Source organism: Cryptomeria japonica, chromosome 1, assembly GCF_030272615.1.
Source record: "Cryptomeria japonica chromosome 1, Sugi_1.0, whole genome shotgun sequence".
Classification (NCBI taxonomy): domain Eukaryota; kingdom Viridiplantae; phylum Streptophyta; class Pinopsida; order Cupressales; family Cupressaceae; genus Cryptomeria; species Cryptomeria japonica.
This window is the reverse complement of record NC_081405.1, coordinates 297,589,644-297,661,732: the sequence shown is the minus strand read 5'-3', so window position 1 is coordinate 297,661,732 and position 72,089 is coordinate 297,589,644.

Below are 72,089 nucleotides of genomic sequence, written 5' to 3'. Positions count from 1 at the left end.
GTTTTCCCTTGCAGATTGGAAGAAATAGTAACCAATGACTCTGATTGCAAATTTCAGTTCAGCATCAGTGACATTATTCAACTTCAGTCCTCAGTAATCAGATTCTACTCCGGTTAGACTGATTAGCTCCTTTTGTGATATCATTTTCTATGCACGAGCATGATTGTAGATGGGATATCCAGTGATTAGGTGAATGACTTCCTTCGTGATCTTGAACGGTTGCTCTTGTAGCCACATGAAATCATCATGTACTTTGCTCAGTACAAACTTAACCCATTGGGGTTTGAACACACGAGGATAGACTAGGGCTTCAGTTAATACCTTGATTTTGATATGTTCAAATTTACTATCTAGTTTGCCGTCAGTGCGCAGTTCATCATATGTGTTACTAATCTCTACATGACTGAGTTCCTCAACATGACACTTGGTAAAGAATCTGACATCTTCTACCAATAAGACTCGATCCAGGATGAGTGAAAATGTTGTTTTATCATCCGGTTCTAAGGCAACTTTAGGAGTTAGGGAATACTTCAGAGATGGCTTCTCCACATTTTGGACAACTACAGGGTCTTGGATCTTGGGTGCCATGGTAGATCTCGAGTAAAAATTTGACAGGTTATCCTTAGGGTTTACAAGTAACTTACTCTTCACACTCGGTAGACACTAGCAATTTGACTAGATTAGAAACCAGCTAAATAGTGTGAATAGATTGATGTAAATACCTTGAAAATTCGCTCTGAATGAAATTTGGTCGCTTTGATTCGCTCTGCTCTGCTTCTCAAAAACTTGGATGAATGAAAATAACTGCAAAAATACTTTTAAGTACTCAAAAATACCTTATCGGGCTCCGTGCAGGTTAGGTCATGGTATTAAATGCACTCGGTTCACCTTTTACTGATTTACTTCATTTTCTGTTTTCACCGAGTATTCAACTTTGCTTTGATAGGCGACTTGCCAGGTTTCCTGTATACACCGACTTGCCAGGTTTCCTGTATACACTGACTTGACAGGTTTCCTATATAGTATACTAACTGACTAATTGTATCTTAACTATGCAGATTTTGAATTCTTGTTCATAATAAAATAGGAGCTGTTATGATTTATCTTTTAAAGAATGCAGTCCCTTCATACCTTTTCTTGACTAATTTGAAATAGGTACACCTAACTCGGTAGGTAAGGTGCTTTCTTCATCAGACATAATTTCTTTCTTTTTCCAAATCATCTTGAATTTTTCTTTTATCTCCTTAGTGTCTCTTCTTGGTTGATCTTTGCAATCTTTAGCTAAATGTCCAGTTTTGTGACAATGAAAACATGCCATACCGGGATTTCTCCATGATCTCCGGATGTTCATTCCAAACCTTATAAAACAGTTGGCACTTATATGTCCATATCTTCCACAACATTCGCACCATATCCTCATATTGTAATCCCATGGTACTGCTGCATATTGTCAATGAGAATCTATGTAAATTCGGTAACCTCTAGTGTTTGCTCGGTGTGGATACTTCATGTTGTTCTTTTGCTTAAACCAGCATCTCTCGGTACTATGTCCATATCTATTGCAATTTTTACAAAACCCTTTGAATTTTGCCTTCTAATGGTTGTTAACAGACTTTGTTCTACATTGATTAGGTATGTGACCATATTTATTGCAATTATAACAATATCCATTGGACTTAGAGATATTCGGTTGCTTACCTATTCTGATCTGGCATATGTTGGTAGTATGACCTTGATTTCCACAGTAGTAGCAAATAGGCTTCTTCCTTTTGATGTTATTTCTTTTTTTATCTTGTTTTGATGATTCTCCTTTCTCGGTAGTATTATTTCCTTTATAACCAAGTCCTCCATCTTTGTAGAGTCTACTTTTATTCAGTTGCTCATCCAACATCTTTGATGCTTCATAACTCTTCTCCAATGATTCTTTGGATTTCTTTTCTGTTTCAAGTTCACTAGTCAACCTTGATACTTCAAGTTTCAATGATTGATTTTCATCATTCTTCAGAATTTCTTCATGATGTGCATAACCTAGTTGATCTGTCATATTTTTTTGAATACCAGTTAACCTTATGATTTCATCATCCTTATCAGATACTAGTGCTTCAAGTTGTTGTTTCTCTCTTTGTAGATCTCTTGCTTTATCCTCAGCTCTCCTTAATGCATCTAGATTTTCAGTCATTTGTGTACTGAAATGTTCATGTTCTCTTTTCATTGCTTTTAGTTGATCAGCCAATGCTTTGTTCTTTTCTTTCAACATTCGAATCATTTCTTCAGTTTCTTTAGATATACTGTTCTCAGATGATGTCTCGATTTGTTCCACTAGCTCTTGAGAATCCTGCAAGTCATCAGATAATCTTCTCCTTACTTTCAGAGATTTTTGCATTTGCCTTTGCATGTCTACAATCACTTGATTTGCATTATCCAGCTCTTCTTGAAGATGCACAATCCTCTGAGATTGTTTGTAGCCTTCCATTGCTAAGATCTTTCTCTTCTGGTGGTTAAACCCTTTTCCAAGATTCAAGCTCTGATACCAATTGCTAGGCCCAATATAGAAAGCTAATATACTGAGAGGGGAGGGGTGAATCAGTACTCCAAAATTTTTCTTTTGTAATAACCTTACTGTTATGCATAAACAGAATAGTGCAGTAACATAAAACAAAACTATAATCAACAGATAACATTCATACATGATTCACTCCATAACACATATATTTTGGTCATGCAGAAACTTTGGTTAGAGAGAAAAACTGCGGTGGGGATGGCACCCACAACTTCACTACTGCAATAATAAAGAATGCTCGGTTAGAGCTACATTTAGCTATTTCTGATAGCTTACCCTGTTAGGAGTATTAAGATTAGTTAGATCTGTATGCGGGAAAAGTGGGTTGATAAAATTCAATATGTGAAAATATTTCAAAATACTAGTCCACACACACACACAGGACTTCTTGATGCAAGCTATGGAGTAACAAAGTATTACTCAGATTCCCAAGGTGGGTCCCATGGTTCTCTATCTCACAATGTCCCTCAAACCAATGTTTTTGCTCTCAGATCACTGAGCAAAATGGTTTAGGGATGGCAAATGCAAGAACGAGGGATGCTTTGATAGATTTTAGTATGAGATGCATCCTAAGCTATGGATGATCTTAAAATGCAATAAACTAGATTATAAGATGACAAGGTTAGTATAAATACTATCCTAACATGATATACTAGTCTATGATTGAGCTAAAATGATAAAGAAATTATTCTAAACATGCATATTTAGACTAATTCCTGATTTAAAAGAGAGGCTAAAATGATGAGCATATATGATATATGAAAGCTTGAATGCATTTGAGCATAAGTATGATACTACAAATTTGGAGGATGATTGTTATGGAGGAATGAGAGCTCTATTTATAGCAAGAATAGGGCAATGGATGGTCAAGATTGAATGGTTTAATCAAGGGTTGAATTTGAAAGTTGGGGATCCATGTGCATAATTTGCACCAATGAAATGGTGACAAGTGTCAACATAGGGTTGGGTTGAGAGAAGGGGTTGGAGGCATTAAATGCCTGAGAAGACCTCATGGTTATCTAGAGGCTAAGGGTCAAGTCTAAATTAAGATTACCCACTGAATTAAGAGTTAATCCAAGGATAAACCTTTGTGCAAATGATTAAGAGATAATCATGGTCAAAGCATTAATGGCCCGATGAGACCCTTGGGTTGGATGAAGGTTGAGTCAAAACAAATGTTTTAACCATGTAGGAGGGTTTGAGTTAACCATTAATGGTTATTGGAGACTTTGGGGATTAAGTGGTTGAAGGTTGAAAGCCTTTAATGGTTATCAAAGACTTTGAGCCATTTAGTGGTTGAAGGTTGAAAGCCTTTAATGGTTATCAAAGACTTTGAGGTTTTGAGAAGTGACTTCCCTTTGCTTAGGGATGTGACAAAGTTTAGAGGAGGGGTTAGGTTAATTAGAAGCAATTAGAAGATTCTAGAAGGGATTAGAAAGGGGTTTGGGAAGGCAAGTGGGAGATATAGGATTTTGCAAGTGGATGGAGGGATAATAGGATTTAATTGAATTAAATGTTTTAATTCAATTTGGTTACAATTAAATAAATTAGATTTATTCAATTTAGGATAACTATTTAATTAAATTTGAATTTAATTAAAAGTGGATAGGGGGGATTTAATTGAATAAAATGATTTATTCATTAAATGGGTATAGTGAATTTAATTTAAATAAATTGAGTAATTTACTTAATTAAATAGAAGAATGCAGGTAATTTAATTAAATTGGATTTAATTAAATAGAGAAATGAACATAAAATATTCATTTAGGAATATGGTCCTTTTTATACGTCTACAAGATCTACCTTACTAAAGGATTTATACAACACTATATAAGTGTAGCACCTGGTTAAAGGATTTGCAATTTATAGACTTGGTTAGAGTCTTTTACCCTGTTAAAGGTTTCTCTTACAACTTCAAAATATTACAATATAATCATTACAAATATCTACAACTTTACATCTGAAATGCTAAAGCAGATTCTATGTGCTTTGAATAAGATTACCTAGCTTGTAGCATACCTCGGTAACCCATAATGAAACTCGGTAAACCCTTCTGTTTACTCTGTTCTTCAACTGTTCATTGATAACCTTCTCGGTGACCTCTTTGTGTCTTTGTAATAGTCTTCCTTCATGCATACACACTACTATCTCATTGCATCTCTTATCACATCATATCGTGTCATATATCTAACCCTTAATCATGCGGTATATATAGATCTCTTACAGCGGTGATCTGATTTATTGCTTCGATCTTACAAAAAGATTCTTTGATTAAACAAAATATCTCATAGGTTAGATTTATCTTGTAATCATACACAATCTCCTAGTGCAATTTCCAACACAAAAACGGTTAGATGTGCCTCGATCTTGTAACACGTTTTCATGTGCATGTCCAGGTTCAATGTATCTAGTAAGATGTTTTACTCGGTGAATATCAACTCAGAGAGTTAATTATACCACTTGGTAGCCATGAACCTTTATTCGATAAATAACTCGATGAATACTATGTTATGTGACTGCTTTCTTCAGTAATCGACTAGACTGTCCATACCGACTTCTCTGTGTGTACCGACTGCATGATTCAGTAATACTAACCGACTAGAATATAGTATGACTTTGGATATGAAACTAATGGCAATTTGATAAGTAGTAACACCTACAAAATCCAGCAACCACAAAATGACAATACCACATATATATATATATATATATATATATATATATATATATATATATATATATATATATATATATATATATATATATATATATATATATATATATATATATATATATATATATATATATATATATATAGAACAAGCAAGTGATAGAGAATCACAATGACACATCCCGCTCACAATGAGTGATGTGGAATCGTCTCTATCATGAAGATAATCAAACAATAGTCAAACACATCTCATAAACATCTCATCATATGTAAACATAAAGTAGGGTTAGCATAATCATAATCATCATCAAAACCATGATAAATATAATTTATCAATAATCCATCACATAGTGAGCATATAAAATCCATCGAGTACATATATCATCAAATCACATGATCAATCATGATAGTACCAACATCTATATAGATAAATGAAAATAACATATGTCCAATAGTGTCTATCATCAATCATAAGTCATTGAAGCACATGAGTGATCAACATCCAAATCATCAAAATATAGTCTAGATAACTCTATCAAGCATAATATAATAGTCAACTCTCGTCAAAATAAGTCAAATCAAGGGTGGACACTACATATAACAAGAAGCAAAACTGTTGAAGAATAGGTTCTTTTATATTTACTTTTTGAATATTTACTTTTTGAAACTGAATCTGAGACAATTGAAGAAGATTGTAGAGATTAGAATTGGACGAAGGCCATGAAGGAAGAGCTAGATCTGATTGAGAAAACTCAAATTTGGGAACTAGTCCCCAGACTAGCATATAAGAGTGTTATTGGAACAAAATGGGTGTTCCAGAATAAGCTGAATGAAGATGGTCATGTAGTGAGAAATAAAGCAAGATTGGTATGAAAAGGGTTTGCTAATAGCAATCTTTACCTCAAAGTTGAATCTTGTAAGATCCTAATCGTTGTTGTATATGTGGATGACATAATTTTTGGAGGAGATGATGACATGTGCAGGAATTTTCGTGGTGAAATGCAAAAAGAATTTGAAATGTCTATGATTCGTGAGTTAAATTTCTTTCTTGGATTTCTAGTAAATCAAAACAGTAAAGGTATTTTCATTTCTCAGTCAACATATGTTAGAGAATTGTTGAAGAAGTTTGGATTGGAGAATTCTGAACCAGTATGTACTCATTTGACTACTAGATGCAAGTTGACTAGTGATGATAAATCTCCTAAGGGTGATGCAAGAAAGTAAAAATTACTGATTGGAGGATTGTTATACCTAAATGCTACCAGACCATATATCATGTATGTTGTCTTGTGGCTAGATTTCAACAAGAATCAAAAGAGTTATATTTTGTTGCAGTGAAGAGGATATTCAAATATTTGAGAGGAACAAAAGATTTTGGATTGTTGCATCCCAAAGGATCAAACTTTACTCTAAAAGCTTATACTAATGTTGATTGAGCAGGAAGTGTTGATCACATGAAGAGTACTAGTCGAGGAGAATTTTTCCTTGGCTCCCATTTAGTTGCATGGTTAAGAAAGAAGCAAGATTGTGTATCTTTATCAATTGCAGAAGTTGAGTACATTGTAGCTGCATCATCTGCACTCAGGTACTTTGGATGAAACATACATTCAAGGATATTGGTGTGATGTTTGATGAACTGATTTCAATCATGTGTGATAATACAAGTGCAATAAACATCTATAAGAACCCAGTACTACATTCCAAAACAAAACATATTTCAATTTGGTATCATTTCTTAAGGGAGAAAGTGTTGGACAGTGAAGTGGAATTAAATATGTATCTACAAAAGAGAAAGTTACAGATATCTTTACGAGGCTTTCTGCAAAGATACTTTAGAGTATCTCTGACAGATTTTAGGGGTCATACCCCTTCCTAGTTTTAACTAAGTTCATTTGGCAGTGCATTAGTCAAAGGAACTTTATGCATATTTTAATTTGGGCTAATGTTTTGAGGCTTCCTCTTAGGGGGAGATATGTGGATTCTAAGTTGAGTTGTTACTGTATGCTAGAATTATGGTATCATTTGATTTAGAACAAAGTAACTAACATACCAATGAAACATTATATAGTAAAGGAGATAATTAATGAGCAGTTAAGAAAACAATCCTTCCAAGACGTTTCATTGCTCTCTATCTATAAGGATTCCTAAAGTCATGGTTTTTATCTCAGATCATTGAGCACTTGACTTTCAGAATGAAAATGTAAAGAATGAGTGCTATGATAAGATGATCTATATGCTATGAAATTAACATGAATAATTGTTTATTTGATAATAAGATTATGATCTAAAAATGCTTCTAAAATGCTTTTGTGTGTGACTTGATTAATTGAAAAAGACATGAGAGGGACCAATGTAGCTAAAATGAAAGAGACTTGTGTAGCACCTTGATAATGAAAGAATGAGTCCTATTTATAGAGGAAATGGGCAAATGAAAGGATGAAATTCAATTGATGGAGGAAAGGTTAAGATTGCTTGAGGAAGGGGTGATCCTCAATCCATGCACTCCTCTTCAACCCAATCACATGTTGATAAGTGTTAACATGAAAATTATTGAGAGGAGAGGGACAAAGCATTAAATGCTTGAAGAGACATGATGGTGGGTTAAGGTTAGGTTAATAGATAAAGCTTTTATCCAAGGGATAAAGGAATGTGCAAGGGTTAAATGATTACCTTAGTCAAAACATTAAATTCTTGAAGAGACATGAGGGTTAACATGGATGGTTAGGTTAAGGGATAAGTCTCTAACCAAGGGTCAAAGGTGGGTTAGCTGGATCAAAGCCTTTAAGGCTTGAGGAGACTTTGAGGGTTAACTTGTGGAAGGGAGAAGAAGGCTTTTAATGCTTTGTAAGAGCCTTAATTTTTTTTGAGAAGTGACTCTTCTCTAATCATTTAGTTTAGGAATGCGCACATACTCAAAAGGGGATTAGGCTAATGATTGGGATTTAGTTATGATTTAGAAGAAGGATTAGTATGCAACTTGCATTTTCTAGAAAGTACAAGTCGATAATGGATTTTTTAATCAATATTTATTTATTTAAATGTGAAAGATGAGATTTAGTTAAACAAATATGATTTATTTAATTAATTAATGGTCTAAATTTGGCTAAGTGAATTAAATAAAATAAATTGAATAATTTATTTAATTAATAGAAGAAGAGGGTTGGGGTGAATTAATTAAATATTAATTTAACTAATAGTTGAAAAGGAGAAAATATTAATTAAATGTGAATTTAATTAATAGATGGATGAATGATAATTAAACAAATATAAAATTCATTTAATCAAGAGGACAAAAATAGGTGTCTACATTTTGCCCCTCTTTGAAGTAATGTGTGGCGACACGTTGATTCAAAAAAAATTCGCTTGATGACATTGAATTTTTTTATTTTCCTCAAATGTTGATTGTCAGATAATGATGCGACTATGCCCCTTCGGGAGATGAATTAGATAGATTTTTGAATTTTTAGGATTTTGGATGATTTTTCAAATTTTTTGATTTTTTTTATAGAATTTTTAACCCGATACATCTCCTGCTAAAAAAATGATTGACGTTGTCGATTAAGTTGATTATGGAAGTGCAAAAAAAAATGCACCCCACTTAAGTACCCCCTTTTACCCCATAATAAGGTAAAAAGTTAAAAAGATTAACCATTTGATTCATTTTCCCCATGCGATTTGGAGAAGAGGGCTCATGGAGAAAATGGTGATTCTATACCTCACTCATTGATTCGAGCAAGTTAGGTGTTATAAACAAACCATCGTGTATGGACCTCCGGTAAGTGCCTCGAAAAATGCACTTTTGTGTAATTTTTTGAATATTTTTCACATGTTTTGCATGTTTTTACTCGCGGTTTTGTTGATTTAGTGCATAGGAAATTTTTTTGTACCACATAGGAAGTCTGTTTTAGCACATGTAGGGTTAGGGCATTGATTTAGCACATAGGATTAAGATGTTAGTGCTTAGGTTGATTTTTCTAATGTAATGGAACTTTTAGCTCATAGATAGGATAGTTGGGTGCATTGATTAGGTTTTTTAGCGCATACAAAATTTTAGCACATAGGATTTGTTTGATAGTGCAAGGATAGGATTTTGTAGCACACACACCAATTTAGTGATAGGGTGAACTCCTTAGTGCATTGATAGAATATTTAGTGCATAGGTTGAATTAACGCATTAGTTAATTTTTGTAGCACATAGGCCAATTTTGCTAGCGCATTGGGTCTTTTGACTCATAGAAATACTGTTCTAGCACATCCACACTAGTATGATCAAAAATTAGAATCTTCTCCTTGATTTAGATATGTTTGGTAATGATAGTTTTTTTCATGTTGATTCTTGGTAGAATAGATGATGTTTGACCTCATGATGACTGAGAATCAATGATAGGCGCTCACCGAGATTGATTGAAATCTCACTTGAGTTGATTAGATTGATTGATAATTTGATTAATCAAAAGTTGATTTTGTGATTTGTTATGATTTATAGGAGAAATCAAGAGTTCTATAGTCTCGAGAATGATTCTCAAAGACTTGGATATTGATCCCCCACTTGGTTCATGCTGATTTAGATATTATTGATCGATGTGGATTATCTTCATTGATTGAGATGCCCCAGTATAGGATTGTAAAGTGGAAAATCGGGAACCTTAGCCAAATTCACCACTTGAGAGAAAGGTGGGAACTTAACTAAGGTTTATTTTTCACTTGGGGAGATTTTACATTCAAAAGAGGGATATGAATCTACTAGATCCAATCCAAAGGATGCAAGGATTGAATACTAAGTAGAATGGAATGGAATTAACCCTCTTTTGTAGGTAGATTAATTGAATTAGGACAAAGTGCTAAAAATGAAGACAAAGTATGCGAAAATAGTGAGCTACAGGTTTGGGATTCAGCTGTGCACCTGGATTTGAGAAGTTTGAGATGATTCAGGGTTGCTTTGCAAAATCTGGCAAAAGTTGCAGGGACTGTGTGTCCGAACAGGGTCACCCTCCTATTGGTCCTTTGAACTTTTTGCGCATTGAAAAGGGTTTTTCCGTCTCTACGAATAAAGCTTAATTCCAGAAGTACAACTACACACTTGTTTCCTACACACAGAAAGAAAGGGAAATGTGTTGGGAATAGGGTTTTGTCTTCAGATCAAACCCTGATTTAGAATTAACCAAGTGGTTAAATAATGTAAATGAAATGACTGAAAGTAGAAATCCTCCTCTTTGAGGGGATGTTGAATTGAATGAAATTGAAATGCTTATACCTCATGAAGTTTTGTTTGCCTCCAGATGGATTTAGGGTTTCATGAAGTAGAATGTTGATCTCCTCTTCAATGCTTGAAATCTTGTCTCTATTGCTACTCCAAAGCTTGAAGGAAGACTAAAAATGCTCAATTTCTCTTGAATGCTTGATAATGATTGTTGTTAGATCTTCAAATGAGAGGGGAAATCCCTATTATATACTTGCTAGTGGGTTTAGTTGACTTATTTTCCAACTTGGGCCAACCTAGGTGGATTTTCCCGTTCTAATTTGAGATGAGAACGAGGGACCCAAAAATAGGTCCCAAATAGCAAATCCCAGGGTGCCACGCCCTGGTCCTGCCCTATTTTTGGGTAGGACCAAGGTGGCTTTGAGGTGCAGGGTTGAATAAAATGCAGGTTTTGACTTGTATGAGCATATTCAAGTCTCTAAATCAGTCTGAGGGGTGCAAACTCTAAGGCGAAGACCCAAATGCAATAAAAAATTGCAAGGGGTGCAATTTTAGGATGTTACATTTAGCTCCCACTTTAGTGGGAGTATGAACTTACACAAATACTGTCGGTAAAGTGCAATGAATTCAGATTGAAATACTTTCACCACATCAAGGAGGCAAGATTCACTAAGCCTCCAGTGGATCTTAGGATCTTACGACTTCAATGATAAGGTAAAAGAGAATATCATGAGAGATAGAGAGAGAGAGAACCATGACTACAAATAGTAAGGTTATCTTACTATGAGTCATGAAAAGAAGCACCAAAAATTACAAACAAAAGACAAAGTTTGCTAAGTAACTTTAAGTATCAAAAGAAAGAATCATGAGTGGAGTGTATGCCCCCATGTTAAAGTGATTACGTATGCCTTATCGAGAGCAATTGCTTTAAGGTAAGATACACCCAAATAAGACAAGCATGTTATCACAATAATTTAGTCCCCAAGAGAGGATAAATCAAAGGATAATGGACACAAAACACAAAGAATGAGGTGGTTTCACCTAGCTTTGGAGTCGGTATGATTTTTATGATAATTCATGTATATCATGGATATATATATGCATAGAATCATCCTCATCCCCCAAATAGAGGAAACCACCATGGAAGAAGGGAACACATGTGTCTTTTGAGTCAACATGGGAGAGACCAAAAGAGATCTCAATGCTTTGCATCATCCTCAAGTAGACAACACTAGGGACAACAAATAGAATAATAGGGAAACAAATAGAAGAATGTCACAAACAAGCAAGAGAGGAGAGAGAGAGAGTCTACAATGCTAATCAAGCTAATCAAGCACATCATCCTCCCCCCAATCTTGCTCATCATTATCTTGGGAAGGTGGACAACACACAAGAGGATCCACATCAAGCATAGTAGATGAAGCTATCATAAGTTCCAAACAAGGACCATTCTCTAATGATAAGTCACTTTGTTTGTTACTAGGAGCTAGGATTAATGCTTTTGAAAATTTTACAGATAAGTCATTGTCAACATCAACAAATTCATAGTAATCATTAGAAATATTAGGATTAACATTTTCATACTAAGAACATTTTCACATATTTCTTCATCAAGATTAATAAGAATATGAGCTCTAATAGGAATAGAATTGAACCATCATTTGTCTTAAGCATTTTGCATCTTGGAGAACTAGGTTGAACATCATGTTTAGGAGAAAATGGAATTATGTCAACAGTAAGTGTTTTGGAAGAAGAAATGGTTTGGGAAGAAACCTCACGAGCTCTAGCATGACGTCTTCATCGACATTCTCTCATAAAATGGTTTCATCTAGTCTTGGTTGAAGGTTGAGGAGGTTTAGGCTCATCATATGTATGCTTTGTCTCTTCTTTTAAGGAAGGATGAATGGGTTGAGGTCTTTTAGGTTGGACAATGGGAGAGGTTAGTTGTTTATCTCTATAAGATGAAGGAGGAGGAACCACACCATATAAAGGAGGGGTAGGAGGTGTAGGAAGGAGACTAGGTCCATCATGAGGAGGAGGGATAGGTCTAGCCTTAGGAGCAATAGTTTATTGTTTAGGAGGAAGAGTTTCTCTACCTTTGGGAGGAAGAGGAGACTCATCCATAGGAGAAGGAATGGATTCAAAATTAAGAAGGAGAATATCTCTTTTCTTGGGTGAAAGGATACTCTTCTCTTTAGGAGAAGGAATAGATGCCTCCTTGGTAAAAAGATTATTTCTTTCCTTAGAAGGAAGAATAATCTTATCCTCAAGAAGGGGTATATGATCATCAAGAGGAATGCTAAGTGTTGGATTTCTAGGTTTACTCAAGGATAAAATTATTTCATTTTTCCAGTTTTGATATGATCTAAAGAGAGCATCACTTCTAGGTTCAAGAGGCTTCAAATTCAGACCAAAAATAATCAAGACAAACATCTCCATGCTTCGGTGTAGGTTGAAATATGCTATGATTAATAGTTATGATTTCACCATTATGAGGAAATTTCAAACACTTGTGAATAGTAGAAGCAATCGATTTCATGGAAGAGAGCCAAGGATGTCCCAACTTCACACAAAATTGATCAGATGTAGGAATGATAAAAAATTGAATGTCTAAGCATTTAATGCCAACATCAATAGGAAGTGTTATAGAACCAATAGCAGGACAAGAGAAGCCATCAAAAACTTTAAATATAACATCAGTGTCATCATATATCACTTGATGCAATTTAAAGTATAAAGAAATTCTTTAGTTATCACATTAACCATGCAAGTAGGATAAATAAGGACTCCTCTAGCGGGCATACCTTTGATTTGTGCACTTATGTATAATGGGCCATCGGGCTCCTTAATGGTCTCACTAGGATCAAATGTTATGCACAAATTCTTAGGAGGTTCTTGTTGATCTACAAGGTTCACCATGTTATTAGATTCAAGGCCAACATCATTGGGAGAGAAAGAAAGATGATTAGTTTCAATCACATTAGTGGAATGGGATGGTAAACGATCAGTGAAAATTTGAAGGTTCTGATTAGGAGGAGCTACAGATTTGTTTCCTTTATCATTCACACCTGCCATAGATATAGTATTGTTATCAACCAATTCTTGAATCTTACTTCTCAATGAAAAACATTTTTTAGTATCATGACCAAGCTGACGATGATATTGACAAAAAGATTTAGCATCAAAGTAAGGGGAAGTTGTCTTAGATGGATCATTTGGTTTGATTTGGGAAAGTTTCAACACAATTTTTCGTATTAACTGAGACATAATGCTATGCAAAGATTCATTAAAAGGAGTAAACTCTTTTTCTCTTGTAAAGAATTTAGACAAAGGAGGCACATCTGTAGCACCTACGAATTGACTTTTGTTGTTGTCATTGAATTTGATGAATCCTTTGTTTGGTTTGAACTTCACAAATGGTTGTTGAGCACTATCACCCTTATCACTCAGAGCCATGTAAGGAGATGATTGTTCCAATTGACTCACAGTTACTTGATAATTGTGAAGTACTGCACACAACTGCGGAAAGGAAGTAAACTCAGTTAAGAGAAGTTTATCCCTAATGTATTTTTGTAAATTAGCAAAAAAAAATTTTGAATGTCTTGATCAGGAATAGGAAAAGAAATCTGAGAATACAAATGCTTATATCTACCAATAAAATCAATCACTTTTTCTTTAACACCTTATCTACAATGCATTAAATCAGTCAAAGTAACTTTAGGACCAATGTTATTGTGAAATTGTTGAATAAAAGCATTAGCCATTTTTTGAAAAGAAGCAATAGAATAAGGAGGAAAAGAATGGTACCATTGCAAATCTCTATCCCTTAATGTTATGGTAAACAATTTTGGTAACAACCTTCGATCATGAGCAAAGTCCCTACACAAAGTTTGGAATATTTTAACATGGGCTAAGGGATCACCTTTTCCATTATAAAGTTCCAATTGAGGGACTTCTACATGTTTAGGAGGGATGACTCTAACAATGTCATGAGATAATGGGATCACTACATCAAATGTGGACACATTATACTTGGATTGATTCATAAAAGCTATTTGTTGTTGTAAGGAAGATATTGATTGGGCAGGGCTATTAATTATAGCTTTAGTAGAAGGATTGAAATTAGCATGTTTGATTGAGAGGGAGGAATAACATTGTTGAATGAAGGAAGAGATTGAGAATAAGGAGGTGGAACACTATGATAAGTGGGTAATGGAGAATATTGGGTAGCACGTGGAAGACTCATGGGAGCAATGAAGGAATTGTGATTAAAGGAGTTTCCCCCTTGACTAACATTTATAGATGGTGAATATGATTGGGTAAAAAGGGGAACACTCATGGTAGGAGGAATGAAAGAAGAGGTATTGCCCTCATGACTAACATTTGTAGGTATGACATTTTATGTAGAAGTAGCCATGATGTTTGATGTGAAGGTAGGAACACTAGTCATAGAAGTTGTCAAAGGAATAGAATGATTAACTTGACTAGGAGGTTGTGTATAACCTAGGTTTTTGACACAACTCTTCATAGGTATGATATTAGAATCAACAATATGAGCAATGCCACACAAGATATCAACACTATGTTTATCACTTTGAATCATTCTTTTTAATCCTTCAATCAATGGGAGAGCTTCACTTTTTGGGTATTCTTGACTCATCCCTTGTTGAAGATTGTCAAACTGATTGTCCATCTTTGCCAATTGATCAATGGATACCCTAGTTAGTGGTTCCTCCTCATTATGAGAATTATCAAGAGGATAAATGGGAATATCTGAAGGATGGGAAGAAGAAGAAATATCCTTATTGAAAAAGCTAGCCAAATTAGGCTCCATTTCCTCAGTAATTAAACCTTGGGAAGCCTTGATTCTACAATGTCTTCTAATGGGGATACTATAGGTAGGACTAATAGTAGTAAAACTCATGCACTAGAGAAAAGAAAATGGAAAGAATAATGAAATCTTCTAGGAATTTGAAATTTAAAATTGTCCCCTTGAATTTAAAATTAGGGTTGAAAATGACCTCTTAATTGTAAAAGTTTGAAAGGAGGGAAAATCAAAATTAAAATAGGGTTGTCTGAATTTAACCTCTTAATTAAAATTTTGGGATTTTGGAAGTGAACCACTTAATTTTAGTATTTAAATTGAAAATGGAAATGTTGAAATTCAGATTTGTTTTCGACCTTAGGGTGATATAAAATTAATTAAATTTCACAAATCTTTGGAATTGTGCAGTAAAATACAGTCAAAACAAGCTCCCAAAATTTGAGCAGAAAAAGTCAGGACCAAGTAGGTAGCGGATTGGTCCGAACACACGGTCCAACCAACTTTTTTCCAAATTTTTGAGGAAGCAAGATATTGTGATTTTTATGCGAGTTCCAGAAGGATATGGAAATTGGAGATGTATAGATATGCAAAACTAAGCCTTAAAGGTTCAAATAGGACACACTTAGAATGTTTGATAAAGGGATTAATTGAAAGGACAACAAAAAAGGGCACACTTAAGGGCCAACTTTTTATGATGTTTAAAAGGACAAGAGAAGCTTTAGATTTAATTGAGCTAATTAAATACTTAAAGGAAAATTTGAATTTGCACAAGATTAATTTAATTTAAAATTAGGGTTTGTTGCATAAACTACTTAATTTTAAAAATTTAAGTTTAAAATTTAAATGTTGCAAGGAGGGAAATTGATTTTTTGAAATTGAAGCAAAAACCAAATTCAAGATCTACACAATCCACAAGGTCAATTTTAAAATAAAAAATTAGGGTTTTGTGATTCAACCATTTAATTTTAAATTTTTTGAAAATTGAAAGTGTAAATGAAAACTTGAATTGCAAAATTGAAGAGTTCTCATATTTGAAACAATCAATCCAATTTAGACAAATGACAAGCTCAATTTTGAATCTAAAAATTAGGGTTTTTGTGAATTCAACCTCTAAATTTTCAAAAATTGCAAGGAAATTAAACTTGTAATTGAAAATTTGAATTTCAAATTGCATGCACTCAAATTTGAAAATGAAAAATCAGAAGCAAGCATAAGACATGTTGGGCTCACCAAAATGTAAAGTAGAAAATTGGGAACCTTAGCAAAATTTGCCACTTGAGAGAAAGGTGGGAACTTAACTAAGGTTCAATTTTCACTTAGGAAGACTTTACATTCAAAAGAGGGGGATGAATCTAGTAGATCCAATCCCAAAGGATGCAAGGAATAAATACTAAGTAGATTGGAATGGAATTAACCCTCTTTTGTAAGTAGATTATTGAATTAGGACAAAGTGCTGAAAATGAAGACAAAGTATGTGAAAATAGTGAGCTACAAATTCAGGATTCAACCATGCACCTGGATTTGAGAATTTTGAGATGATTCAGAGCTGCTTTGTGAAATCCGACAAAAGTTGTAGGGACTATGTGTCTAGACAGGGGTGCCCTCCTATCGGTCCTCCAAACTTTCCGTGCGTCAAAAAGGGTTTTTCCATCTATGCGAATAAAGCTTAGTTCCAGAAGTACAGCTGTGAACCTATTTCCTACACATAGAAATAAAGGGAAATGTGTTGGGAATAGGGGTTTCTCTTCAGATCAAACCCCAGTTTTGAAATTAACCAAGTGGTTGAAATAATGTAAATGAAATGGCTGAAAGTAGAAATCCTCCTCTTTGAGGGGATGTTTAATTGAATGAAATTGAAATGCTTATACCTCCTTGTGAAGTTTTGTTTGCCTCCACATGGAATTAGGGTTTCATGAAGTAGAATGTTGATCTCCTCTTCAATGCTTGAAATCTTGTCTCTATTGTTGCTCCAAAGCTTGAAGGAAGACTAAAAATGCTCAATTGCTCTTGAGTACTTAAATGCTTGAATGCTTGATCTCTTGAATGCTTGATGGATGCTTGATAATAATTGTTGTTAGATATTCAAATGAGAGGGGAAATCCCTTTATATACTTGCCAGTGGGTTTAATTGACTAATTTTCTAACTTGGGCTGACATAGGGGTGGATTTTCCTGCTCTAATTTGAGATGAGCACAAGGGAGGGACCCCAAAATAGGTCCTAAATAGGGGATCCCAGGGTGCCACGCCTTGGTCCTAGTGGATCCCAGGGCACCACGCCCTAGTCCTACCCTATTTTGGGGTAGGATCAAGGTGGCTTTGAGGTACATGGTTGAATAAAATGTAGGTTTTGACTTGTATGAGAATATTCAGGTCTTCAATTGGGCTGAGGGGCACAAACGCTAAGGCGAAGATCCAAATGCAGTAAAAAATTGCAAGGGGTGCAATTTTAGGACGTTACAAGGATTAACAAGGGATTATTGATGACTTTGGCTAAGCGGTGGCATAGCGACACAAACACTTTTCATTTGGGGACCGGTGAGATGATGGTGACACCAGAGGATGTTTAGGAGATTTTGAGGATTCTCGTGGTTGGCAATTTGGTTCCATATGAGCACACGGAGGAGGGAGGTATAGAGGTTTTGTGGCAGATTTTTCATGATGATCAAATTAATGGTTATAAGATCCCTTGGCATGAGATGGTTGATTTGGATGAGCCATTGCCATTAGTACTCACTGTATTTGTTGGAGGCTTCTTATGTCCCGACCGCTCGCAAGTTGAAGGGACTTTCAGTCAGTTGGGGAGTAGTATTGGGAATGATGATCATAGAGGGTAGGTAGTAGCTCTTGCATGCTTTCATATTTCTATCGTGAGCTTCATCAAGTGGCATATCAAAGAGCTACGAGCCTTTTAGTTGGGGTCACATTGCTACAAGTGTGGGCATGGGAGCATATAACTATTACCCGACCCTTGGCAGACAAAGAGCGACCAACTAGGAGACCATATGCCTTTGGATACACATGTGTTATTGTCTAGCATAAGCTAGGAAAATTGGAATATTGGCGCCGAGTTCTTGACGATCTAGATTCAGTGATATGGAGACCCTATCTAGAATGTGATTCGTTGTCAGAAGATTATGCAAAGATGCCTTTTATTTTCACCTCCAGATATTTGATAGGATGAACATTGTTAATTATAGAGAGATTCATTCTTACGAGGGTGTATCGATGGTATGGCCATGCACAGGTGGTACCACAGAGAGTAGCGTTATATGCCCATTGACAGCCAGATGTTTCCAAGTGGGGCCCACCATATCATATGAGACGACATGTGCAGATTATTTTGGTTTGGCACCACAAATATGGAATTATGTAGTTGGGGTTATTAATGGTGGGATGACTGTAGACTACTCGCAATATTTTGTTGCACATGCAGTACCCAAATTGTCATGTTCGGAGGAGTTGGTGTGTAATACCCCTACCCTGTTCAGACCCATTTTGACCTCATTCACCAAGGTTAACTTTTCTGTAGCTTATGTGGATGGTTGATTTATTCTGATTGTGGTGTGTTATGCTTGGGAATGTGATTAGGTGCATATGATTATGTATTATTTTACATTGAGGAATAGATATTGAATTTATATTATTTCTTATTGATGAGTAGTTGTAAACTTTGCTTCTGCATTGTACTTTATAAATGATCAGATGCTAAGCTTATTTATGTTTTACTAATGATGGACTCACATTTACTTTACATACGAATTGCTTCATTTATATGTTGTCAGGATGTGTGTAAGTGTATGGGGTGTGAGGAGATGATTTTCCATCACTCATTTTGGTGAGAAACGAAATGTCATGATTCTCCTTCACCGGTGTGTTTACTATGTTTATGTATATATATGTATGCATGGTTCGGTGATGCAGGTAATTGCAGGTACAAGGTATCATCTCCACCAAACTCCATAGGTTTGAGCGTACCTAATTAACCTAATGGAAGTGGAGGAGGTGGTTCTAAGGTCCTAATGTCGTCCCTAGCCTTGCTCAGTTATAAATATATGTGTATATATTTATACTATGTACTTTGAATTTATAAAAAATGTTAAATATTGATTTGATGTAAATGCAAATTAGTTGTGCAAATGAAATTTAGAGATTTGATGTAAATGCAAATTAGTTGTGCAAATGAAATTTATATTGTTAACCATCAATTATGTTTAGTCGATGTGACTTTGAATTGGAAAGATTATTTTGAATTTTATATCAAATTTAGTTTTCAAAAGTATTTTAAATGTTAATTATATTATCTTGAAATTTGAAATTCAAGTGATATTTGTTATAACCAAATTGGCTTAAATTGAAATGATTATATATTTGTATTTAAATGATGTGTTGTTCCTTATTGTGGATTTTATTATCATGAAAGAGCTAGTTATTGAAATAGCTGCAATTAGAGATTGTTAGTTTTAAGTATATTTTGAGTGATTGTTCTAATTCCTTGACGTGGATGAATTTAGAGTGCAAGAAGATTCATTTGAGTGTTTACTCTGATTGGTGAATTTTTGGTGTTGATTTGGTAAAGTCATTCTTGTGTCATGATGGCATGTTGTTGAATATCAGTTTATTGTGCAAGTTGATTTGGTTAAGTTTTGGTTGTGGTCATACATGCTTTATTGTGGTTTTTGTCTTGTTTTGTGGATAAACCAGTTGTTCATTTCACACCTCCAATTGGTTTAACCATGGTAGAAGGATTGTTTAATCACATTATCCTTTAGTTTTTTTTTAAACTCCTTATGTTACTTGGCTTTTGTGTTTTGCCTTGGGGTTCTTTGGAGGTTGTGTAATGTCATAAGGAAGAGTGGCTTTCGAGTGGGGGCCGCATCCAAAGAGGTAGTAGGATAACCCATCGAAAGTTGAGTAATAAGAGATAACTTAATTAAAAAATGGGGGGTTGGGTTCTACAAACACTAATCAAGATAATTTGTGCCCTGCTCATGGTTGAGTGCTAGTATAGACTCAGGATGTAGTGGAAAGGGCCTGGAATGGAAAACTAGCTACCTTGTCCTTACAAAAAATATTGTTGGGTCTGCATGAGACATGGATGGAGGATGGGGGTTCGGGAGAGGCTACCAGAGTAACCCAAGATGGGGGTCGAGGCCTATGGAGGCCTGCCAAGGTAACCCATACCAGCTATGCAATGACACTCTTCCCTTTATGTTCACTAGTGTATAGTCATGTGTTGGATTTACTTGGAGCACTCTTGTGAGATTCATGCTTGTATGCTTATGTCTTGTGTGAGTTCCTGATGTACATGTGAGACCATGTGATGCTTTGTTATGGCTTGCTTGAGGGCCGTAGTTCTATCTCCTAGCACGGAGGGGTGGATCCTTTTTGGTCCACATGGTTGGGTTGGGTGGTAGTGTCACTTTCCATTGGGTATTTTGTTTGTGCCTTCTTGCGATGGATTATCTTTGCAGGTGCTCCAGTTGTTATTTTTGTATTTATTGCATTCCATGTTTTGGATGGATCCTTTTGTTCTTCTCGAATCATTCATGTATCTATTGGACCCTATGTAGTTATATGTATCATTTTTTTATGTATGCCTTGATGGCAGGTTATAATTGATGTTAAATTTATGTATTTTTTCATCTTTTATTTATTAGAATGGTCTTGCACTTGAAGCAGACCGAAAGATGTATCCCATTAGGGGTGAACTCTGATATCAATTGGATTTGTATGGTGTATGTGTTCATCTGGCTCCTTTTAATTTTGGATGTATGAATGGTATTATAGTTAAAATGTATAATATAATTTAGGTGATATTAATCTTAACTGGATGTATGAAGTTATAAATAAAATGTGGTAATATGGATTATGATGAGTGTAGCTTTAGTGATGTAATAAAACTAATGGAAGTTGTATATATTCAATCATACTTAGTTTAATCTCTTATTGAATTTAATTGCTATGTTCATGTGGTAATCATTCTATCATCAGCAGGTTTAATTAATCTCATTGTTAATTGGATTAATACACCTTATGTTCATTGGATTAATCGAGTAATCCTCGTTGGAAACTCTTTAGGGTGATTAGTTAAGTCTTTCGCTTGTGCAAATTTCATTGCAATGTTTAACTTATTGCATCTTAAAGTTTATTAATGTTTAAAAAAAAGATTATTTGCACTCTTTTCGAGTGTTTGTAGTTGTTTCGTTTAGGGTATCTTGAGGGGGCATTACACTTGGTATTAGAGCCAAGGTTTACAAACATTGGGATCTCTAGTGTAATTGGTGCCCTTAGTGTGGTGTGCAATATATAGTCCTTTCATTGTATGCTTGTCTCTTTGATGTATGTTTGTGATTAACGCTTGGGATCTTGAAGATCTAAGATGTTTCATGCTTTGTTTCTTTAACTCACTCTTTCTGAAAAACCCTAAATGAGTGTAACATGCGTATTCAGTTCTTGCTCTTCCTAATTGATGATTAGTGCTTGATGTGTGACTATATATGTGTTGTTTTCTTGTAAGATGTTAGGTATACAATTACTTATTTTCAGAGTTAATTGGATGTACCTTCTTAACTGGTATTATACTATTTAGACTAGCTTAATACGTTGAATAATTTATTGTCTCAAGTCTGAAAGTATGAGTTTGGGCTTGTGTTATAGTTATAATTGTATTTAGTGTCGTAACTATGAGAGCTTGTAGAGAAAATGTTGAGTGTGTATTCTTTGTGAATTAGATGTATTTCTTCCTCCTTCTCTCTAGAAATTAAAATATATGTATGTTGTGTTTTCCTGAAACACTTATGTGAATCTTGGAGAGGTTGGTGTGTACTTGAATGTTAGAAGATATCTTGGATGGGTAAAGGATTATGTGTAGTGGTATGGGAGGGAATTGGATGTGTTTTTATTAAGGATCTCATTGTGTGTTTTATATGATCAACTTGAATAATGACCTGTAAGAATAGTAGAATAATGCAATTGCAATGGGCATATTAAATTGACCACGTATAAATAGAATGTGTAAATGTAGAACATGTTTGATGTGCCTACATAACCACTTATTAGATAAATGGCAATTTCAATTTTCCTTCTTCTCCTCATGTTTTGACATTCAATGAATAGCCATAGTTAATGATGTGTTTTTATCAATTAAGAGTAATGAGTGTTTTGCTTGAAGTTAGCATGTAAGGAAAGATTGAAATTTTATTATTCTCATTTGGAGACTAAGACATTAGTGGCATCTTTAATGTAGGGAAATATCATGATAAGCCAAATTGTATTCTTTTATATCAGAAGTGAAATAAAAAATAGTATAATAAGGATCATAGGCATATAGGGAGAAATTTCGTCTTGCTTGTGTTAACTTGTAGATTATGTGCATCTGTGTGAAGTGATTGACTATTGAAAATTCTCTCCCTTCTCTCTTTATCTTATTATGAAGATTAAAAGAAATACTATTAAATGATGTAATTAAAACTTAAATATAAATAATTGATTGTTTGCAATGAATATTAAGAGGCGTGTATTAACGAGTGTTTGTTTCATTCTGCATTGAGAACAAAAGTGGGTTGTTTTGCCTATGAGTGCATCATGTCGATTAAGTAAGTAAATGGAATAATTTTTGCATTGATTTAATAGGTAATCCATGTAGATTAGATGATTGATAGATCATGAAGGGAAAAAAAGAAGAAGTATTGATTAAGATAATCTTATCACTACATGTAGAATGTGTGTGGAGAATAGGAAATTAATCTTTTGTGATTTCGTTTTATTTGGAAATAGAATTCTTAGCTTCACAAAACCTTTGTGTAATTATTAATAACTACAAGAATGTTGTGTTGGGTTAGTGAAAATATAGAAAAGATGTTACTTCCTTATCTTCTTCGATTTGTGAATTCTAGTAATATGGATAAATGATAATGTTGGGAAGGTGACACTTGTGAATTAAGATTGCATGGTATTAAAGTATAGTAGTTAGTCTAATAGCCTTAGTGTCTATGGTTTATTCTCTAAGGAACTTCGAACGTGTGATCTTGGATGTAGTGTAGTGGTTACTCCCTATAATGTGGCTGAAAATGGTCACTTTGTTCCATGTTATTTTTGTTCTATTGCGACAGTGTGCTGACTATCTTTTGACTTGTATTTTGTGGCTAAGGGGCTAACACTTTCTTTTGAAATTTCTTATGATGAAATGGCCATTAAACTATTGTTCCTTTTTTATTTAAATTTGACACTTGTCATGTTTTCGATTTTGTTGATTGTCGAAATTGCCAACATTTTTCTAATTTATCATCGTATTTGGTGATCATCATTTGGATGGCGTTCTTTTGAGATCTCTGGTGGTCATTTTGAATGTTTGTAATAGCTGGCCCTAGCTATGTGTTAAGTGTTATATCTATCATATTCACTTGGACCTCTGATAGTGTGCTAAGGGGGAACACCGCAAAGAGTGATTCTAGACACAATGAGGTAACTAAATAAATAATGAGATTAGTTAAGGAAATGTGTGTTTTCTTTGATGAAACTGGTTTGTTATCGTCAGAATTATAAGATGTAGCAAGAAGAAGTGTGAACTGGATCTAATAGATTGACTGATAAATGTTAGATAAATATTTTTTATCTGTAGATTTATTGTTTCGTTGAGTGGTTGAAAATCCTACATGAGTTCTAATTGAATCAAGTAGACCTTAGATGGTTGAACGTAGTTAATTATATATTCATTTCTTCTTTTGTATTAGGTTGTATCTTGTATCAAGAATGATGTTTTGAGGTTTTTATTGACGTGATTTTGCACCCTAAACCTTTATTCCTTTACTGTGTATGCATTATGTACCTTAGAGGTAGTGTGAAATATTAGTTATGATTGAATTTTATAGTTCAATTTGAGAGTATGTTGTGCTTAACCTGGTAATGCAAGAAGTGTGTATAATTAGGATATTGTAGTAGTCATGCAAATACCATCTTTATGATGCTTATGGATATAAAATAAATGTTTCCATGATTGGATAGACTAAGTTATTATGCTTTGTACAATATGATATGTACATTTTCGGATTAGGATTTCTATAGAAGATCTTTTCTTGTATGAATGTATGTTGGGATAGTAGTTCCTACAAGCGGAATAAGGTGTTAGTATGTATAATCTAGGTAATTAGAGAGAATGAGTCTTGTTGTAACTCTTTTAATGCATTGGTTTATGTAATTAAGGAATGTAAAAGGAAGATTGTTCAATGTTAACTAATTGATTTAGTAAAGGCAGGAAATCTTTTTGTTAAGTTAGATGACTTGGATGTTGATTTCTATACATTAGTATATTGATTTTGTGGATTGCATTCTCCTTAAGTTGAGTTATGATTTTGGGTTATGATATGTGAGTGTGATGACTTAGTTGTCCTTGTTTTCTATCCTATTCTTATGACTTCCAGGTGTAAGTTGGACCCTAGTGGGGGAGAATGTAATACCCCTACCCTTTTCAAACCCATTTTGACTTTGTTCACCAAGGTTGACTTTTTTGTGGCTTACGTGGATGGTTGAGTTATTGTGATTGTGGTGTGTTACTCTGGTGTTATGCTTGGGAATGTGATTAGGTGCATATGATTATGCATTATTTTACATTGAGGAATAGATATTGAATTTGCATTATTGCTTATTGATGAGTAGTTGTAAACTCTATTTTTGCATTGTACTTTATAAATGATGAAATGTTAAGCTTATTTATGTGTTACTAATGATGGATTAACACATTTACTTTGCATGTGAGTTGCTTCATGTATATGTCATCATGTTGTGTGGAAGTGTATGGCGTGCGAGGAGATGATTTTTTGTCACTCATTTCGGTGAGACACGAAACGTCACGATTCTCCTTCATCGGTGTGTTTACCATGTTTGTGTATATATATGTATGCGTGGTTTGGTAATGCAATGAATTGCAGGTACAAGGTATCGTCTCTACATGGCTCCACAGGTCTGAGCATACCTAATTAACCTAATGGAAGTGGAGGAGGTAGTTCTAAGGTCCTAATGTTGTCCCTAGCCTTGCTTAGTTGTGAGTGTTGTTAGTCTTTTGTTTTCACTATCGGTTCCCCAAGTAGGCCACTTTTTCGACATTGGTATGTGTGTCATGTTCTATTTTGGTTTCAGTTGAGTGTTGCATGTTATGGATTTTCTGTGTTTAATTATTCTCTTCTTGAGTAGTTAGTGAGAATTTAATATGTGTCGTGTTGATTAAAGGGAATTAAGAATAAATTATATTAGAATCATTTTTGTGGTTAATTAATTAATCGATTATTTTTAATTGTCTAAGTTAGAGTGAATGTTGAATTATTAGTGAAAGTTAAATTATATTTGGCTTGAGTAATTGTTTAAAAAATAAATAAATAAGACCATTGTTTTTATAAATTGATAAATCAAATTCTATTAAGCTAGCAAAATTAGAGTATTATTTTCCAAATTTTGGAGATTTCCAACCCTACAATGGATTTTTGAAATTTTGATTGGGAAGGATTTGCTTGGAGAGATTTTGTGGGTTCTTGTTGGATTCAAGCGGGAAAACTCTTGTTGCTACTCGGTTTTCGTGAGTTCTTTTAGAGCCTTTGGCTCCATGTTTCATTTTATAATTCTTCAACTTGAAGGTGAGTTTATTTGATTTCTCCCTTGATTCTTTATGAAATTGTGTAATTCTTGTTACAAATGGATAGCAAATGGATTTATAACCTTTCTCCAACTTGAATTTTGGATTTTAGTTTAGATTTGAACTTGTTTGTTTCAATTTTTAAAATGAGAGTTGCTTTAGGGAAATGCTGCCCAAATTTTTATGTTTGCCCAAAAAGTGAATTTTGTTTCAAAAGTGTGATGTTGTTCACCCATCAACCAATGGGTTTTAAGGAATTTTTATTTGGCAAGTTTTATTTTTTTGAGTTTTTGGAGGTCCATCAATGGTGGATGGTCTCCAAAACCTGGTTATTGGTCTCCTTAGACTTCTTGAAAAATGTGAATCTGATTTTTTAAATGTGAAATTATTATGTGGAATAATGATATTATATATGAAAATTTCATTTGTGGATTGAATCGGATCCGTTCTCCTAGCGTTAAGGCCAATTGAGTAATTGAATACATGTGTTGGAAATTCATTGTTGCCATGAGTTATTTGTGTGAATTTAAAAAAAGAAAACCGAGTCAAAACAAAATTACAGTAAATGTTATTTCCTGTGCAATGCGTAATATTTTATATTGTTTTTAAATTCGATATATATATATATATATATATATATATATATAATTTTTAATTTTTAATTTGTTAATGGTAATTTTCAAGTTGTAATTTTTATTTTGAATATGGTATTGGATGAAATTATGTTTTTTTAATAGAAATATCAGTTTAGTAATTAATTTATAAATATATGTGTATATATTTATACTATGTATTTTGAATTTATAGAAAATGTTAAATATTGATTTGATGTAAATGCAAATTAGTTGTGCAAATGAAATTTATATTGTTAGCCATCAATTACGTTTAGTCGATATGACTTTGAATTGGAAAGATTATTTTGATTTATATATCAAATTTAGTTTTCAAAAGTATTTTAAATGTTAGTTTCATTATCTTGAAATTTGAAATTTAAGTGATATTTGTTATAGCCAAATTGGCTTAAATTGAAATGATTATATATTTGTTTTTAAAGGATGTGTTGTTCCCTTATGTGGATTTTATAATCATGAAAGAGTTAGTTATTGAAATAGCTACAATTAGAGATTGTTAGTTTTAAGTATATTTTGAGTGATTGTTTTGATTCCTTGACATGGATGAATTTAGAGTGCAAGTAGATTCGTTTGAGTGTTTACTCTGATTTGTGAATTTTTGGTGTTGATTTGGTAAAGTCATTCTTGTTTCATGATGGCATGTTGTTGAATATCAGTTTATTGTGCAAGTTGATTTGGTTAAGTTTTGGTTGTGGTCTTACATGCTTTATTCTGGTTCTGGTCTTGTTGTGTGGATGTAGTTGGTCGTTTCACACCTCCAATTGGTTTAACCATGGTAGAAGGATTGTTTAATCATATTATCCTTCAATTTTATTTTTTTTGAACTCCTTATGTTAGTTGGCTTTTGTGTTTCTCCTTGGGGTTCTTTGGAGGTTGTGTAGTGTTATAAGGAAGAGTGGCTTTTGAGTCAGGGCCATGCCCAAAGAGGTAGCAGGATAACCCATCGAAAGCTGAGTAATAAGTGATAACTTAATTTAAAAATGAGGGGTTGGGTTCTACAAACACTAATCAAGATAAATTGTGCCCCACTCATGGTTGAGTGCTAGTACAAACTTAGGATGTAGTGGGAAGGCCTGGAATGGCAAACCAACTACCTTGTCCTCACGAAAAGTTTGTTGGGTCCGCATGAGACATGGATGGGGGCTGGAGGTTCGGGAGAGGCTACTGGGGTAACCCAAGATGGGGGTTGGGGCCTATGGAGGCCTACCAGGGTAACCCATACCAACTATGCAATGACACTCTTCCCTTATGTTCACTAGTGTATAGTCATGCGTTGGCTTTACTTGGAACACTCGTGTATGCTTATGTCTTGTGTGAGTTCCTGATGTACATGTGAGACCATGTGATGCTTTGTTATAGCTTGCTTGAGGGCCTTAGTTATATCTCCTATCACAGGTGGTTCCTTTTTGGGCCACATGGTTGGGTGGTAGTGCCACTTTCCATTGGGTATTTTGTTCGTGTCTTATTGCGATGGATTAGCTTTTTAAGTGCTCCAATTGTTATTTTTGTATTTACTGCATTCCATGTTTCAGATGGACCCTTTTGTTCTTCTCAGATCATTCATGTATCTCTTGGACCTTATGTGGTCATGTATTATTTGTTTATGTATGCCTTGATGGTGGGTTTTAATTGATGTTAACTTTATGTAATTTTTCATCTTTTATTTATTAGAATGGTCTTGCACTAGAAGCGAACCTGGAGATGTAGCCCATTAGGGGTGAACTCCGATATCAATTGGAGTTGTATGGTGTATGTGGTCATCTAGGTCCTTTTAACTTTGGATGTATGAATGGTATTATAGTTAAAATGTATAATATAATTTAGGTGATATTAATATTAGTTGGATGTATGAAGTTATAAATAAAATGTGTTAGTATGGATTATGATGAATGTAGCTTCATTGATGTAATGAAACTAATGGAAGTTGCATATATTCAATCGTGCTTAGTTTAATTTCTTATGCAATTTAATTTCTATGTTCATGTGGTAATCATTCTATCATGAGCAGGTTTAGTCAATCTCACTGTTAATTAGATTAATACACCTTATGTTCATTGGATTAATCGAGTAATCCTTATTGGAAACCCTGTAGGTGATTAGTTAAGTCTTCCGCTTGTGCAGATTTCATTGTAATGTTTAGCTTATTGCATCTTAAATTTTATTAATGTTTTAAAAAAAATTCTTTGCACTCTTTTCGAGTGTTTGTAGTTGTTTCCTTTAGGGTATCTTGACGGGGCATTCCACAGTGTGCCAACGAAGAGAGGATGATGATGATTATGGGGATGGGGGAGAGGGTGGAGATGGTGCAAGACCTACAGGTGGTACATGTGCCATCAGTTCCAGACAGGGATTGGACATTAGAGTACCACAAAGGAGGAGATCTAGGATCCCTCCTACATAGGGCATAGGTACAAGGGAGGCTTCTAGGCAGGATATAGGAAAAATGGGTACATCTAGGTAGGCTCCTGCACATGAACAAATAGGACAGAGGCAACTGTAAATCAGAGTGCCCCCACATCAACAACAGTCTCAGATAGAAGCCTTATAGACAATGGTACAAGGATTACTAGGATAGTTGAGACAGGCACAGGGACAAATTGCTTCTTTGATCATAGAGACAGATACCACCATCACAACAAGAGATATTATCATTGTAGAGAGAGATGTTTCCACTAAGAGATCTAGGCACATCGAGGCTATGACTGACAGATTAGAGGCAGCTACTGCAAGGACCATCATGACTGATACTATTAGAGAGATCTGTCAGTCAGGCAAAGAGATTGAGTATTATTGGCGAGTATATTATGAGATCGTTCTTGTAGATAAGTGAGCACTAAGCTATGCATAGACCATCAATACCAGGTTAGGATAGAGTTGGTCACAAATTTATAGCCAGGGGGTGACATGGCCATTGTTCATAGATCCATCTGGTGATGTTACAACAGGTACAGGTGCAGCGAAGCCTACAACCTCTGGGGATAGTGCAGTTTAGCTCCTTTGTATCATTTTGATGTATACATTGATTTAGTCGAGGACTATGAGTCTTGCCATTTTTTGATGTATCTCTCATATTTATGTTATATCATTGTACGCTTGACCTTGATTCTTTTTTAGATGATATGAGATGCAGTGACGATTATTGATCTATATGTTGTCCACAAGCTTTATGATGTGATGCTTATATGTGTGATGGATGCATTTTATTTCTATTCTATATGTTTATGATGCATTTATGATTTATTTCTATGATATATAGATGCACTTGATTTCTATATGTAGGATATCTTTACATGATTTATTCTATGACGATGATGTCTATTTGAAGATACTTGATATTTGTATGTGATGCTAATGTGATGGATGCAATGATGAAATTTATGTGTATGACAATACTTTAGGATACTATTTGATTATGCTTATGCAATGATGTATTTTATTTATGATGATGTGATGTATGGAATGATGTAATGAGCTATTGTACTAATGTTATGGAATATGATGATGCACGTTTAGTTAATCAATGCAAGGATAAAGTGAAAATGCACTTAGATGATATGAATGAATGCACTTATTTGAAATGAAATTAGATGCAATGATAATGAATAATGATCTCTTTTGTGAATGTCACATGTACTCAATCTATTAATAAAAGAGATAGAATCAGTTTTAAATTTTTTCTCCCTCATACAAGCTATGCCTAGAATGATTTATGCATGATTTAATATGAATGAAATCTATCTTTATCATGCAAGCCTATTTATGCAATGTTGTCATTCTATCGGTCAATTTTTTGTGCTTTGTTTATCATCATTAAGCTCTTTAAAATGTTGGAAATTAATACAAACATCGATGGTATAATGACCTGAATATAACTTACATAGATTTTGATATTGCAAGACAACACGAGAATCAAAGTATAATTGAACCAAGATGACCCAAGTGTTGTTTGTGTAAAATAGAAAAGAGTTGGCCCTTTTCTTATGCAAATCTGAAATTTCCTCGATGATATGTTACCTGTTGATGGGTGTGTTGACACACTCACCAATAGTCTGGTGGGATAAGAGAACATATACCACCTCTCCTGAAAAGTGGTCAATCTTGAAAGACTGATTACTCCAAGGTCTCTATAGTCAGGTCACAATGATGTTGGATCACTCAGTGGTTGATGTGATTTTACCTATCAAGGGGCCTGCTTTTTGTAACTAAGTAAACAAAGTTCCTTTTTTCGTATTTTTAAATTTTAACTTCAACCCCCAAAAATGTCAAAAGATAGATTAGGGTAATGAGAGATGATAAGAAAATCAATACATAACAAATGAATGAACTATGAAGCTAGTTTATCACAGAAACGTATTATCAACAACACTTAATCAACATTCAACGTAATGCTCCAACAAATATGCAAAGTCAGACAACTTATATATAAACGGAAATGAATATCACAAGATCATATAATTGCTCTACCATTTCATTCCTCATATACCATTAACATGTGTAATATTATTTACAAAACAATAATTTTGAAAGGACAAGTTTCTAATTCAAATGGAAGAAGATACTAGACTATGAAGAACAGTAACCAAGAGAACACGTGTTGTAGATCAAGAAATTCACAAGTTGCTTTTGTATTAATCTTTGTCAAATGAATGATAGTATTTCAAGAGTTCATGAGAAAAAAATTGCATAAAAAGCTAAATTTTCTAGCCAAATGACCTTGAATCATCAATTTGCGGACCCTCAAAATGGCCCAAATTCTACAATTTATAGAATTTCACCCTACATCCTAGGAAGGAATCATGCCTACAAACTAGGATTACAAAATGGTGGGAGTCACAGTTGACATTCAAGTCATTGCCTATGAACTCCACTTAAAATTTACTAAAATAGGTGCTCGCAACTCATGCTCTTAACGGTGCTTCAGCTCCAGGACCTCTGAATCATGCAATGGTGGAGTGGAAGTAAGACAAGTGTAGCAAAAAGTGCAAGCTGGTAAACTACAATGATTTATGGTGCTAATATTGCTTGAGATGCATCACATGGATAACTACCTGTTTGCCTTCTATTCTTCTTGTAGTTCTGGTAGTTGGTGATGAAGCAGTCTATGGAAGCAGTTGGTGGGTTAGAAATATACTGGATTTTGAATTTAGATACTCTAAGTATCTCCTTTACACTCTCTAACCTACTGACCATGTCATCCATTGTTACTTAAAATTATTGACACTAGAATATCACATACATATATATGTTCATTGTTTCCACAATGAATCCCACAGTGGTTGCAAAGTGGTCAACTGTATAGCAATCCCATCTACTAAGTATGGTCTCTTGATGTAATACTCCATTTTTCTTAAGGAAGTGACCATATTTTCCTAACAACTTAACCATGAGATGCTCATATTGTTCAAGTACATTAAGGAGTGAAGGATGTTCTTTAAGAACCTTGCTATGACACTACTCCATTATCTCCATCTTTAAGTCCAAAATATCTATGCATGATTGCAAGCTATTGATATTTTCTCCTCCTAGTAGGTCCTCTTTTGCAATCACATCCTCTCTTAATCTTCGGATTTTCTTAAGTATCTTATGTTGTTTTAAAATCAAAGAAGTTGTGTAGAACATTAAATAAGAGCATTCTCATTGAAATGAGCTTCTTCAAATATCTCCATTGTATCTTGCAGGAACATCTTGATTTTATTCAGCTGATCCTGAACCCATGTTTTGACCGTTGTTATCACTTTCCCCATTTCGTATAATGCTTTTATATCACCTTGTGGGAGAGACGAAGTAGACAACAAGGTATCATCTATCCAAGAGTCAAGTGGCTTTTCTATTTCTATGATCAATTGTTTATACTTCCTTAGTTGTGCTTTAACTTTTTCTTTTGTCTTATTCTCCTTTTTCATCCTAGTCTGAACAGTAGAAGTTGCAGCAACTAAAGTGGCAATTTATCCCCACTTGGTCTATTTACCCAAAATGACCTCTAACACTTGATATTTTGGGGTGGCATGAAGTTTTCCTTTAGTATCTTGTACAGGCATTTCTACACTTGCAATTACATCTCCTAAGTTAGTTGTAGAAAGATGATGAATCGTCTTGGCCTTCTTAGCTCTCCTTGGAGACTCAATGATTGCTTGTTGTAAAGTGATATTTGGGAGGATGACTTTCTCCTTTTTCTTGAGATTGAAATTCAACCATTGAGAAATATTTTCATCTTTCTCCTCTCCCTGTATTGTTACTTCTATAGTGATCATGTTGGTCTCTACATGTTGTTCTTTCTCTTCATCTTGTTGCTCTTGTCTCTCCTATGATTCATGAGTTCTCTATAGTTAAGGACCTTCCTGTTGTTGAGATAATTGAGTTACTTGATGGGCCAAGTTTTGGGAAAGCATTTTTCCAGGAATTAGTTGTTGTTTCATAGCTAATTGTTCTAACTTTTCACTTAATTCTTCTCCAAACACTTTTTATGTTTCATTTGTTTGCTTTTGTTGACCCTCCTCTAGTTGTTTGAGTAACATCTTTTGATCTTGAGGAGTAAGGACCATTATTTCAACCTGTTATTCATGTCCTTCTTCCTCCAACATTTGCACTTGCACATCCGTAGGTTGCACTTGTATTTTAGGTTCCTCTATAGGCTTAGGTGGTGCATGAGTTATATTGGGTTGCCTTTGCTTTAATTCACCCATTTTCTTCTAAGAAATCACTTCAACAGGCTTATCATCTTGGTCAGAATCAGTTTCAATATTATGAATAATTACCTAATCTTGTGTTGTAATAGGGGCATGTGTTGGTGTTTGTGTCATGGGAGGGACTTGTTCTTTAGTGGTTTTAGTATGAGAAGTACCCTCTCCTGGTGCCATTCCAATGGTAGGAACAATGAGATGAATAGAATCTTGAGGGATCACTTGTAATCCAGTGGTAATCTTGTGTTTGGCAGTTGTCTTAAGAAATTGAGACTCTTTAATTTTTGCATCCAACTACCTCATGAGCTCTTGATCATCAATTATTTGTGTAGTGGTTTCAGGATCAATAAGAGTATTCTTTCTTGATTTTGATCTTGTCCTTCTAGTATACTCCTTGGTTGTTTTGGATTGAGGGTTGTCAATAGCTTTTCCTTTATTCTTTTATTTTGTTATGCTTGGCCTAATCCTCAAACCCAACCATTGCATTGTTATTTCTATTACCTTTTCTAAAATTGTATTCACATCAACAACTTCCTGATCTAACCACCGGATAGGAGAGAGTGGTCTCTTATCAATCTCTTTTTCCTTGTATATTAGATATCATCTCTAAGATCCTAGGGAATATTGGTTTCTATTTTAAATTTCCTAATCTAAGGAACTGCCAATCTATGGTATCTTCTGTCACGGGCCTCAAAACTATCCTGCATGTCTGCCCAAAAATACTCCTAAGCTAGCTGGTGACTTGTATATGAAATGGACATCATTTGCTTCAGTTTTCCTAAAGGATCATATTTCTCTCTTGCACAATTCAACTCTTTTAAACTGAGGTCCTCCGACTCTTGTTCATCTGCCTTAGCTACTTAAAAATTCTAACAAGAATAATACTCTAGTAAAATAGGGAAGGTGACCCTAGTTTTGTGCTTAAGGGTCAGAAGTGAATGCAACCCCACAATCTATCATTTATACTCAATAATAATTATTCTGTTACTACAAAACCTAGGAAGGAGGAAAGGCCTTCTAGTAAATCCACTTAGTCTTATGTAAGTAGAGTGTTGATTTTGAAGGAACCAACAACCCCATTCTTTGATCATTTTCATAGCCTATGGTGAAATTATATACCCTACATCACCCATTAGTTTGCATATGACTGTGTATATGAATGCATCATTTATCCTCTTGAAATGAAACTTGGCTTGTGTGATGAGTAATTGAGTCTAATGTTCCCACACCTTCTTCTGCCCTGACTCTTCTCCCAATTTGCCTTCTTTATTCAGACCCAAGTATTTACTAGCTCGAGCTACTACCCATATGACATAAGAAGTCATCAAAAAATTCTTCATTTATAGAATTGTAGTTAGATGTTTATGAATATAATCAACGATAATCTGTGGCCAATCAAAATATTCTTTAGCTATTAGGATTGTGTGCATGTAGTGGAACATCCATGGGTGGAAATGCTGACAATCTGGCTTATCGAAGGCACGACTTAGTATAATTACCAAATCCTTTGGTGCATCCTTGAATTCTATCCTCAGGATCTTTGTTGCCTTTAGACCTATCTTTCTAGGTTCTTCTAACCAAGCTTCATTGATGTGATGTTTGTAATTAGAAGTATTCTTATTGAATATAGAGGTCGCCTCTTCTTATATAGTTTGATGAACCTTATCCTTGTCTGGGATCCCAAATGTCATCCCAATAATTTTAGGTGAGAGATATACTATCACATTACTAGCTGCATCTACACATTTTTTGGTCTCTTAATTATAATGTTAAGCTATTGTGAGTATGAGATCAGGAGATTGCATAGCCTACAGGAAGATTGTGGCTTCAACTAATCTAGATCTCTTGATTCTTCTATATGGTGCATCAAAATCAGTTCGAGCCACTTCCTTTCTAATGTCTTCTATCTCAATGTAACCCACATTAGTGTCAGTCACCCATTGTACTTCGTTATCAAGCTTAGATACTAAGGTCTGCCCCTGGTATTGATACTTCATCGTGGGAGGATTCTTCTCCAATTTTATCTCTTCTCTGGTTTTCTTTTGGCTAGATGTATATTCTTCCATAAGTCTTCAGATTACACACATTAGCAAAAAATAATAGACTTCAAATTTTGGTATAAAAGAACCATTTATAAGCAATTTCAGGATTATGGGGTTTTGGGTGTTCATAACACTTTCCAATATGGTCTTCGTGATTTCGAGGTTCCAGGATCCTAGAGACGTTAAACTCCTAAGGCGTGAATGGTTTCAGGATCCCAGGTTTTGGAATCTCGAAGAGGATATAATTCTTCATTAAAACAGGCTTTGAGTTTCTGGGATCCTGAGATGGGTAAACTTGGGCAAAAAGGAACCTTGGAACCTCAGAATGGGTGAATAAAAACTTTAGGATTTTGGGGACATGAAATACTGAAGCGGGTAATCAGGCCAAACTCTAAGGGGTCGATAAAAATCAACTTTATTTAAAACAAGAAATCTAATCTAAAACCTAAGCTAGGAAAGCGAGAAAAAGACAAAACAAGAGAAAAACACAATGGAAAAACCAAAAGAACAACTTGGACAAGGAAGGTTGAACGAAAACATGTGCACCGAAGGAGGCGAGAATCACAAAGGGAGAGCTCTGATTTCATAATGGATTAGTGCACAAATGAGTTGAAACTACTCATTTGGATACTATTTATATCCCCTATGGGTGACGTACAACCTATTAAATGCACACAACTTTGGGGTTTTGGGGCTTCGAAATCCTGAAGTCAACAGACAACACACAAAGAAGCTTGGGATTCTAGAATCCCGAGGCTCTAGACAACAAAATGAAAACCATCAGTTCCAGGGTGCAATATAAAACAAAGAGAACCCAAGATTTTGGGATTTCAGAATCCCGAGGCTCAAAATGAAAACAAAAAAGCATACTTTAGGGTTTCAAGATCCCAAGATTCCAAAGTCAAACAAACAAAACATGAAGAACTCAGGATTTCAGGATTCCAAAATTTTGGGGCTTCAAAACAAACAAAACAAGACTTTGGGATTCTAAGATTTCGAGATCCTGAGGTCTTGAGAAATAGAACAAGACAAAATTAAGCTTCGGGATTCTGGGAACCCAAAATACCGAAGAAGAATGGAGAAAGAAAAAAAAAGGGAGCTTCGGGGTTTCGAGAACCTGAAATCCCGAAGCAAGATAAAGAAAGAAAAAATAACACAACACTCTGGGGTTTCGAGAACTCGAAATCCCGAAGAAGGAAAAAAAAAACAAAAGGAAAGAAGGAAAGAAAACAACAACAAACAAATGAAAAGGGGGACCTGTATTTTCAAGACAGAAAATGATGGGGCTAGATATGCAGAGCATAACATTACCAATCATGTACCGTGACAAATTTGCATAGTACTAATGATCAACTCATAGACAATAGACAAAGAAAAATATCATGCTCATTCCTTGCTTCTCTAGTTCAAGACATCCTTGAGTCACTTCGGAGATGTGATAACAAAAATAAAGATACAAAATTCAAAACTTCCTATCAAAGTGATAAAATCATGATTCATAATAGATCATCTATTGAGTGTTTTACCGATCCTGATTTTGAGTTTGATATTTGGTTTCAAAAATTGTGATTTATGTTCAATGTTGAGTTTCATTGTGATCCTTTTTTTTGATGTGTTGTCTCATTGTTTAGATTGTCTTTTTTTCTAAGCTCAAAGTGGATTGTCCCCACGAAGTTTAAGATTTTTCCCCCAGTTCCGAAACAAACTTTTCATTGTGGATATACACAATGATCACTAAGCCATGATGAGACATTATTGCAAAGATCGATTATTTATACTAGGCTTTATTATGGATATGTATAATGATGGCGAAAAGTGGATGTATGTACCAATATATAGAAGGGCCGATTTGTCACAAATAGCACCCATTGCCAAGTTTCACCACTTGCTTTTATTGCACTTATTTTATTTTTTATGATTTTTTTATTTTTGCTTTTTTTAAATTATTTTTTTTGGTTTTTCGTGCATTTGGATGATTCAGGTGTGGAACCTTTTGAGATGGATGATGTTGATAGGATCGTCAAAAAGGTCCCATTCTACTATAGATAGTTGATATGCCCCAGATCCATATGTTGATATGATGACGAATAGACCTAGCCAGTTTGGTTTAAACTTTCCCTTCTTTTCTCAATCCTGTTGATTACAGGGATTCTCTCTTAGGACCAAGTCACCAACCTGAAATATTATTGGTCTCACTTTGTGGTTGTAGTTTATGCACATCCGTTGTTGATATGCTTTTAGGTGATCAAAAGACTGCTGATGGTGTTCATCTAGTAGTTCCAACTCTTATAGTCCGTTTACCCACTATTCCTCATCTGGGATGAGTCCTTTCAATGATACTCTGAGTGAAGGTAGCTCGACCTCAATAGGTAAAATTAATTTTGATCCATACACAAGTGCATATGGTGTTGCTCCAGTAGGGGTGCAAATTCTAGTTCGGTATGCCCACAAGGCAGGGTTTAGTTGGACATGCCAATCATGACTAACATCGTTCACAGTTTTCTTTAGGATTTTTAGAATGGTTTTGTTTGAAGCTTCTTCTTGGCCATTCCCTTGAGTGTAATAAGGTGTGGAAAATCAATGCTGGATATGAAATATTTCACAAAGTTCTTGTACAACTTAGTTTTTGAAGGGTCTACCATTGTCAATGACAATAGAACTAGGATGCCATACCGACAGATAATGTAGTTCAAAATGAAGGAGGATATTTGCTTTCCAATAACGGTGGTTAATGGAATAGCTTCGGTCCACTTTGTGAAATACTAAGTGGCTGTTATTATGAACTTGTGGCTATTTGAGGAGGAGGGATGGATCTTACCCACAAGGTTGATTCCTCATTGACAAAATGACCATGATGTCATGAACGGTTACAAATCCTGTGTCAGTGAATGCATAATATTTCCATGGATTTGACACTTCTGGCACTTCTTAGAAAATTGATAGGAATCTTTTTCCAGGTCTGGACAATACTATCTCATTCTCAAAAGTTTCTTGGCTAGAGTAGGATTGCTTGAATGTGTGCCACAAATACTTTTGTGAACTTCTCGCAAGGCGGTTTTAGATTTGTCACTTTCAAGACACCTAAGGATAGTACCATCAAGACCTCATCGATAAAGCGTATCGGTTGTTAAGGTGTAACGGGTTATTGGAGGGATGAAGTTTCAATTTTGGTTTCTGGATAAATCAAGTGGAAGGGTATTGTCCTTCAGATAGGTATAGATCTTCCCATAGGTTGGAGATTTAGAACTTACCAGCTAGCATACGACTTGAGAATTAGGATTATCATAGGCAGGGGAAAACACTTGTTCCACTAGGAACTCATAATGATTCTTCTTATTTGGTATTTTTAGAAGAGAGGCAATGGTCTCCATGACATGTGTAGCTTTATTGTCCAGTCTTGGAATTTTTTCAAATTTGATCTCATTAAAGTATTTCTTAAAATCATCCACCATTTTTTTGTCTAACATGAATTTGTCGTCCTTTGTTTGATAGTCATCATTGAACCGATTTATGACAAATTGAGTCTCCATAGACTTGTAACATTGTGATCTTCCATTGCACTGCTACTTTGATGCCAATGATCAATGCTTCATATTTAGCTATATTATTTGTGCAGGTGAACATCAACCTATAAGACCTTCCCAGATTGTGTGTCCCTGAGGAGTGACAAATAGATTCCAACACTTAATCCATGTTGAGTGTAAGATCCATAAAAGTATAGTACCCATGGTTGTGTTGTAACTGCTAGGACATATGTATCTATGAGGTCAATATGTATCAGATGATTATCTTGTAACGATGCTTCAATTAAATAATCTTCTATTTCTTGGCCCTTGATGGCTCTTCTATCCATATATTGAATGTCAAACTCACTCAATATCATTAGCCACTTTGCTAGTCTTCCTATTAGAGCAATCTTGCTGAGTAGATATTTTAATGGATCTATCTTTCCTATAAGATTTATTGTGTGGGATAACATATAGTGTCACAACTTTTGATATGCAAACACTACAACCAAACAAGACTTTTCAATAAATGTGTTAAGTTCATAACCACTCAATGTTTAGCTGATGTAGTAGACAACCCTATCTTTGCCTACTGAATCTTCCTATGCTAGAAAATCTCCCAAGGATACCTCTATTGTTGAGATGTATAAAAGAAGTGGTTTTTTGTTATTGGCAACACCAATATAGGTGGATTCATTAGATATTGTTTTAACGGATCAAAGGCTTCTTCACATTTGTCCCCCCATCTAAAAGAAACATTCTTGTGTAGAAAATGAGTGAAAGGTAGACATTTGTCAGCCAGCTACGTGATGAACCTTCTGATGGATTGTAGCCTTCCTTGCAATGATCTTAATTGATTGATGTTTCTAGGAGATGGAATCTCCATGATTTCTTGTACTTTTTCTTGATCTACCTCAATATCTTTTTCTAACACTATTTATCCTTAAAGTTTGCCTAATGTAACTTTGAATACATACTTCTTCAGATTTAGTCGTACATTGAATTTTCTATCACTGGATTTTTTTATCCAAGATCTCTAAATTTCCTTCCCCTGTGAATTATTTGGCTAGTAAGTCATCTACATAGTCCTCCATGAATGTGTACATCATGTCATAGAAAATTATGGTCATGGCATGTTTATAGGTTTCTCCCGCATGCTTCAATTCGAAAGGCATGACATTCCAACAATAGGTAGCTTAGGAGCATGTTAAAGTTGTTTTTTCCTAGTCTTAAGGTGCTATTTTGATTTGATTGTAACCTGAGAAACCATCCATGAGTGATAACATGGCATGTCCTATTTTTAAGTCCATAATTGTATCTATACTAGGTAAAGGAAAGTCATCCTTTGGGAAAGCCTTATTAAGATCTCTAATATCTATGCATATATGAATGCTCTTGTTTGTTTTTGATATAGGTACAATGTTGGAATTCCATTATGCATAGTTGATTGGCCGAATGAATCCCACATCTAGTAGTTTTTTTAATTTTGCTTTGAGTAGAAGTGCTAAATGTGGATGCATCTTTCTTAGCTTCTTTTTTACTGGCTTACCTCCGGGAGCTATGGATAAGTGGTGCATGATAAAATATGGATCTATCCCTGGCATATCAACATAGGACCAAGCAAAATGATTTTCTTTTCTTCAAAGAAATTGGTGAAAGTAGATCATTCTTGCTCTGTCTATGACTCGGCCAAGTGTATGTTCTTTTCTTCTTTTTAAGTTTCTTTGTTTATTTATTGTGTAGGCTCAATCAATAATAATAATCTTTCATGATAATGCTTAGGAAGAGTGTCAAGTCTCTCATCCTTCAGTTCCTTAGAGAGGTTTTCACCATTGCATACACCCTTCCTTTGTACTTTTTTATGATCTAACTTTGCCATTGCATGGTTTTCACCGTTAGATCGATTCTTTGTATTATTCATTTTGCGACTAAGAGACTTGGCACTCCCCTAGTTGAAAGTTTCATTATGAGAACCACTGTTGGAACATGAGTTCTCTGGAGTCATTGAATAGAGGTAATGGATAATAACATCATCATCTTGGAAGATAGGTATATTAAGTGGTTTTTTTTGTTCCCAGTTGATGATTTAAAGATGTACCAATGGTAAGGAATCATCTGGTGGGCTAAGGTCTATGGAAGTAAGTGTCATGATGGAAATATTATCAAGGTTTTTGATAGCAAGGTCAAGGTTTGTGATGTTACTCTCCTCTGGATTGTCTATCTCATTTTGAGTCTGATCGTCCTCACTAGAGTCATCGATATGTTATGATCCAAATTAAAATGGTCTATACCCTAAGCTTTGTTCTTCATAGAGTATGGGTGCATATGTTTGTATCACATCAACCTTTTTATCTTCACAGGTCTCCTTAGATGGTGAATCCCATTCTCTTTCATTGGAATTTGTGTATTTGTTCATAAAGATTGTGGGTAGCTTCCTCTCTCTTAATAGAAAGTTCTTGTTTTTTCTCATATTCCTCCTCTTGTTGTTTATAGACTACTTATTCATCTTTCTATTTGTGTGTTGCTTCTTCATTTTGTTGTTTGTGAGCTAGTTCTTCTTGTGTGCGAACTAGAATGTCCTGTCCAAAACCTAGTCCTGATTTGTCTTTAGCATTTTGAGAAGGAAGTTGTATAGGTTCTAGAATACCTTCTCTTATTTTTCGAATAGGACCATTGCCATCATATCCCATGTTTTGCATTATTTTTAACCCTTTACCATATTTCTCTATTTATACTTTGATGTTTAAAGTTTTTTCCTTGGTTTCTTCTTCATCCTTATATAGCCGGTTTAAGATGTCTTTACCATCAGATTCATCTTCTAGAGTTCCTGCTTTGACAAATGTACCTGTTGTCACAAAATTTTGCACCCTATCATGATCAACCTTGATCATAAACCTTTTAAAATATTGAAACAACCTCTCAATTGTGGGACCTTGTGTTGTTGTGAGGTTGAATCTCTAGAGAAGGCCAACTTCCTTTCAATCTGATGCAAAGTGTTGGACCAACCCAACACATGAAAGCCTAATCTACTGATCTAACAGGGAAAAGTGAGAAAGAGGGAATGGATAATGAAAGAGAAAAAGGTCTTGCACCTGAATTGAAATTTGATCTCCCCCCCCACCTGTAATTGCACTAAACATCAATGAAATTACCCAAAAGATACATTATTTTCTATCTAAATCTATCTTTCTAAGATTGAGTCAAGGTTGGAATTCCTAATAATGGCAAGGGGAACAAGAAAAGTTCTCAGATGTCACTCTGAGAGGAGTCAAAACTATCACATATGTCGAGAAAACAAGAAGAAAATGTATATAAACAAAGAGGTAAAAATACACACATATGTTTAGACTGAAAATAGGTAAGATAAGAAAACTCCATTAATGCAAAGGCAAGGTAATTTATAGTTGCAGAAGTCATAGAATACTATACGAGAAAATAGGAGAAGATCCTTAGGAAAGATAACAAAATTTTCCTTTATAATTGACGCATAACTCAAAATGAAACCACTGCTGGAAATCCTAACCCTGCCTAGGGTTAGGTTACAAAATATCATAGAAGAGAAGAAGATCAGATCAAGGATCTGATGGTGTGCAAGGACAACTCTAAAAATGTCCTATGTCTTCGAAAAAGAGAAATCCCTGCAAATTAGGGAGAGAACTTTGCATGGAATGGGTCTAAGTACATCTGTAGAGTAAAAGTCTTTATCCATAAATGAATATGCATGGGATGGCATTTGGAATCATTTGCAAAGGTATGTCTAGAGCTATGGTGATAACCCATAGTTTCGTGAAAGTCATTTAGCAAAAATCTGATTAGATTTGGGTGGTCGATGAAGTAGCACAATCATTTGACCATAAAGACACCAACCACCCCTGCACTTGTTTGAAACTCAACGTTCATCATGGGTTTGAATACTAGTCGTTGATCAGGAGATCCCACACATAGATAGACATGCAATATCTCATCGTGTAAGCGTGCCAAAGGGCTCAATTGAGTATTAAAACATCATCATTGATCACTCATTAAGTAAGAATCAATAGTCGTATATGAGCCACGTTGTGGGTCGGACCCATGAATGTCATCATATTTTGCCAAGACCAGGCATTTAGGAAAGACCCCAAAAGCATTCATCGACTAAGAAAGTTAGGTCAAAAAGGCCTTGACACTCGAGGCTTGCCACATTTGTTGCCATTGTTAACTTACCATGCGATATGGTGGGGACCACCTTCGCCTTTTATATTGTTTACCCTATAGGACACATTTGGACTCCACATTTGGTTCGCGGGATAGAAGGAACCTTTTCTCCCGAGCTTTGGTCTTATCCCGCAAGGCTCCCTTGGTACCTTGAAATTGCCTCCGAGATGGCAGGGAAGCATATATCTTATTTTCCCTGCAAGGTCATGCTAACCCTTCCTCTTTCCCTGCGAGGTGGTAGGGAGACAAACTGCTTCACAAAACTATTAGCCCACACTGCTCTTTTCTGCTTTCACCTTGTGATCAAATTGTCTCTTTGAAAATTGCAGTGAGATGGCGAGATGACTGTTGCTCTCTTTGTTTCTCTTACCTTGCAAGCCAACCTTAGGCACATTGGAATGCTTGTAGGGTGGTGGGGAAGACTTTGTTTCCATTGAGAAAAAAGACTTCGGTGAGACCCAAAATCATGGTGTCACTGAGAGAAGCTAGGCTAAAAAGAAACCTCCAACTAGTGGAAAGAAAAGGGGAAATCGGCCCGCCAATGACAGAAGACCCTCCAATCGGTAAAAACTTAAGTGAGTTGACCAGTCGACCCAGTCAACTCAAAAATAGAACTTGGAGCTCGAAAAGAAAAGACCCCTTCTTCAAGCTCCCAATACAGTGTGCATAACACGTAGGTTATGTAGGTGCGCATAACACACAGGTTATGTGAAAACTTTGAATTTCTCAAATTGAATATGCAGCTAAGTTGATAGAAAAAGGTTGACAGTACCATCAAAGAGTTTGATGGGTTGTGAATATTATTGTTTAGTTGTCGATGGTTGTTCAAGGGATCTTAGAGAAATTGGTAGTTTTGATAGATATAAATAATGTTTAAAAGAATACTCTCCCATACCCTTATCTTTCAGCTGAATCTTTTTCTCAAAATATATTGATAAAGAATTGAGTTGGGTTTCACTACTTGATGAAGTAGAAGTGAGAGCTTCCCTGTTGTGTGGTACAAAGACATCTTATACTACCTTGAGATTATTGCAGTATTGGAAGGGATTAGAATCTACTGAGATTAAGATTTATCATCCATTGTAGGGGAATTTCACACATTGGTATTATGTAGACAACACTGCTTGCATTTCATAGATCCAAGATCGACCCAAGAGTAGATTATAGGATAAGTCCATGTCCAAGACTTGAAAAATTGTCTTTCTGAATTGGTCCCACTTGAATGGGCAATACTACTAATCCTTTCGAAGATCTCCCTTCACGATCATCATAAGCTTTTATAGTTATCTTTTTCTTAGGATCTATAGCAATTTTTTGAGAAACCCTATGCACAGATAAACTTTAAAGTACAGATATTTAGACCAGCTCCTCCATCTATTAATACATGTTTGACCCAATGTTTATAGATTATAATCTCAATATGGAGGGAAGTGTTATGTGGATGACTCGAGGAGATGTCACCGTTCTCAAAAAATGATAGATTGTGAGGCACAGTTAGATGCCCCACCATGGCTTGGAATCGATCAACACCCAAATTGTTTGGTACTATGCTGTCTATTGTCACAAAAGTTGCACCCTTCATGATTAGGCTTGATCACCAACCTTGTGAAACATGAAAACAACCTCTCAAGTGTGGGACTTGCAGAAGTGAGGTTGAGTCTCCGGAGAAGGCCAACTTCCTTTCCAATCTGATACAAGTGTTGGACCAACCCAACACAAATATTCTAACACTACTAATTTCTAACAAGGAAAAGGGAAAGAGAGAAGGGTTGTAGGAAAGAAGGGAAATAAGGCTTGCACCTAAACTAAAAGTGGATCTACCCCCGCCCATGATTGCACAAAACATTAACAAAACTGCTCAAAGATACACTAATTCCTATCAAGTCTAGCTTCCTAAGACTGAGTCAAGGTTGGAATTCTTAACAATGGCAGAGGAACAAACAATGTTCTCAGATGCCACTCTAAGAGGGATCAACACTATTAAAGATGCTAAGAAAGTAAGAAAAAATGCATTCACACAAATGGGTAAAGAAGATACATAATTTGCATGAAATAAAACTAGGTAAGGAAAGCAAATTTTATTGATGAGAGGAAAAGTGAATTTATTATTGCAGAAATTATAATTACTACTAGAGAAAAAGAGGGGAAGATCTTGTAAATAGGTTACAAAATTGCCTTTATAGTTCAGGCATAACTCAGGTGATTACATTTGATGAAAACCCTAACTAGGGTTAGGTTACAAAAATATGAGAGAGGAGGAGATCAAATTGACAGATTTAATGGCATGCTACACTTAGCCTCTCAAGGCACCCTCTGCCTCTGGAAGAGCAAAAACCACTCCTCTTGTGAAGTAATCCCCATCGACAAGCATGGCCAAGAATGCTTGTAGGGACAAAAATTCTCTATTCTGCATTGAAGAGGGAATGATGGCGTCTGAAATCGGTCGATCATGTTTGGAGTTATGGCATTGAAATCTAATGGTTCGAGTGAGATCAGGGCCAAAATTGGGCACCGAGTGAGAAAAGAATGACCTTGAACAACGGGTCGACAACCACCCTGCAGAGAGCATTCAAAACTCAATGGTCACCGCAAATTCATATATCCACCATCGATCTAAGAGATTCATGTGAAGATGGATGAGCAAGATCTCTCCACCTAGGCACTCGACAGGCCCAAAAGAAGATTAAAATATGGTCGTCGGATCGGGCCTTTATGAAGATTCGACGAGCGCAGATGTCCTATGTGGCACCCCAGGTCATTTTTCATTCACTGTGTTTGACCATTGAGCATTCCTGCATACCACGTGGGATAAGGGGGAACAACCATCCCCTTTGCATGTGCTTTATCTTCTTATCCCCTGGGTCCCTTTGTTGTCTCTGTTTACCTTGCGAGATAAGTCTTTTCTTTGTTTTTGTCTCGCTATGTTATCCCATGAGCTTTGTTGAGCCATTCTTCCACCTCACGAGATAAGGATTTTGAGTTTTCTTTGTTTGGGTCTTCACTACCTCTTATACCGCGAGCTTCCTCCTATTCCCTTTTATCCCCACAAGATAAGGGTTATGTATTTCTTATCCCATGGTATCACATTGTGTTCCCTTGTTCTCCATGGAATAACAAGTTAACACATTGTCTTTGTGATAAACTCTTATCTCATGTGATGCCGCTGATATCTTCCTAACATCATGGGATAAGGGGAAAGCCTAGCTTTTCCCTCGATAAGCTTATCCCATGGCCTCCTTGGTGCATCTATTTTTCTTTGCAGGATAAGGGAAAATCATCCTTGCCATTGTTATTGCTTATCCCATGGCATCTAGCTAATGTGTTTCCAAGCTTGTGGGATAAGCAAAATGCTTGTTTGTTGCTTGTTGCTCTTATCTCATGGCGCCATGCTGCGTTTGAAAATCCTGTGAGTGGTAAGAGGAAAGGGGAAACTAGCCCGCCAATGACCAGGAGCCCCTTCAACCGGTAGAACCTAAGTGGCTGACTCGGTCAACTCAAAAAAAGTACTAGAGCCCCCTTTGCACTCTTCTTTGTTACTTTTCTTATTCTACATGGTCTCAACTCTCTCCATTTATCTCCATGGGATAAGTGCTCCTAGCTTCATCCTTGTTCTCTTATCCTACGAGACCTTATCTCGCAGGATCAAACCCTTTCTAGGTTGGCACAAAAATTTCCAACATTTCTAGCGACTTAGAGGGGGTGACAAGCCTTCTTGGCATATTGATCAGTAACCTTGAAGTCCATTGGGCGTAGAGTCAAAACCTGAAACAAAAAGATAAATCTCTACCCCTTCAAAAGTCAAAACTTCATCATTTTGTAGAATAGCCTATGTGCATGCACTTGTTGGAAAGCAGAAGAACATAAATTACAATATTTACAATAGAAGTTGCAACATCAACCCTTAAGCACATGCTTTAAGGTAAATCCCATTCACCACAATGGGGAGATCTTCCCCATTCAACCTAGCTAACCTGAAAGCATTAGCCTCTTTGCAGCCTATGATCACATAGGGACCACTCCATAGTGTGTCAAATTTTTAGTGCCTCCCTGGTTTCTCTCTATCAACATCCCATTTTAGGACAAAATCTCTGACCTGGAAGGTCCTCAACTTGGCCCTCTTATCAAAATACCTCTTTACTTGTCCCTAATGGACATTTACATCCTTCTTGGCTTTCTCCCTGACCTCTTCAAGCTCTATAAGTTCAGCATACCTTACAAACAAGGCATCATTTTCCAAGAGCTCCAACTAATGTGCCAGGTCTAGGGATGGCAACTCAAGGGATATGGGGAGCCTAGCTTCCCTCCCATATACTAGCATGAAGGGTGAGTTTCCCAAATCTCTCTTAGGAGTAATTATATCAGCCCATAGGGTTGTTCCCAACTTTAAGTATCATGCTCTCTAATTATCCTCAAGACTCCTTTTGATGATCCTAATTAGATTCTTGTTGGAGGACTCAACCAAACCATTGCCTTGAGGATAATAATTTTATGATATTTTCAAAAACACATCATGTTGGACTGCCCATAGATTGAGATCCCACAAAGGCCTTGGTATTGTCTGATATGATGGTGGAAGGGGCTCCAAATCTGGTTGCAATCCTCTCAAGGAATTGAACCACTGAATTCTTTGTTGCATCCTTCAAAGAAACAACCTCTATCCACCTTGTGAAATAGTCTTTGGTACCCAAAATCCACTTGTGTCCTACAGTTGACATTGGATTGATAGGGCCAATGAAATCAAGCCCCCATTGTGCAAAGGGTTGATCAATTGAAATGGGATAAAGAGGAAGGGCAGCTAGCCCTCGCTTACCTACAAAAAGTGCACACTCTTTTCATTGTCTAACCCATTTGTAAGCATTGTTGAATAGGGAAGGACAATAATAGCCTACTCTTATGATCTTCATAGTTGTAGTTCTTATTGAGAAATGGCCACCAAAGGGCCCATTATAAAATTCCTTGAAGAGCCTACCGGTCTGATCTCCATGGATGCACCTTAGCAAGACATGATCTAGACTTCTTTTGAATAATATATCATAGACTAAGGCATAGGGGATGGAATACAATATGAGATGCCTTCTCTTGGTTCTATCAAAGTGAGAGAGATAGTTACCATCCTTTAAGAAGGAAATCATAACCTCCAACCAACTGGTTTTTCCATCTCCCTGGTTATCAACCTATTCTTCTTCCTACAACGAGAGGGAGGTCTCTGACTCTTTCCCAAAAGATGAATTGAATTGCTCATAGAGTCCTCTTGCCCTTGCTAACCTAGTAATTTTGATGTCAAGGTCATACTCCATGACCTTAGTGATCCATCCAAATCTCTTATCACCCATATCCTTGTTGAGAAGGAAATCCTTAATGCTGGCATGTGGGACTAGGAGCTGAATCTTATTGTTTGAGAGAATGTGCCTGAACTTTTTTAGTACTCTCACAACTATGATGACCTATTTTTTCACATAGTTGTACTTGATTTTATAGTCCTTTACGCCTTCACTGAAAAAAGCTATGGGCTGCTCCAAATTATCTTGATTTATTTGTGTTAGAATGGCGAATATGCTTGATTCTCCTCCCAAGGTGTAAAGGATGAAATCCTTCTCATAGTTTGGATTTACTAGGAAAGGAGCCTGAGCAATGGCCTATTTGATCTAATCAAATCCCTCCTTCCCCTCCTTAGTCTATTTAAAGGGAAAATCCTTATTTAGAATGGTTGTGAGAGGCTTGACCAAGGCTACAAAGTTTTGGATAAACCTTCTAACAAAGTTGATTCTGCCCAGAAAGCTCTGAAGTCCCTTCTTATGATGTGGAAGTGGAAGAGACACAATTGCTTCCACTCTCTTTGAGTTTATGGCTAGACCATCTTTGGATACAATGTATCCAAGTAGTTTTCCCTGACTAGTGGAAAATACACACTTGTTGGGGTTCAAGCACACACCATATTCCCTACGCTTTTTGAAAACTTGCTCTAGATGAGCAAATTGGTCTGCCACATGCTTGGAGTACACAGTAATATTATCAAGATATACTAGTACAAAATCTTCTAATACTCCCTTAAAATCCATATCCATGGCTCTTTGAAAAGTTGCACCTGCATTTGTTAGTCCAAAAGGCATCTTATAATAGGCATAAGTGCCCCATTTAGTAGTGAATGTAGTCTTGTATTGGTTAGATTCTTGGACTAAGATTTGGTTATAACCTGAGTATCCATCCAAGAGTGAAAATCTTTTAGAGCCACTAACCTTGGCTAAAATTTGTTCCATGGAAGGAAGGGGATAATGGTCTTTAATGGAGGTTCTGTTGAGGTCTCTAAAGTCTACACACAGTCTGATTTCTCCATTTTTATTCCTAACTAGAACAAGAGTGGCTACCCAAGAAGAATGCTTAATTGGAAAAATAATGCTAGATTCTATAAGCTTGGATATCTCTCTCCTCATCAAAGGCTCAATTTTGGGATTTATAGGCCTTTGCTTTGGTCTGACTGGTTTAGCATTAGGATATAACTCTATGGTATGTTGAGCTAGACTAGGATCAAACCCTTTTAGATCCTCATAAGTAAAAGAAAAAATATCATTATACTCTTGACAAAGATTAACAAATATATTTTGATATGATTGGGAACATACCTTTCCCAAATTGAGAGCTTTTGCTTCTTTCATGGCTATTTTTGTCTCCTTTCTTGGCAGCCAGGTTCATTTCTCTCTCTTTCATTTGATCATCATGGTTGAAGATCCCCTCCAAGGTGATCAACCCCTTGGGCATCCTTTTAGAACTGAGTTGCATGATTTGATCTCCATACTAGTCTTGTAGCATGCCCTCCTTCCTATGGGAGAACTCTGCCTCATCTTGTAGGAAGTTCACAATCTACTAATCAGAATCAAAGACCTACCAATTCACTTGGTTATCAAGCACTGCAGGTCTCACCACTAGTCCAATCTATTGTTCTTTCTCTGCTGCAACATGAGATTGAATGCCATGTTGGGAACCTACTGTTGCTAGTCCATCAACATGTTTGTTTTGATTTCTAGGGACACAAAAAATATTGAAGGCTTCAAATCCCTTAATTAGGTCCCATTCTCTATGTTTGTAGGACTTGAGAAGGTTTCTCTTGGTGATATTTTGAGCTTTGACCTAATTTACAACCAACTCAATGTCTCCATGCACCTTCAAAGATTTGATCCCTCTTCTTTGTGATATTTGGAGACCCAAAATCAAAGCTTCATACTCAGCTACACTACTAGTGCAACTAAACTGAAGTCTGAAAGAAAAGAAATATTTTTCCCCTTTGGGAGATATCAACAATACACCGGCCCCTATACCATTTTTGTTCCTTGAACCATCAAAGAACATGTCCCATGTCCCCTGCATATCATTGTCTTCCTTTGAAATATTGGGGATTGGGGTGCCTTCTTTATGTATACAATATATACCCAAGTTGGTATCGTTGACCTCATCAATGGGTCAAACTAAAATGCATTTCCTACTCATCAAGTAGGCAATCAAGAACCTCATCCAACTGAGTTTTAGGCTCTCTTACTAAAATTTATTGTTTCTCATCATTGAGAGTAAAATTCATGTTGATAGGACTTGGGGTATATGGATCTATATAATCATTGGCAACAACTTCAACCCTAATGGCTGCTTTGGTAGCATATCTTGTCCTGAACAACATGTGTGACCAATCGGAAGATAGGTAGCCACCTATCTTGGCAGTGAATTCCCTAGATAAACAATAGGCAAAATAAGTAGGGAGGTCAATCATTGAGATGTCTTGCAACACACTACAACTCGAGAAGGCATGCAAGGCTAGATTTAAATCTTTAATGACCCCCACAGTCTGAATTGATGTGTCATCAAGCTACACCACCCCTCTTGTTATAGGTTCATACTTGATACCTAGGCGGTTAGTTATCTCCTTTGGCATAACTGAACTACTAGCCCCACTATCTATCATGCAATTATGAACAATTTTATCTCCTATGATTAATGATAGATAAAAAAGGGGAGGCTTATTGATTTTCTTTGAACTCTCTGCCTCCAAAGGCTACACCAATCTTATGGAAGTTGAAGAACTGCAACCTTGCCTGGTACTTCTTGCAACATCCATCCCCTTTAGGGCCTCCTAAAGTAGGTCTCTTTGATATGGGATAGATAGAGCATCCCACATCGATACATTGAGGATGGTCCTCTTCATCTATTCAACAATATTAAAGGGATGGCAGCCTTAGCAGGGACCTTTGCAACAACAAGGTCTGATTTTAATATTATAGGAGCCTTAGTTGGCTCTCCTTTTATGACCTTTTCAGTCAAATCCTACTCCTTATTTGGAGAAGCCACCCTATCAGAGGGCTTTTGCATTGAAGATTGTAAGACACATTGTGAAGCTTGAGCTACAGATGGAGTCTAAGTTGCTACTACAGAATTAACACTAGGATCTATGGCCCTCCTTTTTTATCTTGTGTTGTTGGCCACACTATCCCTATTTGTCTGATTCATTCCATAAAAATCAGCCTCCCGCCAATTCATAAAAGTTGTATCTCCCTGTGTATTACTAGGAAATTCATCAAATTATTGTTTCCTTGATGTTTTTGGCTCCTCTTGTGCTAATAGGGCATGAGAAAACTCACCACTCCGACATGAGCTCTAATTGCATGGGATGCACCAACCTTGTTCCTGAGCAAGATTGTTTTTAATTAGCACTATAGCCTTTGAGGTGCTTGCAACTATGGGATTGACACTATTCAAGGGCCTAGCATTGCTCTATTGGTTATACCCTTGAAATTTAGGCCTCTAGTGCTGATAGTTTTGGTTTTAGGGCTGATAAGACCTGTTGTTAGCCTATGGTAACTATCTCTTGACTGAGACCAATTCGTTTCCATATTCTTGTAGTTGTTGGCTCATTTTCTTCATTGAAGCCTCCACAATAGCTCTAAACTCTTGGATTTCAGAAACTAGAGGGGGTGCAGGCATGAGAAAATGGATTGAAGACGTCATTGGTATTGGTGCTAAAATAGGCTGTTGAGGAGGAGCCTCTAGAAATAAGGGCATTGGAGGCCTAGGAGACAACTTTCCTACCTATATTAAGCAAATTTTTTCCCTTATGGTAGTCTCATAAGCTAATGGGAGATTATTTACCCCCATAGATTGAATCATATATGCAATATCATTGTTTGAAGACTTGAAAAAATATAGAAAAGCGTGATTTGATGAAGGCTTTACTAATGATGGGGTCCTATCCCATGTTTTTTGGAATTTATAATTGAAATTACCCATAAACTCACGGGGTGCTCTTTTTATTGTCATCAACTACTCCATAAGTGATAGATGGTCACTTTTGTCCTCAAAATGCTTGCATAGCTTTTCTCCTAACTCATCCCAATTGTAAATGGAGTTAGGAGCTAACCCTCTATACCATTGGAGGGATTTTCCCTTGAATGAGGAGGAAAGAAGCCTCGCTGCAATGTTGTCTTCAATGACATCAAACACTGTGCAGATTCTTGACACATCTTGGATATGTTCTTCAGGGGAGGTAGATGTCTCTCCAGTAAAAAACGTTGACAAATGGACTAAGGGACTACCACCATTAAAGGTGACAAAGGCATGTGTGCTTGACATTGTCATAGAAAATAGGGGTTTGTTGATATGGATGGTAGAGCCTCTAGATTGAGAAGGTCTAATAAAAGGTGGGGTAGATTGAAACATTATGGGTGTAGGTGATTCTCCCTGAGTTCCCCTTGTAGGTGACAATGAAAGCCTACCTCTAGTTCTTCTATAATTTGAATGTAAAAGTTCAGAGTATTGGAAATTAATTCTAGAAGATGATCTACTGTGTATTCTTGGCATGTAATCAACATCTGGTTCTCACCAAGAGTCTGAATTTTGTCCTCAAAGTCGCCAAGTTCTTGATTGATTGCATGCAAAGGCTGAATTGCTCAGGAAAAGCACTGAATCTCCAGCAAGTATGTTGAAATTGTGTCCCACCAAGTGTGCCAAAAATTGTTGTCAAAAAAGTTGCACCCTCGGTGATCAGGCTTGATCACCAACCTTATGAAACATGGAAACAAGCTCTCAGGTGTGGGACTTGCAAAAGTGAGGTTGAGTCTCTGGAGAAGGACGACTTCCTTTTCAATCTGATGCAGGTGTTGGACCAACCCAACACAAATATTCTAACACTACTGATTTCTGATAGGGAAAAGGGAAAGAGAGAAGAGTTGTAGGAAAGAAGGGAAATAAGGCTTGCACCTAGACTAAAAGTGGATCTACCCCCACGTGTGACTGCACAAAACATTAACAAAACTACTCAAAGATACACTAATTCCTATCTAAGTCTAGCTTCGTAAGACTGAGTTAAGGTTGGAATTCTTAACAATGGTAGATGAACAAATAATGTTCTTAGATGCCACTCTAAGAGGGATCAACACTATTACAAATGCTAAGAAAATAAGAAAATATGCATTCACACAAACAGGTAAAGAAGATACACAATTTGGATGAAATGAAACTAGGTAAGGAAAGCAAATTTTATTGACGAGACGCAAGATGAATTTACAGTTGTAGAAATTATAGATTACTGCTAGAGAAAAAGAGGGGAAGATCTTGTAAGCAAGTTAAAAAATTGCCTTTATAGTTCAGGCATAACTCATATGATTACATTTGATGAAAACCCTAACCTTAACCAGGGTTAGATTACAAAAATCTGAGAGAGGAGGAGATCAGATCGACAGATCTGATGGCATGATACAACTAGCCTCTAGAAGAGCAAAAACCACTCTTGTGAAGTAATCCCCACCAACAAGCATGGCCAAGCACGCTTGTAGGGACAATAATTCTTTGTTTTGAATTGAAGAGGGCATGGTGGCTTTTGAAATCGGCCGCAAGCGTCATGTCTCGAGTTATGGCATTAAAATTAGGTAGTTGGAGCAAGATCGGGGCCAAAATCGGGTTGTAGAGGAGGGGATTTGTCACCTCCAAGATGATGAATCTCAAAGGACAAATTCATCCGCCGCTACCTCACTCAAACTGGCGCTAAGGTGAGCCAGGGGATAAAAGTAATAGAATTAAGCTAATAGACTGCAAACGAGACTCCCAGATGACTCTGTTGAGTCTCTATCCTTGGGATGACTGTGTGGAGCTGGGACTCTAGTGCGAAGCGCTGTCATCCAGTATGGACAAAACACATAAATCATATGATGGTTGGAGATACAATTATAATATTAAATGAACGTAGAAAAACTACAAGATAGACTAATAACGCATAATGAGGAATGTTAGAATGACTTGAGAAGAGGGAAAAGAAGGAAGTGCACAACCGGTCCATGATATGAAGCCTCAAGCTAAATGATATTCTTCCTATGATTATAAACCTGCACACAAGAAAGAAGGAAAATGTTTGGGGCTGCTTGGGGACTTGCCTCAGTCAAATCCCTATTTTGGTGTTTCCACCTCCACAAATAGCTAGATAGATTGATAGAATAAAAGATAAATAAAATAAATGCAAGATATGATAAATGATAGAAGAGGGATGTGATAAATCCCAAAATACTCAAAGATAGGATAAATAGATAGATATTACCAAGGAGGCTTGAGAAAGCCAAGAGAGTTGCAAGAGATATTATGAGAGCTTGAGAGTTATGTAGAAAACAAGGAACTACTGTAGCAAGTGAGAGAGAGCAAGAGAAAGATGCAAAAACCAAAGGAATGAGAGAGATTCTCTGGAGGAACTAGAGAGATTGAACAAAGAGAGAGAATAGATTTAAAATGAGAGAAGAGGAGTGAAAAGGGGGCTGGCAAGTGGAAAGGCGCGCTTAGAACTGACATTCGAACATTAAGATGTCGCAGGAGGATGAACTCAAAATATTGGTTCCCACTTTTTGGTACATCCTAATTTTTGCTAAAATCATACATTTTAAAAAAAATATAAGGATTTAAGCTTTAAGAGGTCCTATTTGAAGTAATTAATTGAAGAGAGTTAGATCAAAGGCTCTTAGATCAACATTTATTGGATAGAACCTCTCTACTTCTAAATCATACTTGCAATGGAGTCTCCTTTGCATCTATCAAATGTTGATTAAAAAACCAATTTTACATTAGCTTTTGGGGGGTTAAATGAATTCATTTAAAAGTTTTGTTTTTTAAAGTATTTAGTCCTTATTATAAGCTTTCCAAATAGTATAATTTTTAATATATTTAATTTCATTAATATTTTTTTGTTTCAGTTCTTATGAATGTAGGTTTTTCACCGAACCTGAACTTCTTTGTTCAACGCATTGGGAAAAATAGTAAAGGAATTCAAAAAAATTCTAAAAAATATCTATACCCTAGGTATTGGTGTCTTCTTTCTAACCAAAAAAATAAAATTGAATTTTGATATATATAGAACAAGTTATGTGTTCAAACGTACACCTATATCTATATTATAGCTAGTCGGAATTCAAAACTTAATAAAATAAAAAATATTCAACATATCACTGTCAAACCAACTGCATACTCTGGGTATTAATGTTAGAAACCAAAATTTTAAATAATTTATTTTTTATGATTTATAGAAAAAAAGTTATGCATTTCAGGATGCACATCACTCTTAAAAAATGTTGTTTGCTATAAAAAACTACTTTTTGAGGGAGATGGAAAAATCAATAAAATTTTATTTAAAAAAAATTGAAAAAATATATTTAGAATCTATAGACAAGATGTTACAAATCACTACTTTACATCATCCCCAAATTCTTAATGGTTTAAAATTTATAGGTCTCGAAAAGTGAATATTTTTTTAAAATGTTCATCTAAGTGTCAAAGTTGGTCAAAAAGTGGGAACCAATATTGTGAGTTCACCCAGGACGAATGCACGATGCACTATTGTCCAGACGAATCATGCTTAGAAATGACAAGTGGCAAGAGAAACAAGCGGCTAAAATGAAACAAAAGCTGAAGAATAGTTGTTGAAAGGGGTCTTGAGTATCCTAAGAGGGAAAAGGTTGATGCAAGGGCTAAAATGAGCCTACTTACGTCCAAGGGGAATGGACATCAAAGGGGTTGCAAAAGATGTAGGTTGAATTACAAAGGGTTATGCAATTTTTGACACTACATGGGCGCCGATTGACCAAAGAAGGACCTTGACCATCGGGTCAACAACCACCCTGCACAGAGCATTCAAAACTCAAGGGCCACCATGAATTCAAATGTCCATCATCGATCTAAGAGATTCACATGAAGATGGACGTGCGAGAACTCTCCACCTAGGCACCCGACAAACCCAAAAGAAGATTAAAATGTGGCCGTCGAATCGGGCCTTTATGAAGATCCAACAACCACAAATGTCTGACATGACACCCCAGATCCATGCTTCATTCATTGTGTTTGACCGATGAGCAGTCCTTCATACCACATGGGATAAGATAAGGGAACAACCATCCCCTTTGTATTTGCTTTGTCTTCTTATCCAGTGAGTCCCTTTATTGTCTTTGTTTACCTTGCAGGATAAGTCTTTTCTTTGTTTTTGTCTCGCTTTGTTATCTCATGATCTTTGTTGAGCCACTCTTCCACCTCGTGGGATAAGGTTTTTGAGTTTTTTTTGTTTGGGTGTTCACTGCCTCTTATCCCACGAGCTTCCTCCTATCCCCTTTTATCCCTGTGGGATAAGGGGTCTATGTTTCTTATCCCATGGCATCACATTGTGTTCCCTTGTTCTTTGCATGATAACAAGGAAACACATTGTATCTTTGATAAACTCTTATCCTATGCGATGCCGCTGATGTCTTCCTAACCTCGTGGGATAAGGGGAAAGCCTAGCTTCACCCCTGACAAGCTTATCCCACAACCTCCTTGATGCATCTCTTTTTCTTTGAGGGATAAGGGAAAAGCTTCCTTTCCTTTGTTATTGCTTATCCTGTGACATCTCCTTGATGTCTTTCCAAGCAAGCGGGATAAGAAAAATGCTTTGTTTTTGTTTGTTGCTCTTATCCCGTGGCGCCATGCTACATTTGAAAATCCCGCGACCAGTAAGAGGAAAGGGGAAAATGGCCCGCCAACAACCAGGAACCCCTTGAACCTGTAGAACCTAAGTGAGTTGACCGGCTGACTCGGTCAACTTAGAAAAAGAACTGGAGCCCCTTTGCACTCTTCTTTGTTACTTTTCTTATTCCATGCAGTCTCAGCTATCTCCATTTATCTCCATGGAATAAGCGCTCCTAGCCTCATCCTTGTTCTCTTATCCCACGAGACTTTATCCTGCAAGATCAAAACCTTGCTAGGTTGGCACAAAAATTTCCAATAGTGTCCACTAGAGTTCTCTCTAGAATATCCTTATGCGCAAGTGAAATTTTAAGAAGTTCTAGTATGGATATTTGTGTTGGTGTCTTTTGTAATTGGTATACTAGGTTGTATTGATTTGGAGGAATAGTAGATGTCTTAGAAGTGTTTCCTTTCAATACTCATGTGGTCACATTTACTGGTCCATGTTCTTATTTATCCTTGATTTTGATGACATTTACTTGGTTATCCGATGTTGAAATGTGATTTATGACATTGCCATAGATGTAATTCACTTTTCTTCCTTTATTTTTTTATGAAGAGGGTTCTCCCTTTTTCATAATTAGGAAGAGGATCTTTGAATTCTCCATGATCATCATTTGTTTTGTGTCCTTCCACCGTTATGTCACCTCTATCTATTAAGTCTTGAACTAAATGTTTTAATCTTTGGCAATCATTTGTTTTATGACCTTTGCTTCTATGAAACTCACAATGATGTACATCATTCCACCATGTTGGTTTGAATTTTGGTTTGAAATCTCATGTATCTGGCAACATTATGAGTTTGAATGCAAGAAGCTCTTTGAATGTTGATTCGAGTGAGTGCCCCAAAGACATAAATTTTCTTTTATATGGTGCAGGTGTTGGTTTAGATCTATTGTCATCTGGATTGTTTGAGGGTGTAGTACCTAATAAATTTAAGATTGGTTTCTTTGGTTTTATGTTATGTGCGTCAACTACACTATCATTAACAATGTTCTTGTTTCTTGTCCAAAATTTGGATTTGTCATTGTTATTGTTATTTTTATTGTTATAATTATTGGAAAAGTTCATGCTTTCTTTAGAGAATTTCAATACTCCTCTTTTAACCAAGGCTTCCTCAATTTTTAGACCATTTTCGATCAGTTTTTTGAAGCTTGGTGGATATTGTAGTTGGAGTCTATAAGTCATCTCATTGTTTAGATTGTCAGTACAGATATCCATCTTTTCTCTCTCAGGTACCGAATGAGAATATCTAGAAAATAATCATCTACATTTTTGCAAGAATGTAAGGAATGTTTCACCATTTTTCTGTTTAGTGTTACATAAGTCGAGCATACTTATCTCATGTTGGATATTGTATGAATATTGAGATACAAATTTGTTTACCAACTCTTTGAATGTACTAATACCTGGTGTAAGTTTTGATAACCATTCCATGGATTGTCCACCCAAATTTCTTAGAAACAACCTCATTAAATAGGTGGCATTGTGTGTAAATTCCAAACTCATGATGTAAAATTCCCTCACATGGTCTTCTGGGTTATTTTTGCCATTGTATTTGTCATATTTTGGAATTTCACAATTTGATGGAAATGGTATCATGTTCAAATTTCGATCAAACGGATAGGAGCAAATTTCTTCCAAGGCATATCTCCTCATTGTTCCCCTTTGCATGTCTTACATTTGTTGTTGAAGAGCCTAAATTTGTTGAGTTAAAGATTTCAATAGATTGTTGTCATTGGTTCTTGCCTCAACTTCTTCTCTCTTGGGATTTTCTTTTAGTTTGCTTCTATCGAAATCAGCAGGTACTATAGCACCTTGACTTCCCAATATCAAAAAGTAATTTTCGGGGCTAGTTTCTAGAATCTTTTCCATAAATTTTTGGAATTTGGGGTCTTGTTGAGCCTCTTGAATTAGTTCCTTAGTTATCTCCTCTACTTCAATATCTTGATACTTGTAAAAAGGAATTTCCTCTCTTTCTGCCATGATTGGTTGTGGTTTCATTTCCTTACCTTTGAGTTTTTGTTTCTAAGCTCTAGTTTGTATGGGCATATGAGTGATCTAATTGTGACTATTTTGAAAGATTTGATTTAATGAGAATTGATGAAAGGTTATCCTGAATGGGGAATGAATCAATAGGTGATTTCTTGTTGAGGCATTTTAGACAAGGAAATTTGACCACTTCTATTGAGAGATTGTGACAAGGTAGATCTTTGTTGAAAGGCACAAGATCTCAAAGTTTCTTCATCAAACTCATTTCCATGACCATGTAGATAATCACAAAAATGGTGTAGGAATGTACGATGTTTTAACAAGAGTTTGCAGTTTGTGTAGAGAAAGCTTCTCTTCTTTAACATTTATTTTTTACTACGTTTCCTTTTCCTCAATCGGTGGTAAATGGTCATACAAGTGATTAAAATTATTTTAAAATTTTGATCTTTGTGTAGACACCTAAAATTTTCATGTCTAATTAAATAAATATCTTTATTTATTTAATTACTTTAGCCTAATTCTTCTATTAATTAAATAAATCTTTATTTATTTAATTAATTCATTTTTCCTCTTCTAGCCTTATTTCTCATTTAAATAAATACTTTATTTATTTAAATTATCCTTTCCCCAAATTAAATAAATATCTTATTTATTTAATTGATCCCACTTCCTCTATTAATTAAATAAATCTTTATTTATTTAATTAATTCATTAACCTTTTCTACCCATGACACATGTCATTCATCTTTTAATTCATACACTACCTACCCCTCTCATTATTTTCTTATTTCCTCTACCTACCCTCTAATCATAGCCGACCTCTTTTACACCTCTCAATCTTATCCTTCCATTTCTTATAGTGTCTTCTATATAAGGAGATGCTTCCTTCATTATCAGACCCTCACTATGCATTCAACCCCAACTATGCTTTCGAACTTGCATATGCAATCAAGCCTACTTGCAACCACATTTCCGTTCTTTGTTGAGCTCTTGTGCACATAAAATCTGAGAGCAAATATATCAAGCAAGATAAATGGAGATAGGAAGAATGGAGATTCAAACCCTATTGGACATGTGATGGTATAATCTTTGTGATTTCATTTGATTTGCATTGTCTTAGGTAATCTTCATATGTTATGGTGGATCTTTGTTGTTGTTAGGCTAGGGTTTTGTGGTTGAATCTATTTAGTCTTTCAACATTGTTGTTATCCATTTTCACTGTATACATTTTGGCACGCCCGGTGGGACTCTTGTCTCTTTTGCATTTAACATCTTTTGGTACAGATTTTGTGTTTTGAAGTTGCAGATCTGACATTTCCGACAACATTTTGATATTTTCGTGGGTGCGTACTTTCGGATCGCGTTTTTGATTTTCTGCCGAGTCTGCGACATCTTGAATCGAGTCTATGTCCTTGATAGTATTTTTTTTTTTTTTTTTAGATTTTGAAAGTTGCGTCTATGTTACCTAGTCGTGTTTGTGGAGTTTTTAGGCATGTCTGCGTCCAGGAGCCGCGTCTGTGTCAGATCTAAGTGTGTCTGCAAAATTTTGTAGTGTTTGTGTCTCTGATAACCGTGTCTGTGTGAAGTTGTTACATTTTGAACTTCTTTGATTCGGTTTTTCATTTGGGTTTTCAGATTTGGTTTATTTTGAGCTAACATCTTCAGATTTGGTTTATTTTGAGCTAACATCTTCAGATCTGGTTTATTTTGAGCTAACATCTTCAGATCTAGCTAACGAAATTGGTGCAGCTTGTCTTGAAAGAAAAAAATCATTTTGTCAAAGGCCCTTATTTCACAAAGTCTTTTGGGATCTAAAATTTACCTAACTTGTGTACTTGCAGGAAGGGGTGATCATTTGAAATAATCTAAACTACTAATAGATCTTTGTTGTAGGACCTTGGCAAGGGTTTTTGATTTTTATTGTGTGCCTTGTTTTCATAGACTAGGAAACACTTCAATTGGTGCACTAAAATTGAACCATTGTCTTTTGTGTCTTGAGCAATAGGCTCTTTTTGTTTAATCTTTAGAGGGCTTGTCTCCCCATGTGGTCATTAGGACTACTAGTGAGGAGAGGATGACCCAAGTGGTAGCGAGGAAAACCCACCTCTTCCGAATCACTATAAACAACTGTATTCATGGTGAAAACTATGGATAACGTGTGCTGATTAGTTCATACCGACACTATGTCTCCCCATAAACCCATTTGATCAAATTTATTTGATTAGTTGTAGAGCGTAACCCCTACCGACTGGGAACCTTATGTATTTACAGAGCTGAAAGTGCCGCATGTATGGCCACATGAGCGGATGCCCTTACTAGCAACTTTTTGTTTTAGAAGCCAAAATCCTTCTAGTTGTTGGGGTAGGAGGTCAGACCTCTGGTAGCGGCCCACACACATACGGTTCTTAATAGAGATACAAAGTTCGCCACGAGGAGTTTTCATGGGGAATGATACTTGGCTACCCCGAGAAGTGAGTGCCGAGGGTGGAGCCAGTGGAGTCAAGCATCCAAGTATCCGCTCTGAATAGCATAGCCTTAGGGGAAACTCCATGTGGGATCAACAACTATTGTCTTGGCCAGCCATAAGAATTGTGTTTGACTTATTTTAAACATTCAAACATTCAAGACCAAATATCAAAACATTGTGTCTTTTGTGTCTTCAAGTGTATGCAAAATTTTTTTACATCAAACAACACATTTTCTTTTGAGTCATTTTGAGTCTAAACACTTGCAAACATTGAGTCCTCATCAACACTATGTCCTCTTGTCACGAAAAATAGTCAAACATTCAGATTTGATCACAACAAAACAACTTTACAGATTGGAAAAACTACACAAAGTTTGCAGAAACGCGTCTGTGTCTGTGAAGGGCAAAAACGCATCTGTGTCTTTTGAGCAACATTGCATTTACAACATCTCATAAATGCGTATGTGTCTGACAAAACCACGTCTGTGTCATTTAAGCGCGTCTGTGTCCTTTAAGTGCATTTGTGAAGTATACAGGAACGTTTGTGTTCAGAATTGAAAACTTTCATAATCTAGCAAACAAGGAACAGTAAATTTCAGACTTATTGAGCTTCCTAGGTTATCTCTCTAGGTTTTCATCTAGTGTTCAACCTATCTTTGGGTCTCACAAAGTCCATCATTTCTTTACACCTTACATTACATTCACATTTGTCTAAACTTGAGTCAAAAAGTCACTTGCTTGTCCTCATCATACTTTGTCAACACACTACACACAACAACATTTTGCTAAGTGGTCCCTCATCAAGGTCTATCACCTTTGGGTCTCATTTGGTCTTACTTAGAGTAAAGGTCAACTTACCTCATCAAGAGAAACTATCCTCTCTTTGGAAGCCACACCTACTCTACTACATACATACTTGGTCTTACACTTTGGACATTACAAGTACACTTCAGATTCATTTATATTTCATCCAACTCTTGGTCTTCCATACTCTTTTCCATTTTCATCTAGTCTCACACATCTTGGTCAATACCTAGTTCATGGTTGAAACCCGTTCCCAAAAATCTAGGAGACAAGCTAAAGAGGTTCAAGAGTCTACAAACATGAGTTCCTATGAGTATGACAATGATATCTTTTTCAATTCTGATCATACTACATTACCTGACATGGATGCTTATAGAAACATTCCAAATGTTGAGAACATGGAGACTATAAACAACAATGATACACACAATGACAATATGGACAACATTTCAGTGCATTTAGCAGAAGTGGAAGACACCATTATGGATCCCCATTTCAATAGATTAGTTGAGGAAATAATGAAGAGAGATAGACAATATTTCTTACAAGTGATGGCACATAGTGGAGCCAAGATTCCTCATGATTTTGACATGTCTCAAATAATGGAAAATTGACCTTTGCAACAACCTCACATCAACATGGATCAAAGGAGGCCTAATAGTGGAGGCAATAGAGGACCACATATGGTGCCTGAATCACCATCATCTTTGTTTCAAAAACCCGAGGTCCCATACACACATGGTCAAGCATATGATACTCACCTTCGCAGACCATTATGGAGGTCTTATGCAAAAAAATATGCTCAATCACATACCAATGCTAAGGATCAACCACCAAAGCAATTGGATATCCAAAGGCATGCTCAAAATTTGGACACAAGGAAACCCCGTGTCAAATTTGGGGGCAACACACTAGAACAAACTCATGACATGCCTATAGAGTATGGTATACATGGACAAAGTAGATATTCCATTCCTCAACATGACTCTATACCAAGTGGTCCATATACACAACATCATTATAGACCTCCTCCATATGAACATGTGTATGATCAATATCATCCATATATGCAACATGCTCCTCCTCCACCCGATGGTTTAGGCATGGGGTATGGTCCAAGAAGTCGGTCTCCACCTAAGAACAATTTGGAATAGCAAATAAAGAACTTACAAAAGAAAATGGAGGACATAAACACACTGAAGCCAACATACACAATGAGAGACATATGTCCCTATCCATTTGACAAAATCATTCCAATGCCTCCGTTTCCTACACACTTTGTGACACCTAAGTTTGATAAGTACAGAGGAAAAGGGGATCCCAAGGCACACATAAGATAGTTTTTCATAGCTTGCATTGAGGTAGTAGCAGAAGAGACATATTTGATGAGATTATTCCCACAAAGCTTAGGTGATCAAGCTATGGAATGGTTCTCCCAACTTCCACCTGGTATTAAGTCATGGGGTGATTTAGCAGAGGCATTTATTCAACATTTCTCATACAACATAGAGACAGACATATCAGTCACTACTTTGTGCAACACCAAGCAAAAGGATGGAGAATCTTTTTCATCATTTTTACAAAGATGGAGGAATCTAGCCAGCAGATGCTCTTGTGAAATTCCACAAAAACAAATGGTAGAGATGTTCACCCAGAATGTTAACAAAGACATTGGTTATGACCTACGAAAATCTTGTTTGTCCACCTTCAAGGACGTCATTGAAAAAGGCTTAGCAACAGAGAAGGTCCTAATTGAACAAGGAGTCATCAAGATATTCAAGGAAAACAAAGAGGACTTTAAAGGAAAAGATAGGCCAAGATTTTGGAATAAAAACAAGAACACAATCAATGATGGTGTTGTTGATGCCAATACAGTATGACCCAAAATTGTTTTTTCTGGATCAAGTTCTACAAACAATCAAGTGAATACTCAAACAACTTCCAAATCACGAAGGAAGTACACCCCATTGGGAGAACCACTTGAATCAATTTTCAAAAAGCTAGTGGCAAACAAGATAATCACAATTCCATATTTTCCTCCATATCAGCCAATGGTTAAACCAAATTGGTGGAATGATGATGAGTATTTTGAATTTCATAAGAGAAAAGGACATAAAATAGGAAATTGTCATTGATTGAAGAACATCATACAAGATCTGATTGATAGAGGTGACATTGAGATTGAAGGACACTCATCCAATCAAGAACATGAGATGTTTAAGGAACCATTCCCAAAGCATGACAAGGGAAAAGATACAGCCACAGATGACCAAACCAACTATACCAGAGCATCCTATAACTATGATTCCACTATCAATCATATTTCGATGGACAATTATGTCTCTACCATTATCATCAAATATAAAACACCTGAGAATTCTACCCAAAGACCCAAGATCATCCTAAAAGGCATTGGATCTTCTTCCAAACCTACCTCTGAATGTGATGTCACAACTCATCAAGGTAAATTCAACTTGCAAGGTGCTCCAGCTAAAAACACCACTTCCTCGTCAACCAAACTTGAGTATGACCTTGTAGAACAGTTGGGGAAGACACCCATGCTCATCTCCATCCTTGAGCTCTTACGCATATCCCCCGCACATAAAGCTATTCGTGACAAAATCTTGAGAGACACTGTTGTCCAAACTGCTCTGAATGTGGACCAGTTTCAAGCCATGGTGGGATACCTTTCTATTCCACACTCCCTTACATTCACAGAAGCCGATGATGCCTCCATAAGTCAGCCACATAATGCACCTTTTCACATTGAAGCCTTCATATGCAAACATCGAATAAAACGAGTCCTGATAGATGGAGGAGCAAGTCTAAACATTTGTACATTAAGCACTATTAAACAATTGGGGTATTCTGATAAAGTTGTGAATTCTACAAATAAAATTACCATCAAGGCATATGATGATGAAGAGCGTTCATCCAAAGGCACAGTCACCTTGCCTCTCAGAGTTGGGCCAGTTATGAAGGATGTGGTTTGTCAATTCCTCGACCTAGATCTCACATACAACATATTGCTAAGATGTCTATGGATTCATGAAATGAGGGCAGTCCCATCTACATATCACCAATGCATTAAGTTTCCTCACAACAGAGTTGAAATAACAGTTAATGGTGATCCTAATCCATACATATACTGCAATAACTTGAGACCAAAAAGTGAGATGATCGTTCCAAGTAATAGGGAAGTTGTCCCTTCTTTTGCATACATTGATCCTGAATCATGAAAACCTTCGACATCAAAACAAGGTGAGCTTAAAGGGAAATTTCAGGACAAGGGCATGGGTGAATACACTTTGAATCAAACCATGTGCTTACAACAAGTAATGAGTTCACCAAAAGAATATGGAAGACCACACCCTAATAAGTAGGTATCTATCATTATACTCAAATGGGACCCTACGACCTTTCAAAGATGGGGTGAACTGGAAGAAGAATACTTATACAACATGCTTTGCAAAGACCTTGAAAATGATACACAAGATCACATCATCATACCATGTGAAAAGTATGGCAAAGGATTCAAGATCCTACAAAAATTTGGGTATGATGGAAAAAGTCCTCTTAGCTTAAGGAAGGAAGGCATCATTGAACCTTTACAACCTGAATTGACATTCAAAAGGGAATGCTTGAAAGGACTTGGTTTCATGACTTTCAAGATCCACTCTCAAAAGACAGGAGAAGCATTACAAATCAAAGCTGCCAAAATTCAATAAGAGAATCGCTATTCCACAGACTCCAATGAATGGGAATGGGATTCAGACAAATCCTCCAGTGACTATGAACTCACTGAGACATTCAGAGAACCAGATGAACCCATAGAAGAAGAAGAATTTTATATAAAATTCAAAGTTGGTCAAGAAACAACCCCTGAGGAGTCCACACAGTCCTGGTCTCTAGGTTCTAGGTTGAAATCATAAAGGATGAGAACACCTATCCCAGAATGTGCTACTAGTGATGACAATTTGGATTCGTTCACAATTGAGACAGATGAGGAGAGTGCCAATGATGACCTCGATGACTACCTCAACATACCTGAATATAACTATATTTTCACTCTTAGCCCCACTAACTTCAAAGACATCAAAGGCCTTCCACTTGTTCACCACCAACTCATTGACTGGTACCATGAAGGACCTGCACAGTTTGATACATTCCAAAATGATGAGGTCTTCATTGATTATCTAGGCATACGAGATGATCTTCCCCTTGGGGATCATAAGGTAGGATACACTATAGAACTCAACAGCGTGGCATATTTTGGTGAGGGTGTCGGGCCTTCCAGTCGTGAAAACATAAAAATTAAAACAAATCAAGCGTCTTATGGTGAAAACCACGTTGTGGAACTGTTTGACCCCAAAAAAGTAAAAAGAAAGGACGTATTTGAGGCAAAAACCTCTCTAAGGCACCCGAGGATGGAAGGCTCGACATTCTCCTAGCATCCTATGAAGAAAAATCATCAATGTTGGTAGAGGAAACTATCAAAACAAACATTGGTACAGAAGAAAGTCCACATAACATATTCCTGGCTCAATCTTTAACAGAGACAGAAAGATCAAAGTTCATAAGTTTCTTCACAGAGCGACTAATTAATTTTGCATGGTCATATGCTAATATGCTTGGATTGGATCCAGATTTGGTAATGCATCATTTGACAGTTAAACCCAAGGCAAAACCAGTGAAACAGAAATTAAGAAAGATGCATCCACAAGTGGCATTATTAGTCAAAGCAGAGCTTGAGAAATTATTGGATGTCAGATTCATACGCCCAATTGATTATCCCGAATGGATCTCCAACTTAGTGCCTGTTAGTAAACTAGATCATAGCATCAGGATATGTACAGACTTCAGAGACATCAACAAAGCTTGTCCTAAGGATGACTTCCCATTACCAAACATAGATTTGATTGTAGATCTCATAGCAAGTCATGAAATGTTATCGTTGATGGATGGATTCTCTGGTTATAATCAAATAAAAATTGCATCCGAGGATCAGCAAAAAACAACATTCACTTGTCCTTGGGGAACTTTCTATTGGAATGTCATGCCCTTTGAGCTAAACAATGCAGGCGCTACATATCAAAGAGCCATGACTACTATCTTTCATGATCTCATGCATGTTGTTGTGGAAGATTATGTTGATGACCTCTTGGGAAAATCTATAGACAAAGCTACACATTTGGACATACTTCTAGTCATCTTTGATTGGTTGGAAAAATACAAAGTAAGATTAAACCCCAAGAAATGTGTCTTTGGAGTAACCTCCGGGAAGCTCCTAGGATTCATTATATCAAAAAGAGGAATCGAAGCCAATCCAACAAAAGTCAAAGCCATCCTAGAGATGCAACCACCATGAAATATCAGTCAACTTCGATCTTTGCAAGGGAGACTCCAATCTATATGAAGATTCATAGCACAACTCATAGATAAATGTAATCCTTTTCAGCACCTGCTACACAAAAACATCAAATTCAAATGGGATGATAACTGTCAATAGGCTTTCCAGATACTCAAAGATTATCTTTTGAATCCTCCAGTTTTGATGCCACTAGTTCCATATCAACCTCTATTACTATACATATCAGCTACTCCAACAGCACTGGGGGCACTCTTAGCACAACAAGTTGCTAAGGGCAAAGAAAAGGCAGTCTACTACATCAGTCGCACCTTGGTGGGATATGAGCTAAATTACAAACCAATTGAGCATGCATGTCTCATTGTGGTCTTTGCTTCGCATAAATTATGACATTACATGCTAACTCATAAAACTAAGTTGGTGGCAAGAATCGATCCATTGAAATACCTTCTCAATAAAGCAACGTTTACTGGGTGATTAGCCAAATGGGTGATGCTCCTGAGTGAATTCGACATTGAATATGTGGACAGAAAAGCAATAAAAGAACAAGCTATCGCAGATCAGTTAGCAGATGCTCCCATGATAGATGATGTTCCTCTAATTTTAGAATTTCCGGATGCATCCATTTTAACAGTGTCACATGCAAAACCTTGGCAGCTATACTTTGACGGCTCATACACACAGCATGGGGCAGGAGTTGGCATCCTCTTCATATCTCCTCAAGGGGATTCTATACCGAAATAATATCGATTATCCTTTCTCTGCACTAATAACATAGTGGAATATGAGGCATTAACAATTGGATTATGGATTATAGTTTAGTGGAAGATCCAGAAACTTCATGTTTTTGGGGACTCTCAACTTGTAATTCATCAAGCAACTAATGACTACCAAACAAAGGATGAGAAATTAATGCCTTACAAAAGAATGGTGGATGACTTGAAACAACATTTCATGAAGATAGAATTTGAGAAGATACCAAGAGAGTAGAATTGAGCTGTAGATGCTATGGCTACAATTGCTTCACTAATCGATCTACCATAGAATGAGACCCGCTATGAGTTTTTAGTGGACAATCTTTTGGTTCCCTCATATGAGATCACTCCTACTGAGATGATATGTGTTTTTGGTCCTGAATCCTAGTTATATGGTTCCATTTTCACATACCTTCATGACAATACCCTTCCCCCTGACCTATCCAATAACCAACGTCGCACTTTTCATTTGTCAATCTTATCGATACATCATTTTAGCCGATATCCTTTACTGTCGAGGTCTAGATGGCACTCTTCTTAGATGTTTAGAAAGAGACAAGCTCAGATTGCATTACGTGAAGTACATGAAGGGATATGTGGTCCACATTCTAGTGGTCCTACCTTAGCCAAGAAAATCATCAAGACTAGATATTACTGGCCCAACATGGAAAAAGACTCATATCAGTTTGTCAAGAAATGCAAGCAGTGTCAACTTCATGGAGACCTCATCCATGTGCTAGCGCAAGAACTTCAACCAATTGCAACTCCTTGGCCCTTTTGCCAATGGGGACTTGATCTCATAGGCAAGATTCACCCTCCTTCTTCCAATGGTCATAAATTCATTATCACTGCAATAGAGTATTTCACAAAATGGATTGAAGTCGTGCCTCTCACGCAAGTAACTGGGAAACAAATTGCTACATTCATTCTAAACTATATCGTTTGTCGATAAGGTATTCCTGTTTCCATCATCATCGATAACGAGCATCCCTTCAAAAATTAGGATGTTCATGAACTCTGTGACCACTTCCATATTACCCCCAAGGTAACGGTCAAGTTGAGGCGTCTAATAAAACAATCCTTAAAATCCTAAAAAACACAGTCGATGATGCTGGTCGCAATTGGCATATCCAACTTAATCCCACACTTTGGGCTTACCGCACAAGTGTTCGAACACCTACAGGAGCTACACCCTATTCACTTGTCTATGACACTAAAGCTATCTTGCCTATTGAGGTCAAGTTACCCTCTTTACGAGTCTCTTTGCAAAACATTATCAGTGATGAAGACTACAGGGTCTCTCGCTTACAAGAACTTGAACTATTGGAGGAACGAAGACAAACTGCTTTCAATCATCTCAAGGCTTATCAATAATGAATGAGTCACAACTACAATCATAAAGTCAAGCCTCGCACATTTGAGGTAGGCGACTTAGTTCTCAGAGAAAATCCTAAAAATTAGCAAGACAGAGAGAAGAAGGGCAACTTCGAACCCAATTGGCTTGGTCCTTACATCATTACAACAGTCTATGGATCTGGTGTATATCAGCTCTCAACCATCAAGGGTGAACCTTTGGAGGATCCTATCAATAGCATGCACCTTTGCAAGTTCTACACATATCTCTTTAGAGTATCTTAATTCAAAAATACAAAAAAAATATCAAAAATATCAAAAATACAAAAAAATCATAAAAATAAAAAATCATTACTTGGTGAAAACCTGGCAAACAGGCGCCTTGTGACACAAAAAAAATTGAAAAATAGAAAAACATTTCGTCCAATGGTGAAAACCACTTTGGTGGCACCCTGGGCAAGTACCATGGTGAAAATTGGGTCACCAACGCCATGCGTAGATACATTGCTCCTCCCTCCTTCAGGATTCACTTTCATCCTTTCACTTTTCACACACTCACAACTTATCCATTCATAATAAACTTACCCATTCCCATCATGGCTTGCTATTGATCTACCTAATATTGGTTAGCCATTCATAATAATCATTCCTTTTCCCTTCTTTCCATCCATAATAAATTAGCTCCTATCTGTGGCTAAGGCAAATCCTACGTCTAGTGATGGGTGTGGAACTGAAAGCATCACATGTTTCGAGGAGTACAGTTTCTTCCACTTTTCTTTAGTTTATCCATGCACAATCCACAATAAAGCAGCATTTGCATCCCAAATCTGTAATAAATTTTTGTCTTCTCCGCAATAAAGTATCAGTTGCATGGATTTAGTCAGTTTCAAATGAGGCATAGCAGTAACAATGGGATTCAACAAATCAAATCTTTCAACAGACTCAAACAACATTATGGTTCAGTGCTATCTATCCTTTTTGTGAAAGTAAACATTGTGACCACAATCAAATAAGACTTATACAAGTGACAAGAGACACTAAACTTGAGGACTTTAGTAGATGTTGGTGTTGAGTCTTGGTTTTTATTTTATTTTATCTTTTGGTGACATGTCTTTTAGCTTTTCTAGGATGTCTCTGACTAGAGATTCTATCTCCAGGATGTCTTTGACTAGAAAGGCGAGGATGGGGTATCGTCACCTATTTTTCTTTTGCTGCCTGTGGATTGTCTCTTAGTAATGCTATGACTTGTCCAAGGATATGAGGACACTGTGAGTCTAGTATGAACAGGGGCATTCCTTGTTTGCAACTATCTTATCTCCATGCAAACAGGTACAATGACTTTCTAGGTCGAACATATGCCTCGATTGTCATAACCTACTTGCCATAATAAAGCTCAATGATGATAACGCACAAGAAGCTCTTTTCACTTTCATATCTTCTATCTTCCATCCCCCTTTCTTGATTGACCTCCATCATCCTTCTTGAGTCTATGTACCCTGCTATCACATAACTGAGTATAATGACACACCAAAAACATTTGCATTTCATGTAGTTGCACCTGCATTACCACATATTAAGCATTTCATACATACATATAGATATCACAATTGCATCACATCCTGCACACAACACATATTAGCACATTTTACATTTTCATCATGTAAATAGTCATTTGCATTCTCATATTCATCTACATTTCATATATTCACATTTACATTGTCATAACATTTAAAAACATACAAGAACAAAAATATTGCATTGCATCATATACATATTTGCATCTATAACATAAGCATCACATAGAAACATACATCATGAAACATCTCATCACATAGGTACACATGCATATAGTTGCCACAAGAATGCATCCCATATATATATAATCATAAGTGTCATGATACAATGATGTCAAAATCATATGGCTACAAATCACCCGAAGGTGTCTACATCATCATACAAAATCGTACAAAACTGATACATAGGGAGCCCTCTAAGGCTATGATGAACTCCCTTCCTTGGAGCCGCCTAGCCTCGATGGAGTCTGAGCCCTAGAAGGACCCACCCCAGGATCATCCCTCATATCCCCTCTATCTGGTGGTGGTGGAGGACCCATAACCCTACCGCTGGACGCCTCTCTCCTCTGACTCCCTCCGGTAGCAATCATTGTCCGCTATGGTCTGCGGAAGCTCCTCGCCCACTGCTCCGGTGGCACTGCCCCATAGTATAGGTCTCACAAATAACCTATCTCCTCCCCTGCCCACAGAACATAGGCATATCCAGCCCCTATGTCCTCTGCCGCTTGCCTCCCAGCCCTCAGTGCTATCTCAGCCTTAGTGTAGCGTTGGATAGCCTGATCTCACTCCCACTCAGTATCCCGTAGCTGTCTCCTGAGCCTAGCTGTCTCCCCCTCCA